The following is a 72,089-nucleotide window of genomic DNA, read 5'->3' as shown; positions in this document are numbered from 1 at the left end:
ACGGCTGGTGAATGTGCGGCCACGGAGAGTGTCTTTCATTGTTGGAAAAAGTCAAAAGTCACTAGGAGCCAGGTCAGGTGAGTAGGGAGCATGAGGAATCACTTCAAAGTTGTTATCACGAAGAAACTGTTGCATAACGTTAGCTCGATGTGCGGGTGCGTTGTCTTGGTGAAACAGCACACGCGCAGCCCTTCCCAGACGTTTTTGTTGCAGTGCAGGAAGGAATTTGTTCTTCAAAACATTTTCGTAGGATGCACCTGTTACCGTAGTGCCCTTTTGAACGCAATGGGTAAGGATTACGCCCTCGCTGTCCCAGAACATGGACACCATCATTTTTTCAGCACTGGCGGTTACCCGAAATTTTTTTGGTGGCGGTGAATCTGTGTGCTTCCATTGAGCTGACTGGCGCTTTGTTTCTGGATTGAAAAATGGCATCCATGTCTCATCCATTGTCACAACCGACGAAAAGAAAGTCCCATTCATGCTGTCGTTGCGCGTCAACATTGCTTGGCAACATGCCACACGGGCAGCCATGTGGTCATCTGTCAGCATTCGTGGCACCCACCTGGATGACACTTTTCGCATTTTCAGGTCGCCATGCAGGATTGTGTGCACAGAACCCACAGAAATGCCAACTGTGGAGGCGATCTGTTTCTACAGTCATTTGGCGATCCCCCAAAACAATTCTCTCCATTTTCTCGATCATGTCGTCAGACCGGCTTGTGCAAGCCCGAGGTTGTTTCGGTTTGTTGTCACACGATGTTCTGCCTTCATTAATCTGTAGCACCCACGAACGCACTTTCGACACATCCATAACTCCATCACCACATGTCTCCTTCAACTGTCGATGAATTTCAATTGATTTCACACCACGTAAATTCAGAAAACGAATGATTGCACGCTATTCAAGTAAGGAAAACGTCGCCATTTTAAGTATTTAAAACAGTTCTCATTCTCGCCGCTGGCGGTAAAATTCCATCTGCCGTATGGTGCTGCCATCTCTGGGACGTATTGACAATGAACGCGGCCTCATTTTAAAACAATGCGCATGTTTCTATCTCTTTCCAGTCCGGAGGAAAAAAATCGGAGGCCTTAGAACTTGAATGCACCTTGTAGTGGGCTATTTCTTCACATCAGCATTCTTCAAAACAGTTGTTGAAAAATCTAAATGGCAAGCTTGGTCTTTGCTGTGGGCGGATACCTGTGAGGGAAAATGCTGACTTAACCGGAGCTCGGTGCTACCAGCAGAAACTCCAACGTGTAACTTCACCAGGCAGTTTTGACACCACTACTGCTAGGTCGCTGCCACTGGCAGAAATGAAAAGACAGGGAAGTCGACATGACGTGCTCTGGACAAATCCGACATGTGACGAAACCGAACGACAGACCCATCAGACACCTTTCATTGTGCCACTCACATGCAGTCACCATTGTTGGCAAAGTGGTTATCAGCAAGCGTCGAACGTGCATCGTTTTCCTTTCAGTTCGTGCTGTAAGGGGGCTAGGCAGGTTGCTAGCTTGTTCATGTACAGAATGTCTAATTATAAATCAGTACTTGAACATACAGCTCTAAAATCGGCAGTATATTTACGAATTGAAGCCGATTTTTTTATAGGTCAGTATGTCGATATCTTTTTCTTTAATATATCGATACCTTATTTCGATATATCAGTGGCTAATAATATTTTTTTTTAAATATCTATACATTATTGTCCCGATTTAAAAAAAAGTAACAACGATCTTAACTTCAGAGGAATGATCATAATTACGTTCGACGTAGCCATAGATACAAACATACAGCACATGTGGTGCAGTGTTTCAGGGAAGACTCCGCCCAAAAATTAAACTGTACTTCTACTTTGCAATAGCAAACAAATTTTAAAATCCTGTCTATTATATAAAGATGTAGCAAAACTCAAGTTTTGAAGTCAATAACTTCATTGGATTCGGAGTTTTAAATTTTTAATATGATTTTAATTGTATTCATGAAAACCAACTTTCAGTATTCACACCACAATTTTCGCTTGCCACATTTTGTAGATACTTTCCAAAGACATAGTTCAACCGTCCTGTGCGTTTATTTTATGAGAAATATTAATAATTCGTTTAAAGTATTTATTTAAAATATCACCCTTAAATTTGGTACATAAATGTGAAGACAAAATAAACAAATTACATTTTCGATAATATTAATGCATAGAAGTATGGAAACACCTCCAGACCACGTCCTGCAAAAATTTCATTCAGAGTGGTTAATATTTATCATTCAAAGTTGGCACTGAGATTATAAAAACAAACTTACCGTAAAATGTATTTTAACATTTTGTCAAAAAATGAATGTTACTACATGACACATGCCCATTATAGTTCACCGGCACCCTAACGTTTACCCTTTCTACTTATGTGAGGCTTGTTCTTGTAATTTCAAGATCAGGGTGGCCTTATTCTTGTATTTCCTGAATAAAAAAGCTCTCACAGTCTTCTTGAGGAGGTGCAGTGGTGGGGACATTTGATTGTAAGCCAATGCCTATCCCCTTGGAGCTTGATAATTGTACTGCATAGGACTTCTGTGTATTCCCTAAATTTATATTTACGCAGTCAACATGTAAAGTAATTGATTTCCTAGGTCTGACTGCCATTTATTTCGCTTCAGTTTTCCTGCAAATTTTGCAACTTGTTTTTCCCAGGTTCAGTTAATGCCGAAAGATGGTTCTGTCTGATGGTAATAGAAATCAAAAATTATCTGTGTCATCTTTAGGTGTGACACAGACCCTTACGCAGTCAGTATTTAAAACATTTCTTAGACGTAGTTAGAATTCGAATACAGCCAAATCCTCATGGGATCTAAGAGTAAACTCTCTAAAAATGTGTAGTAGGCATTAATTTTTTTGAAAAAAATTGAAGTTTTACGGTGGTGTCTCCCCTTCAAATGGAGAGCAACTGTTTATAAAGGGCTGAAAAGTAGCGTGATGGTCGGGCTAGGAACTTCAAAGCGAGCAGACACATCAACATCATCGTATCATTGCAGGATGCCTGGGCTACATGTTTATAGTAAGCGACGGGTGTCTTGATATGCTTAGTGTTCTATTAATGTGCTTGAAAACGTTGAACACTACGAAAAAATTCAGTTTATAACAACATTATAATAGATTCTCTGCGAAAAATTATGGACATTGACAGGTGAACAGAAAGAAGGCGATATGAAAAAAAATAAACAAAAAAATGGCTTCCAAGCAATATGACTGCAGAAAGTATTCGTAATATGGGAGCAGTGAAATAAACGACTCAATAATTTTCCCAACATTTTCGCCATGAAAATATATTTTTATTTTCAGGAGCAACAGTTATCGAATGAATCTGCAGTTAGATCAAGTTACCATACTGCTTTTCAGCTAGCAATGGGTTGCGCAGTTTCATTGATTTTCGGGTCATGTTGACAGTGCGCAATCTCGGCTTCAGTTGGAACTTATACCGTACTGTGTGACGTTTGCGTGATTAGTTTTGTAGCGACATCAGTATTGTAAACTTCCTTTTCCTCAAGGTAAATTTTCACTATTTTACAAGTCTGCAGCCATGATTATACCGATGTTTACACTTACATGTACGTGCTGCTTTCTTACGCAATGAAGAGAACGAAATTCACCCACAGAAGCTTACTGGCAGACTTCAACTTAAGAGCTTGTCTTCGAATTACCATTACTCGGAAAGTGGTACGAGGTACTGGTCCTTTGTTGAAAAGTGAAACAAGTAATATTCATCGACATTATATATTTTTATGTTAATTGTTTAAGTAAAATGTTAACCAAATATAAATATGTCAGTTTAAATTTCGTCCTAAACCGGGAGTCACCATAAGGCTGCAGCAGTAATATGTTTCTTACTTAGCTGCCTCCCACCTGTTCTTCGCATCATCAAAATTAGTGTTGAATTTCATTGTCAGTTCTCATTTTTCATTGTCAGTTCCCATTAATACAACAATCTTAAAAATAAGTTTGCCACGAAACGCGTTGATGAGCCACCCTGATGTGATACATGATCGCTCACTGCTGTGACGTGAGGGCGAGCCAGAAGCCGGTGAGCAGTATGACTGAAGAAAGTATTCGTGATATGGGAGCCCAAGGGTCCGTGCAAGTGTTCTGACCCCCGCCACCCTTTCTATTAGCTCAGATACTTTAAGGCAGCAAAGGAAAGGGCGTGCGTCAACAACTGCAAGAAGCGCAATGCTGTTGTTTCATTTATAATCTCTGAAGTAGGCACTTCCTGATGTTGGTGCCCTGAAAGTCACTTTTTTCACCAGATGCTTCTAACATTTTTTTGTTGCACAGTCACTTATGAAATAAATATTAAAGTCACCAAATACAATTAATTTTTGCTACTTTCCATAAAGTGAACCAAGAACTCCTTGTGGACTGAACAGAAATGTCTTGAAATCGAGAGTTAAGGGGCCTATAGACAACTACCATTAAATGTTTCGTTTTACTAAATTCAACTGCTCCTGCACAGCGTTCAATGACCTAGTGCAGTGCTTTGAAACGCCAATAGATTCAAATGGACTTCCGGTTTTCTCGTACATGCTCACTCCCCCACTGCGCAAAGAGTTCCTTGAAAAATAGCCAACTAATGTGTATCCCAGTATAGGAAGCCTCCGAATTGACACTTTCTTTCAGTGGTGTTCTGATCTACCAGCAGTTCCATAGCTTTATCTCTAGTATGTCTTATATTTTGATGCAATATCCTAATTTCTTAACTACTTGGATACTGAACTTTTTTGAAGGTGGCACTTTTGCTAGAGGTAGTTCCCATGAGAAGGAATACCTATCAGCTGATTTCAGTTGTTGTTCGTGTGTAGAGTTGTTAAGAGAATTTAAATAAAAAGAAATAAATCAGTTTATATTTGGAAATTTATTTTAACATTGATCATTGAAATTTCAGCATATTACACGTGAGTCATAACTAAGCTGGTGCCTTATTTAGGACTTTGAAAATGTGAGTTTGTAATCTTACGGAACACATCAAATATGGAGCCAAGATTGGGAGACTGCATACAACACTGCATTCATAAAATAACACACGAAGAACGTTGAAACATATGCAAGAAGAAATTAACCACAACCAACCGATTCAATTTTCACCTAAAGAAGTTACGTTCGTAGCACAATCCTGTCCGTCATGTAATTACCACACACTGGTATACTAAATTCATACTAACTCTCTGTGAAATCTTCCCGAAAAGAATAGCCGAGGGCTACTTTGATGATTACACCACATGCTTCACGTGGTCAACTTGGTTTACACAAAGAGTGTAACTCCACAATAATTTTGATAATTAAAATAAATTAGATCGAAAAGCAATTTACAAAAGAAAAACCTCGAACTGGTTACTAACGTCTTACTATTAATCTGATGGGTCAAACAATTGTATAAGCACGTGGTACTGGTCTCACAAAGTACACCCCACGTGGGTTGAACATAAAGAAAAGTTGCTATATTGCAAAATATTGTCAAGACGAGACGTTATAATCTCACGCACATTCGCATTTAAGATTGATGATCTTAGTTAGAGTTACTGATCAACACGTGGTTCCACTTTACTCACAAAGTAGTGACAAAGCAACTACCGGAAAATAATCTGAACTTCACACTCGAAATACACTGCGTTGCAATTTAAGATAACATTAGATATTTTAGAGCTAAACCTGAAATAAAGGTGATTAAATTTTCAGTTAGGCTGAACTTAAGAAATCCATTGTCCTACGAACTTAGCAGACACGCGCTTAGCGGAGATCTTACCGCTTCAGACACTTGCCGTGGACAGACTGCACTGGGGTCCTGCCGAGCGTGCTTAACAGATACAAACGGAAGTGACCAGAGAGGCAGCTTCCTATACCAACATGACAAGGGACGGACAGGACCATACTAAGAATAGAAACCTCTGCTTTAAGAAAGCGTAGCTACCTGTTCCGACGTTGGTCCTACTGTTCTCTAGCAGACAGGCTTATCATATACAGTATATAAAAGAAAGCGGATTTAGGTTCTGTATGAGACTGTGTGACATGAATCACATATAAACTGTGTTTTAAAGTGTAGTAGTGTGACAGATCGTTCTTGTTTATGTGTAAAAGTAACACGTTCCACTACTCAGTCTCCTCCCAGATAGTCAGAAACGCCACAGTAAATTTAGAAGAGGAATTTATGCCGCAAACGACAACAGATTTAAGAAATTAACATGAAAGGAATCCAACAGAGACCTTCCAATTACTGTGAAGTACACGGAGGTACCGTATACGCGTGTGAGACACCGTTATCAGCACCTGACATACGCCGAGGTGAAAAAAAATCATGGGATACCTCGTAGTATCGTCGTTAATTTCCTTTTGCCCAGCGTAGTGCAGCAACTCAACATGGCGTGGACTCAACAAGCTGTTCGAAGTCCCCTGCAGAAATACTGAGCCATACTGCCTCTGGTTCAAATGGCTCCGAGCACTATGGGACTCAACTGCTGTGGTCATCAGTCCCCTAGAACTTAGAACTACTTAAACCTAACTAACCTAAGCACATCACACACATCGATGCCCGAGGCAGGATTCGAACCTGCGACCGTAGCAGTCAGGCGGTTCTGGACTGTAGCGCCTAGAACCGCATGGCCACTCCGGCCGGCCCATACTGAGTCTATAGTTGCGCATAATCGCGAGAGAGTTTCTGCTGCCAGATTTTGTGCACGAACTGACATCTCGATTATGCCCCATTAATGTTTTCGATGGGAGTCATGTCGCGCGATCCGAGTGGCCAAGTCACTCACTCGACTGTTGTGTAGGTACATTACGAAAGGCACCGAGGATGCCGTAAAATTAAGATTTATTAAAAAGCAAAAAAATGAAACATCGAGTGACCAGAGAGTTGACAAAGACGTCAGCATACATCTATGAAAGTATATGCTTTCTGAAGTCTCACCCCCAGTTTTCTTCTGTAAACAGTGAGTCCCATAACTATACAACAAGACAGAGTAATGAATTTCACAGAGAAGTGCATAAGAAAGCCCAGTACAACAAGAGTGCAATATACCACCCAAAAATTCTCTATAGTGCTCTTCCCTTAAAAATAAAAACGATTCAGCAGCTGAGCAGTTTTAAAAGTGAACTCGAAAGAATGTTAATCAGTAATAGTTTTTACATTGTTCAGAAAGATAGCGTGCCTTTACCTATCTTATAAGTTACTCATATACAAACTTGTGTCGTGGGGTAGACTCTTTTATGTACACACAAAAATTAATTAATTTGTCAATATAGAATGTTATAATCATTGTTTCTTGTTGCTGTCCATTATACACAGAATATATGTAACTTATTTGTGTCCTATATTATCACAAATTTATATCATGTAAGCTATAATTGTTTTACACATGTATTTAATTCAGATTGTTCACTGATAGTTTTTACATAATATGTTGTTCTTCATATTTTTTCTGTATGTAACATATGACAAATCCCATATCATTGTACATGATAAAACGGGTGCTCAATAAACAATTACAATAACAATAGTTATGAATGTGCGGCAAAGTGCAGACAAATGAAAGAAAAAAATTCAATTTTTGTGCAGTTTCTTTTTTTGTTTTTACTGATACACTCTCTCGTATATGGAAGGACGATGAAGATGTACGATTTTAGATATGAAGTATTGAGAGCTCTATGTATCATATGTGTGCGTGAATAATATTATATTGAACAACAGCATAAAGTATTTTTTTTATTTATTGAAGTAAGTGAAGAAACACGTAAGGAGGATTTTCTTGACTGCAACAGGCCCTCGTGTTCCTGGAGTCTGTCACCTGCAGCTACATTTAAAATGTAAGCGAAGTCTGATGGCCAAAAGACACAAATAAGCACAGAAGATTTTTTAATAACGCAATCGTATTATATCCTACAAAAATGTGTCTTCATACTCGTAGTCAATAATATTTAATAATATATATTTATTAATTCATTCCTTTTCTGTTTTATTGCACTGTCCATAATGTTCTTCAAACCAATCGAGAACAATTGTAACCCGATAACACGGCATATTGCCAAGTCAAATTTTTAGGACATGTTGTGTCAGAACAAGGTATATTACCTGATCCGAAAAAACTTGATGCCGTACGCAATGGTCCAGCTCCAAGGAATAAAAAAGAACTGAAGGCGTTTTTGGGACTAGTTTCGTTTTTTCGTAAGTTCGCTGACGTCAGTAGCAGGGGAGGAGACGTTGACCTGTGCGCATGCGCGACAGACTGGCAGAAGGCGCAACCAGAATAGGAATGCAGTACAAAGTAAACGGAAATACTACGCAAGTACATCTACTGTCTAAGAACTAAGGAACCTATTGATACATGTAAACAGAGATTTAATTAAATACTAAGATATATACAACATATTCACAACGAAAAGGAAGCATTATGAAAAACTATACGAGACGTGTAAGCTGAGGGCTAACGACAAAATACCGTGAGATATGTCAAATAATTTTCTTTGCAGAGTAAATGATCATAATGGGTAACAGAATAAGCCAATGTCTATGAATTTACACAAAGTATGGAAATATCTGCCGACGTATGCAATGGCCAAATGTATCAGTGGCCACCGAGCTACGAAATGCAATTAGTTTTATGTTAGTTTTAAGTTTTTTCTTTCAGCGACCAATGCATCGTCAGGGTGCAGAAGAAGAGAATTACGTCGAGAGTAGCAGGCACCAAATAAAGAAACTCGCAGCGGGTAAACAATTTAGTTATAAGGATATTTATAAAAAGGACATAAGGCGAAAGAAAAACGAAATATGCATCGTCGCAATGTGTCTCCGTGGCAATTATCAGTATCTATTCACTGCGAAGTACACGCAAACATTTAACCATGAGATTTTACAAAAACCAGTTAATTTTTGTCATGTCACATGAAAGCTCGAATAATGACATTTCCAGGTATTTGAGAAAGATAAGTCTATGATGGTTAAAACGTCATGTTTCATACTAAGATACATGTGAATTGAAGTAAATAGCACTAACACATTAAGAAACAACATATGACGTGGATGATTCTTCGGTACACATTATTTGAATGAAGCAGAAGTTCCTTGGCAACCAGTCCATCATTGTACGAGTAACATTTCCTCATAAATTCTTGAACCAGTAGATGAGTATTTCCCTTCTTCCTTCCCAAACGAAGAAGGCGGCGCCAAGCATAGTTAGGCCAGCAATGCGCAGTGTTTTAGTCCTATTTCCAATGTTTTTCTCCCTCTTCCACTCAAGGAAGAAATGAGCTCCAATAAGTGATAAAATCCTATCTATAAAATGAAATATAAGTGTATCATATCCTTGTATGGTGTCATAATAACATGATAAGTAATTAATTTGTACATGTGATGTGAACGAAGAGAAGTTGAAACTAACAAACAGACAGTATGTAGTAACAGAACCCAGTTAATGAAAATTTTATGACCTTATAAGAAATTTATGTTCGTCATATAAGCGATGGATGGAATGTGAGCCATCGGTATAAGTTGTCTTGTTATGTATCTTGTTGTAACTCAATACTAGTATGAATTTTCATTGGAAACCATACTCTGTATGAAGAAATGAACTTTAAAGACAAGCAATTTATACAATGTTTTGGACGGCTGTACGAGGTGCATTCAAGTTCTAAGGCCTCCGATTTTTTTTCTCCGGACTGGAAAGAGATAGAAACATGCGCATTGTTTTAAAATGAGGCCGCGTTCATTGTCAATACGTCCCAGAGATGGCAGCACCGTACAGCAGATGGAATTTTACCGCCAGCGGCGAGAATCAGAACTGTTTTAAATACTTAAAATGGAGACGTTTTCCTTACTTGAACAGCGTGCAATCATTCGTTTTCTGAATTTGCGTGGTGTGAAACCAATTGAACTTCATCGACAGGTGAAGGAGACATGTGGTGATGGAGTTATGGATGTGTCGAAACGGCATTCGTGGGTGCGACAGTTTAATGAAGGCAGAACATCGTGTGACAACAAACCGAAACAACCTCGGGCTCGCACAAGCCGGTCTGACGACATGATCGAGAAAGTGGAGAGAATTGTTTTGGGGGATTGCCGAATGACTGTTGAGCAGATCGCCTCCAGAGTTGGCATTTCTGTGGGTTCTGCGCACACAATCCTGCATGACGACCTGAAAATGCCAAAAGTGTCATCCAGATGGGTGCCACGAATGCTGACGGACGACCACACGGCTGCCCGTGTGGCATGTTGCCGAGCAATGTTGACGCGCAACGACAGCATGAATGGGACTTTCTTTTCGTCGGTTGTGACAATGGATGAGACGTGGATGCCATTTTTCAATCCAGAAACAAAGCGCCAGTCAGCTCAATGGAAGCACACAGATTCACCGCCACCAAAAATATTTCGGGTAACTGCCAGTGCTGAAAAAATGATGGTGTCCATATTCTGGGACAGCGAGGGCGTAATCCTTACCCATTTTGACTTTTTCCAACAATGAAAGACACTCTCCGTGGCCGCACATTCACCAGCCGTGCTGATATTGCCTCAGCGACAGTGGTCAAAACAGACTCCTAAAGAAGCCTTCGCCGCTGCCATGGAATCATGGCGTCAGCGTTGTGAAAAATGTGTACGTTTGCAGGGCGATTACGTCGAGAAGTAACGCCAGTTTCATCGGTTTCGGGTGAGTAGTTAATTAGAAAAAAAATTGGAGGCCTTAGAACTTGAATGCACCTCGTATGTGTCTTTCAACAAGTGGACCGTCAAGTGTTGTGACATGAACATGCGTGTGCAACGAAATAACTTCTGAGTGTCGTAGCTCACAGCGCTTGATACATTGACAAGTTAACTACACTCTTTCGAGCCGGTACTTCCTCATCGACGGACGCTGTTGGTCAGGGTTCTCTCCGCTGAAAACGCGAGTACGACGGGTAACAATGACGCCCGGGCCGTAAAAATGGAGATCTTCTGCCACAGCGTCGGATTTTGAACAATAAGCACACAGACTTTGCACCCAGAATGAAGAGAAACGCCACAGCACTTCTTCGATATGTGGCAGTCAGGTGAAAGTGTGACACTCAGTGTGAAATCAATACTAAGAAAGCGAGTGCACGCACGTGCGACGGTAGCTGATAGGATGTTGACCGTTAGCGTCTAGCTCTTAGCCGCCAAATAGACCAGTGCGCCAGCACGAAACCCGGCAGCGAGAATGAAGCAAACTGAATATTATTGTCAGCGCGCTAAATTCAAATATGAAATGCACTGTCATATTATGTACATGATCTTTTAATTTCTTGTAGAATTCTAACATACATAGGATAATCTGACATGTCCATCCCATTAAACAAAAAAGGAAGCTGACAATAAAGGGCATCGACATCTATCGGCAAATGTAAATACAAACAAACAAAAAAAACAACAAACAAAAAAAAACTATACGTCTCCATACCATGTCAACGTACAGTGTGGGGGCAATTGTGTACATGATGAAAGGCCCCTATGCTGCCATAAATTAAAGATTTATTAAAAAAAGAACAAAAAAGAAACACCGAACGACCAGAGAGTTGGCAAAGACGTTAATTATGAATGCGCGGTAAGGTGCAGACAAATGAAAGAAAAAAACATTCAATTTTTGTACAGTTTTTTTGTTTTTACTGATACACTCTCTCGCATGTGGAAGGGCGATGAAGATGTGCGATTTTAGATATGAAGTTCACCATATGTCCGCAGCTCGTGGTCTTGCGGTAGCGTTCTTGCTTCCCGCGCACGGGGTCCCGGGTTCAATTCCCGGCGGAGCCAGGGATTTTCTCTGCATCGTGATGACTTGGTGTTGTGTGTCTTTTATCATCATTTCATTCCCACCGACTCGCAAGTCGCCGCAGTGGCGTCAACTCGAAAGACTTGCACCAGGTGAACGGCCTACCCGACAGCAGGCCCTAGCCACATGGCATTTCCATTTACCATACATCCCACATTGACCTCTGCGATTACTTCACGCAGTGTTGCTTGTCTGTTAGCACTGACAACTCTACGCAAACGTTGTTGATCTCGGTCGTCAAGAAGAGGCCGTCAGTGGCTGCGCTGTCGGTGGTGAGAGGTAATGCATGAAGTCTGGTATTCTCGGCACACTCTTAACACTGTAGATCACGGAATACTGAACTCCCTAACGATTTCCGAAATGGAATGTCCCAAGCGTCTAGCTCCAAGTCTGTTAATTCTCGTCATTCGGCTATAATCACGTCGAAAATCTTTTCACATCCTGAGTCCAAACGACAGCTTCGCCAACGGACTGCCCTTTTGTACCTTGCGTACGTGGTACTACCGGAATCTGTACATGTGCATATCGCTGCCCCTCTGTGTAATCTGAAAGGGACTTTATGGGTTTGCATGTGGCCAGTTGGTCGAATCGTGCAATATCCAGATTTGTGACTCATTCGGATGTGACAGTGGTCTGATGTTGGACTTCCGGGCGAGCGTGAAGCCAGGGATGACCTTTGCCAAGTTTCCGGTCGATCACGTCTGACCACCAAAAGGGGGCGACACCGTATCGTCAGCCTCCACATCTGCGCCTGCCATGCGTGAACAAGTAATGGACCCCCAGCAACGCTATGTCCTATCCCGCACCATTGGTCAGACACTAGCAGCAGGGAGACAAGGTAATTACCTTCCCATCCGTAGGCCGCCGTTAAAACCACAACACAAACGGCTGCGTTTGGAGTGGTACCGTGCCTCGGGCATGGATGTGTGTGATGTTCCTAGGTTAGTTACGTTTAAGTAGTTCTAAGTCTAGCGGACTGATGACCTCAGATGTTAAGTCCCATAGTGCTCAGAGCCATTTGAACCACATTTTTAGCAAGCGTTAAAAGGTCTCTGTTGGATTCCTTTCATGTTAATTTCTGAAATATGTTGCCATTTACGGCATAAATTCCTCTTCTAAATTTACTGTGGCGTTTCTGACTATCTGGGAGGAGACTGAGTAGTGGAACGTGTTACTTTTACACATAAACAAGAACGATCTGTCACACTACTACACTTTAAAACACAGTTTATATGTAATTCATGTCACACAGTCTCATACGGAACCTACATCCGCTTTCTTTTATATACTGTATATGATAAGATACTGTCATCTCCCTTCCCTTCCGTGTGAGAGGATGAATCAGCAAATGTATTTCTAGTTGCATGCTTGAGGGTAGCAGACAAGCCTGTCTGCTAGAGAACAGTAGGACCAACGTCGGAACAGGTAGCTACGCTTTCTAAAAGCAAAGAGGTTTCTATCCTTAGTATGGTCCTGTCCGTCCCTTGTCATGTTGGTATAGGAAGCTGCCCCTCTGGCCACTTCCGTTTGTATTTGTGAGCCACCCTCAGGAAGGGACCAGGTCAGCCTGTCCGTGGCGAGCGTCTGAAGCGGTAAGATCTCCGGCTAAGCGCGAGTCTGCTGAGTCCGTAGGACAATGGGTTTCTTAAGTTCAGCCTAACTGAAAATTTAATCACCTTTATTTCAGGTTTAGCTCTAAAATATCTAATGTTATCTTAAATTGCAACGCAGTGTAATTCGAGTGTGAAGTTCAGATTATATTCCGGTAGTTGCTTTGTCACTACTTTGTGAGTAAAGTGGAACCACGTGTTGATCAGTAACTCTAACTAAGATCATCAATCTTGAATGTGCGTGAGATTATAACGTCTCGTCTTGACAATATTTTTCAATATAGCAATCTTTATGTTCAACCCACGTGGGGTGTACTTTGTGAGACCAGTACCACGTGCTTATACAATGTTTGACTCATCAGGTTAATAGCAAGACGATAGTAACCACTTGGAGGTTTTTTTTTGTAAATTGTTTTTCGATCCAATTTATTTTAATTATCAAAATTATTGTGGAGTTACAGTCTTTGTGTAAACCAAGTTGACCACGTGAAGCATGTGGTGTAATCATCAAAGTAGCCCTCAGCTATTCTTTCCGCGAAGATTTCACAGAGAGTTAGTATGAATTTAGTATACCAGTGTGTGGTAATTACATGACGGACTGGATTGTGCTACGAACGTAACTTCTTTGGCTGAAAATTGAATCGGTTGGTTGTGGTTAATTTCCTCTTGCATATGTTTCAACGTTCTTCGTGTGTTATTTTATGAATGGAGTGTTGTATGTATTCTCCCAATCTTGGCTCCCTATTTGATGTGTTCCATAAGATTACAAACTCACATTTACACAATCCTAAATGAGGCACCAGCTTAGTCATGACTCAAGTTTAATGTGCTGAAATTTCAATGATCAGTGTTAAAATAAATTTCCAGATATAAACTGATTTATTTCTTTTTATTTAAATTCTCTTATATATATATATATATATATATATATATATATATATATATATATATATATATATATATATATATATATATATATATATATATATATATATATCACCGGTTGTCGTATGACTATTAAAAGGTTATAATTAATGTTAGTCTGGTTGGGAATTTGGTAAGCTAGACTGGATACCTGGTGAAACAGTTGTTCAGTAATGCAAGGTTAACTTCCCCAGCTTTTAAAACGCTTTTATTGTCTATCAGCACCGCTTTCAAAGAAAATTAAAGCAACAACGTTACAGCGTCGCTCTAGTGAAACTCAGCTTGTCCAGGACAACAGTCAGATTCCGTGCTTCTAAATTTCCGAAAATCATTTGATGCGGTGCCCCACCACAGCCTGTTAACGAAGACACGAGTATGTGGAATAGCTTCCAAGACATATGAGTGGCTCGAAGATTACTTGAATAATAGAACATACTATGTTGTCCTCGACGGCGAGTGTTCATCAGAGACAAGGGTATCGTCAGGAGTGCTCCACGGAAGTGTGGTAGGACCGCTGTTGTCCTCTATATAGGCACATCAAAAAAAGTTTTGCATTACCCCGGTTTCCAGAACTCCTGAAGATAGGCGTTCGCTGTGGATATTGTATCACAGAGACAGTCCCTTTGAATGTTCAGAGATGTCACTAAACCCGCCCAAAGATGTAAACAACCATCCATGAGCAGTGTCTATTAGACAGAGGGGGGTCCGACAGCCGATCGGATCCAATCGTTCCGCCAGCAAGGAGGTACACGGCTCGTGTTGTCTGTAGTTCAACCATGCAACGCCACCATGTTGAATAATGCTTTTCGTGCAGCCACAGGATGTCGTGTTACTACTCAAACCGTGCGCTATAAGCTACATGATGCGCAACTTCACTCCCGACGTCCATGGCGAGGTCCATCTTTGCAACCACGACACCGTGCAGCGCGGTACAGATGGGCCCAACATGTCGAGTGGACCGCTCAGGATTGGCATCATGTTCACTTCAGCGATGGGTGTCGCATGTGCCTTCAACCAGACATTCGTAGGAGACGTGTTTGGAGTCACTCCGGGCAGGCTGAACGCCTTGGACACAATGTCCAGCGAGTGCTGCAAGGTGGAGGTTCCCTGCTGTTTTGGGGTGGCATTATGTGGGGCCGACGTACGCCGTACGACGTACTGGTGGTCATGGAAGTCGCCGTTACGGCTGTACGATACGTGAATGCCATTCTCCGAGAGATAGTGCAACAATATCGGCAGCATATTGGCGAGGCATTCGTTTTCATGGACGACAATTCGTGCCCCCCATGGTGCACATCTTGTGAATGACTTCCTTCAGAATAACGACATCGCTCGACTAGTGTTGCCAGCATATCCTCCAGACCTGAACCCTATCGAACATGCCTGGGATAAAGGGCTGTTTATGGACGACGTGACCCACCAACCACTCTGAGTGATCTACGCCGAATCACAGTTGGGGAATGGGACAATCTGGACCAACAGTGCCTTGATGAACATGTGGATAGTATGCCACGACGAATACAGGCACACATCAATGCAAGAGGACGCGTTACTGTGTATTAGAGGAACCGATGTGTACAGCAATCTGGACCACCACCTCTGAAGGTGTCGCTGTATGGTGGTACAACATGGAATGTGAGGTTTTCATGAGCAATAAAAGGGGCAGAAATGATGTTTATGTTGACCTCTATTCCTGTTTTCTTTACAGGTTCCGGAACTCTCGGAACCGAGGTGATGCAAAACTTTTTTTGATATATGTACTTGAATGATTTGCCGGACAGGATGGACAGCAATTTGCGGTTGTTTGTTGATGTTACTGTGGCGTACGACACGGTGTTGAAGTTGAGTGACTGTAGGACGATACAAGATGACTTAGCTAAAATTTGTACTTGGTGAGATAGATGGCGTAATCAACAGGAGTGGAAGAGTTCAGGATCGTTCGCCTCTCGGACATACGGGTGACAGACATCGATAACATGTGCGATCTCCGGTAAACTAGAAGCAGTTTCGGATGAGACCCACTCCGGAACGTCCGAACAGTCTAACGGGTCAAATTGGAGTTAAAAAGGATTAAATGTGAAACTGAAGATATTAGAGCTGAATTATTGAGAGAAGATACACACGATGTAGATGTGTTGATTCAGTGGCTGAAATTAGTTTAAGTGGTCGGAAAGTTACAACATCACTTGTTGTAGGTCGTGGTTGACGTTTCACATGTGGCTGAACACTTCCTGTTTCCTTGAATAACGTAACTAGCCGACGAACGGTCCGGACACTTGGATGATGTCGTCCAGGATACCGAGCAGAATACGTAGCACACGCCCGTTGGGCATTTGTTCACAATAGCCATGCATAAACACGATGTGTGTGTGTGTATATTATATATTATTAACATACGGCAAGTACATTTCCACGTGAGGACACTGTACCCTCGGAAGTTGGCCTTACCCCAGTGCAGGGCCGGCCAAACGCTGCACAGTGTGCAGACGTGCGGAAGTGCTGCACATGTGCGCACGTGTGCGACAGCGACATCTGTTATTAGGCATGTGTCCTAAATGAACGGCGGCCTCTCCACTTCCCTGTATATGTGGTGCAAGCAAGAGCGCAACATACCCAGTCTCGTTTACCCCCTGTGACAGTACCCTTAACAGAGAAATACTGAGAAATGGTAGGTACTGTGAAAAAACAAAGGACGGGAGATCTATGTTCTCAGTCGTTTAAAAATGACTGGGAACTGCAATTCTCTTTTGTAGCCGTTGGAGAAAACTCACAGTGTTTGCTATGCCGTCGAATAATAGGCGGCCTGCGTAAGTTTTCAATTGAAAGAAACTACAATATATAAGTAGGCTGTTTAGATTTTTATATTGGTAATGCCACGTAGCGCTCTGTATGAAAATCACTGGCTGTGCTGTGTGCAGTCTGTGGCTAGTTTGCATTGTTGTCTGCCATTGTAGTGTTGGGCAGCGGCAGCTGGATGTGAACAGCGCGTAGCGTTGCGCAGTTGGAGGTGAGCCGCCAGCAGTGGTGGATGTGGGGAGAGAGATGGCGGAGTTTTGTAATTTGTCATGAACTGCTATATATATTATGACTATTAAGGTAAATACATTGTTTGTTCTCTATTAATATCTTTCATTTGCTAACTATCCCTAACAGTAGTTAGTGCCTGCCGTAGTTTGAATCTTTTATTTAGCTGGCAGTAGTGGCGCTCGCTGTATTGCAGTAGTTCCAGTAATGAAGATTTTTGTGAGGTAAGTGATTTCTGAAAGGTATAGTTTAATGTTAGTCAGGGCCATTCTTTTGCAGGGATCTTTGATAGTCAGACTGCGTTGCGCTAAAAACATTGTGTGTCAGTTTAAGCACAGTGTTGTATAAATTGTTCTAAGGGGACGTTCCAAATACATATCACAAAGACGAGTGTAGTGAACTCAAGAGTGAAGAACGGCAAGCAAAATTAAATGTCCTTAAGAAAATGGATGGGACACAACTCGATTTTACTGTACGTCGAAGTAACTGATACTTCTTGAACTCTTAGTTTCTTGTGTTACATTTATGTCTATTTTACTGTACGCTGTACAATTTACTGTTTTAAATTTTCCAGAATGACAACCACACTAAATCTTCACTGCGAGCAAGTTTTAAAATCGCATTAAGAATTGCACAATCTGGGAAACCCTTTTCCGAAGGGGAGTTTGTGAAAGGGTGTCTGATTGATGCTGCAGAATTTTTGTGTCCCACGAACGTTAGCAGGTTTCAAGAAATCAGTCTAACCAAACAAACAGTAACAAGACGTATCAGTGCTATAGCCGGCGATCTGCACAGGCAGCTAATAAATAAGGCTAAATGCTTCGTTGCGTTCTCTGTTGCGCTCGATGAAGCAACAGATCTTACAGATACAGCCCAGGTTGTGATATACAGGGCTATTACAAATGATTGAAGCGATTTCATAAATTCACTGTAACTCCATTCATTGACATATGGTCACGACATACTACAGATACGTAGAAAAACTCATAAAGTTTTGTTCGGCTGAAGCCGCACTTCAGGTTTCTGCCGTCGGAGCGCTCGAGAGCGCAGTGAGACAAAATGGCGACAGGAGCCGAGAAGGCGTATGTCGTGCTTGAAATGCACTCACATCAGTCAGTCATAACAGTGTAACGACACTTCAGGACGAAGTTCAAAAAAGGTCCACCAACTGTTAATTCCATTCGGCGATGGTATGCGCAGTTTAAGGCTTCTGGATGCCTCTGTAAGGGGAAATCAACGGGTCGGCCTGCAGTGAGCGAAGAAACGGTTGAACGCGTGCGGGCAAGTTTCACGCGTAGCCCGCGGAAAATTGGCTCATGCCACAACTGGAGACCGACAGCGCCGACTTCATCTTTCAACAGGATGGTGCTCCACCGCACTTCCATCATGATGTTCGGCATTTCTTAAACAGGAGATTGGAAAACCGATGGATCGGTCGTGGTGGAGATCATGATCAGCAATTCATGTCATGGCCTCCATGCTCTCCCGACTTAACCCCATGCGATTTCTTTCTGTGGGGTTATGTGAAAGATTCAGTGTTTAAACCTCCTCTACCAAGAAACGTGCCAGAACTGCGAGCTCGCATCAACGATGCTTTCGAACTCATTGATGGGGACATGCTGCGCCGAGTGTGCGAGGAACTTGATTATCGGCTTGATGTCTGCCGAATCACTAAAGGGGCACATATCGAACATTTGTGAATGCCTAAAAAAACTTTTTGAGTTTTTGTATGTGTGTGCAAAGCGTTTTGAAAATATCTCAAATAATAAAGTTATTGTAGAGCTGTGAAATCGCTTCAATCATTTGTAATAACCCTGTACATACGAGGTGTCGATAACGCACTTTGTGTAACAGAGGAGCGACATCTGTGCGTAGAAACATGCACTACATGAACGGTGACGGCTGCGGCGTGCACGCTGTGACCCGGAAGTTGCACATGTGCAGGAGCACCGCACGCGTGCAGAATTTCTGGCCGGCGCTGCCCCAGTGGGTTCCACAGAGAAAGCAGTGCGCCCTTAACTGCAGGCAAACCTCCTCACGCTGCAGTGTTGCGGGCAGCCGCAGTCTTACGGCAGGCGGCAGCACACAATGCGAGGCTTTCAATAGGCGGTCCAAGTGAGACGCGTCGCCAACCACAGCTTGGGCACCTCGTTGGCGGGGCTTTTTTTTCTCACTTACCTGCCGTTCATTGACGTTCTCGCTATTGCAATAACATGACCTTAATGTTTATTAAGTCACCTACACGTTCGTCGTAATTGGGTGTCTTGATCAACTGCGTGGCTAAACTGCTGCTGCTCCTTTATTGGCGTATCCGAGTCAGACGTCCCAGCTTCTGCTGCAAGCAGTATTACAACAGTACTAAAGAAGACACGGTTTGCTAAACACAGTAATTGAAAGAATACTAATGACGGTTGCTGTTACAACTTCCCGATAGTCTTAATGTTACACACGATGGTTTTTATTAACGTTTAAGGAACCCCGTAGTGACGTAGATTACGCTAGACAAATAATTTAATACAAGACGCATGGGGCAAGCAAATACACCAAAAGCGGATGACAAATGTTGAACATGTGACGTCGCATTCAAAATACGGAGCGTATTTCTGAGCGCGTGCGTGAACGAATGACTGAGAGATGCAGTAGTTGCATTTAACCAAACGCTGCAAATTTAGAACGCCTTTTGTAAATGTGGTGTGTTGTAAATGTAGAAGTTCCAAAATTTTTGTCCTAACTGTAACCAAGTAAAAGCTCTTCTTAATTCGTTTTCTTTTGCTTTCCTTTCCCCCGCCCCCCGCCCCACAACTTTACAGTTATTATGTGGTAGAGAAAACGTAGGCCATTTACTGATAATGCAAAAAATGGTTCAAATTGCTCTGAGCACTATGGGACTTAACATCTGAGGTCATCAGTCCCCTAGAACTTAGAACTACACTACTGGCCATTAAAATTGCTACACCACGAAGATGACGGGCTACAGACGTGAAATTTAACCGACAGAAAGAAGATGCTGTGATATGCAAATGATTGGCTTTTCAGAGCATTCACACAAGATTGGCGCCGGTGGCGACACCTACAACGTGCTGACATGAGGAAAGTTTCCAACTGATTCCTCATACACAAACAGCAGTTGACCGGTATTGCCTGGTTGTTGTGATGCCTCGTGTAAGGAGGAGAAATGCGTACCATCACGTTTCCGACGCTGATAAAGGCCGGATTGTAGCCTATCGCGATTGCGCTTTATCGTATCGCGACATTGCTGCTCGCGTTGGTAGAGATCCAATGACTGTTAGCAGAATATGGAATCGGTGGGTTCAGGAGGCTAATACGGAACGCCGTGCTGGATCCCAACGGCCTCATATCACTAGCAGTCGAGATGACAGGCATCTTATCCGCATGGCTGTAACGGATCGTGCAGCCACGTCTCGATCCCTGAGCCAACAGATGGGGACGTTTGCAAGACAAAACTAACTGCAAGAACAGTTCGACGACGTTTGCAGCAGCAAGGACTATCAGCTCGGAGACCATGGCTGCGGTTACCCTTGATGCTGCATCACAGACAGTAGCTCCTGCGATGGTGTACTCAACGACGAACCTGGGCGCACGAATGGCAAAACGTCATTTTTTTCGGATCAGTCCAGGTTCTGTTTACAGCATCATGATGGTCGCATCCGTGTTTGCTGACATGGCAGTGAACGCACATTGGAAGCGTGTATTCGTCATCGCCATACTGGCGTGTCACCCGGCGTGATGGTATCGAGTGCCATTGGTTACACGTCTCGGTCACCTCTTGTTCAGACTGACGGCAATTTGAACAGTGGACGTTACATTTAAGATGTGTTACGACCCGTGGCTCTACTCTTCATTCGATACCTGCGAAACCCTACATTTCAGCAGCATAATGCACGACCGCATGTTGCAGGTCCTGTACGTGCCTTTCTGGATACAGAAAATGTTCGACCGGTGCCCTGGCCAGCACATTCTCCAGATCTCTCACCAATTGAAAACGTCTGGTCAATGGTGGCCGAGCAACTGGCTCGTCACAATACGCCAGTCACTACTCTTGATGAACCGTGGTATCGTGTTGAAGCTGCATGGGCAGCTGTACCTGTACACGCCATCCAAGCTCTGTTAGACTCAATGCCCAGACGTATCAAGGCCCTTATGACAGCCAGAGGTGGTTGTTCTGGGTACTGATTTCTCATGATCTATGCACCCAAATTGCGTGAAAATGTAATCACATGTCAGTTCTAGTATAACATACCTGTCCAATGAATACCCGTTTATAATCTGCATTTCTACTTGGTGTAGCAATTTTAATGGCCAGTAGTGTACTTAAACCTAACTAATCTAAGGACATCACACACATCCATGCCCGAGGCAGGATTCCAACCTGCGACCGTAGCAGTCGCGCGGTTCCAGACTGAAGCGCCTATAACCGCTCGGCCATATCGGCCGGCCTGATAATGTACTTCGGAAGCTTATTCTTATTTACTTGCGCAGCAATACGGAAGGGTTTCGTTGCACTTACTTTGCAATGAACGCGCGGAGACCACGAGGCCGCTAAACAAATTAATAAAAAAAGTATATTTACTAAGAAGGTATCTGTTCTTTCGGACATGTCCGAAAGAACAGATACCATCTTAGTAAATATATAGTTAAGGCTCATGGGCCACTTCAGTATGTTCTTCTTCTGTGCGACTGCACAAACAGTGCCCCAACTCTTACGGGAATCGGCAACGCGCCGCGAGTAATGAGTATAATGGGCGTGGGCACTACGAATGTAGTGCGGGACAATACGTTGAGAATGTGGGTTTCGCGGGAGACATGCCAGAGATAAATCCCTGCAGACGCGCTATTCTTTGTGTCCTCGGTGGCTCAGATGGATAGAGCGTCTGCCATGTAAGCAGGAGATCCCTGGTTCGAGTCCCGGTGGGGGCACACATTTTCATTTGTCTCCGTTGACGTATGTCAACGCCTGTAAGCAGTTAAGGGTGTTCATTTCATTGTAATTTCATAATAAAAAAGGTTTAGACTGTCCGTGAAGTTATGTTCGTAGTATGTACAAGGCATGATCAAAAATTTACCGTTTGAGGGCGTTGCTCCAGCGTATATGCAACGCAGCGCGACTTCGTTGCGGATGTGTAAGCACCGACATGTAGGCAAGGCATTAGGGAACCATAGACGCCATTCAAACATGCGTGCGGTAAATGCGTAAAAGTGAGCTATGGCGTCGTTCGTACCGAATGCGTCCAAACAGAGCCAACGCGCTGTTATTCTGTTCTTGTCTGCCGAAGGACAAACGCTAGTTTGTGTACAGTGAAAGATATCTGTCGTAACCCTCCGTTGTGGAAATCAGGTGCTGCTATTTCATGCTAACGCGCGTCCCCACATCGCAAACGTCGTGACATAGAAGTTACGACAACTCAAAGGGAAGACGCTCGAGCGTCCGCGCAATAGTCCTGACCCCTCCCCACGCGATGTCACGCCTTCGAACCCTTAAAAGAAGTCACGAAGGGTCGACGATTCCGTTCGGACGAAGATGTGCGGCAAGCAGGTACGGACTCCTTCACGAATCAGGGCGCGATGTTTTGCCAAATGGGCGTCTTCAGCCTGAGGCGCCGGTGAGATGATCGCCTCGATGCTCACTGCGATTCTGCCCGGTTGGCGTACCGCTTCTGACCTTCGAACGGAAATTTTTTGATCGCCCCTTATATTTCCCACATGTGTGATCCAAGTCTCACGCGAGACAATATGAACTGTAGAACACAGAATTGCTACTGTCGTCGATTTACGTACATCTCTTCATTGTGTGACCTGGACACTGCGTTCTCGTTTGAAGTTCAGAATACGAGCTCTCTTTATACACGTCCGCATATTTGAATTCGTGGTATGTAAGTGTTGCTAAGTACAGTCTCTAGTTTTTCATACGAAACGCATGTTTCCTTTCTCTGTATGTCTATCCTTTTAGAAACGGTTGCGGGACTCGGCTGTTCGATAATGTCAAATTAAATACCTTCCAGCCCTCAATTTTCAACCTTATTTTATTTGGCAACCAGTTTCAACGTTTTACTGCCTCATGTTTATACAATGGGAGTCATAAAAATTGAAACTTTGAATAACATAGTGGCGTGCGTGTATGATGGACAATGGTGGCTTGCACACACTGAAGAATAAGTTTGGAAAACGATGATGTTTTTGTGCATTTTTACCACTCTGATGCCCCAAGAACATAATTGAAGAAATCTACTTGTGACAAAGTTTGGATACAAATGAGGAACGTATTAAAGACGCTTTCAGTGCTTCACAGCAACTGGGAGGTCTTATTCTATACCAATAAAGGTACATGAAAAAATAAGAGTTCTTAAACCACTACTAGATTTAGGAAGCACCATATCTCGAAAGTATGTTAATTGAAAATATTTATTTTAAAATTTTCAGGATAACATAAATGTTTAGTTCAGTAATTTTTCGAGTTTTGCGTATAATTCAGTACCTTAACTTATATAGCAACTCATTATATTTAGCCAATATCACACATGAATTAGGCAATAGCCATAAGATCAATTGTAGTGTAATGCGAATTATTTCCTCGTTTTCAAAAATTCATATCTTTGATCACAGTCAAATACCAATTCTGAAATTTTTACAGTAATTTGCTGTCACGCAGGTGTACAAAATGTGCAAAAATAAACCTTTTATATTCAGTTCCAACAGAGATACTAGACCCAAACTTTACAAAAAAAAAATATTTTCAAATTTCAAAAATTTATAAAAAATTAAGGAAACTTTTTGTTAGCGTTCTTGCTCTATATAAGGTTAGTAGTTTATATATAACTAGAGAAAAAATACACTGATAGATCATATGGTTGTCATTTCTGGGTCTAAATAGTGGATTTTCTAAATTTTCAAAACCAAACTTTGGAGGTCATTTCGCCTGGTAATTTTTGAATGTGTGGTATTTTGGGCAATAAGCAAAGTTTTAGAGGAGACTTTTCTAAAAACAGTCATGTCAACTGCAATCTTGTAAATTAATGTAGTGCAGAGGTATTCAAATTAACGCCAATGTCTCCAAATTGTAAAATCTTCGTCCACTTACAAATAAAAATGACCGCCATTCAGTAGCGGTGCAATGCAAAAATTTTGTAGAAGCTGTTTGTAGGTTAACCACATATTAAAAAAATATATGTTGTTGTTGTTGTAGTCTTCAGTCCTGAAACTGGTTTGATGCAGCTCTCCATGCTACTCTATCCTCTGCAAGCTCCTTCATCTCCCAGTACCTAATGCAACCTACATCCTTCTGAATCTGCTTAGTGTATTCATCTCTTGGCCTCCGTCTACAATTTTTACCCTCCACGCTGCCCTCCAATACTAAATTGGTGATCCCTTGATGCCTCAGAACAAGTCCTACCAACCGATCCCTTCTTCTATTCAAGTTGTGCCGCAAACTCCTCTTCTCCCCAATTCTATTCAGTACCTCCTCATTAGTTATGTGATCTACCCATCTAATCTTCAGCATTCTTCTGTAGCACTACATTTAGAAAGGTTCTATTCTCTTCTTGTCCAAACTATTTATCGTCCATGTTTCACATCCATACATGGCTACAATCCATACAAATACTTTCAGAAACGACTTCCTGACACTTAAATCTATACTCGATGTTAACAAATTTCTCTTCTTCAGAAACGCTTTCCCTGCCATTGCCAGTCTACATTTTATATCCTCTCTACTTCGACCATCATCACTTATTTTGCTCCCCAAATAACAAAACTCCTTTACTACTTTAAGTGTTTCATTTCCTAATCTAATTCCCTCAGCATCACACAACTTAATTAGACTACATTCCAATATCCTCATTTTGCTTTTGTTGATGTTCATCTTATATCCTCCCTACAAGACACTGTCCATTCCGTTCAAATGCTCTTCCAAGTCCTTTGCTGTCTCTGACAGAATTACAATGTCATCGGTGAACCTCAAAGTTTTTATTTCTTCTCCATGGATTTTAATACCTACTCCGAATTTTTCTTTTGTTTCCTTTACTGCTTGCTCAATATACAGATTGAATAACATCGGGGAAAGGCTACAACCCTGTCTCACTCCCTTCCCAACCACTGCTTCCGTTTCATGTCCATCGACTCTTATAACTGCCATCTGGTTTCTGTACAAATTGTAAATAGCCTTTCGCTCCCCGTATTTTACCCCTGCCACCTTCAGAATTTGAAAGAGAGTATATATATATATACTCCTGGAAATTGAAATAAGAACACCGTGAATTCATTGTCCCAGGAAGGGGAAACTTTATTGACACATTCCTGGGGTCAGATACATCACATGATCACACTGACAGAACCACAGGCACATAGACACAGGCAACAGATCATGCACAATGTCGGCACTAGTACAGTGTATATCCACCTTTCGCAGCAATGCAGGCTGCTATTCTCCCATGGAGACGATCGTAGAGATGCTGGATGTAGTCCTGTGGAACGGCTTGCCATGCCATTTCCACCTGGCGCCTCAGTTGGACCAGCGTTCGTGCTGGACGTGCAGACCGCGTGAGACGACGCTTCATCCAGTCCCAAACATGCTCAATGGGGGACAGATCCGGAGATCTTGCTGGCCAGGGTAGTTGACTTACACCTTCTAGAGCACGTTGGGTGGCACGGGATACATGCGGACGTGCATTGTCCTGTTGGAACAGCAAGTTCCCTTGCCGGTCTAGGAATGGTAGAACGATGGGTTCGATGACGGTTTGGATGTACTGTGCACTATTCAGTGTCCCCTCGACGATCACCAGTGGTGTACGGCCAGTGTAGGAGATCGCTCCCCACACCATGATGCCAGGTGTTGGCCCTGTGTGCCTCGGTCGTATGCAGTCCTGATTGTGGCGCTCACCTGCACGGCGCCAAACACGCATACGACCATCATTGGCACCAAGGCAGAAGCGACTCTCATCGCTGAAGACGACACGTCTCCATTCGTCCCTCCATTCACGCCTGTCGCGACACCACTGGAGGCGGGCTGCACGATGTTGGGGCGTGAGCGGAAGACGGCCTAACGGTGTGCGGGACCGTAGCCCAGCTTCATGGAGACGGTTGCGAATGGTCCTCGCCGATACCCCAGGAGCAACAGTGTCCCTAATTTGCTGGGAAGTGGCGGTGCGGTCCCCTACGGCACTGCGTAGGATCCTACGGTCTTGGCGTGCATCCGTGCGTCGCTGCGGTCCGGTCCCAGGTCGACGGGCACGTGCACCTTCCGCCGACCACTGGCGACAACATCGATGTACTGTGGAGACCTCACGCCCCACGTGTTGAGCAATTCGGCGGTACGTCCACCCGGCCTCCCGCATGCCCACTATACGCCCTCGCTCAAAGTCCGTCAACTGCACATACGGTTCACGTCCACGCTGTCGCGGCATGCTACCAGTGTTAAAGACTGCGATGGAGCTCCGTATGCCACGGCAAACTGGCTGACACTGACGGCGGCGGTGCACAAATGCTGCGCAGTTAGCGCCATTCGACGGCCAACACCGCGGTTCCTGGTGTGTCCGCTGTGCCGTGCGTGTGATCATTGCTTGTACAGCCCTCTCGCAGTGTCCGGAGCAAGTATGGTGGGTCTGACACACCGGTGTCAATGTGTTCTTTTTTCCATTTCCAGGAGTGTATATATATATATATAATGGTCAAGCAACCGAATTAATTTTTGTAAGATGGCAAGAACGATGCCCCTTACATGAAGTCATTAAAGATCACCTAACTCACGTTGAGCAAACAGTAGGGATGAACAAAAATGACTGACAAGGCACAATGCATCTTGTAGAGGGTATAGTATGGACGTATTGGAATAATTAATGTCGGGTGATGATTTTAAAGTAAGTCACACGACATGAAAACTTTGTGGAAACGAGTCGATTTACTGGACGCTAGTTTACCCCAGGGAAGTATTTAGAGGTGACCGTGTCTGGCCTGGGGAGCGGCTAAGGGAAGTGACAATAGGCTGCTTAGGGCGGCTCAAGCTCTGAGAAAGCGGTAACGGTGGGTGGCCTCCAGCCGCCTTAAGATGAGTGACAGTGAGTGGGTGTTTGACCCTGACCCCATGCTGTTGTACCGGGAAACAGACGGAGAACTTGTACACCTGTCGATCAATGTCCGTCGTCCCATTTTCTGTGAAACATTCGAGAAATCCACGCAAAGCTACGGTGGAGCGGTCAACAGAGGTCAAAATATGCGTGTTAGTGACGATAGCAACTTCACACTGAATTCATGGTCTGCAGAGTCTGAAGCAAATCAGGTGAAGAGCGACAGAAGGAAATACGCCGGCCTCCAATGGGAACGTAGGACCAAGGAATTTGAGGTACTATCCTGGGGGTCAGAATTCCGGAAAACTTGGTGTTTGTGCAGATGCTAACCTTGATGGTTGGCCCGGGAGCAGCTAAATAGCACAAGTTGAGAGGAAGGGAAATTTTGTGGGAATTTGTTCACTTCCCAGAGCAGGAATTGGTCGGCGCTGGGAACCAACGCATAATTAATGCGACTTGCGCTGCAATTGGCGTAAGTGATTTTGCTGGAGGGGAAACCGAGGCGAAGAGCGGACTGGCAGAAGTCTCCGTAGAGGTCTTCCGTTCCCAGCTTGCCTAGAGTGCGGAAGTCGTGTTCTTTACTCAGCTTGCCTGAGAAAGAGTGAGCATCTCTGCAGTTTAGGATTTAGCAAATGGAACGATTGAGCTTGGAGATAGAAAGTTTTGGTTCAGCTATGTACTGAGCAACATAGCTAGGAGTGAATAGACGAGCACAGCCTTGCAGCACCATGAGGTCGGCCGACGTTCACGTGACGACGACGCTCTGCCACAATGTATTCGGTGATATTGCACCCGCTCCGGCCACTGATTAATTTGTTGGATCACATCGGCAAAGTTTCCACGAGGGTTTCATGGGTCGTGTTTTGTAGAATTCTCCTCGCACTTCGCATTATGCCTGGGTCAGTCGATAGGAATTATTTTTGAGTATCCTGCTTTACTCCACGCAAACGCAATTTATTACCATTGCCTGATAGGAGAGTCTTGTAATGTCATGATTGAAGGTCTTGAGTTAAAATAAATTTGTGCTAATCGACTGGATCTGTTTTCAATCAAGTAGTTGAAATCCCAAGTCATTTTCTCAATTAATATTATGTTCAACATTTGCATCTGGTGTTCAATAGCTGAATATAACATCAATGTGCACCCCTTTTTAATTAAAAGTGATCAATTCTGAATAAATTAATGTCAACACTGCCACCACAGTTCAATCAGGAGTCACAGGGCCATATTACTTTTTTGCGTTATCCGATATTGTGGCAGTTTTGCCCTCTCTGTTGATCTGTTAGTCCATTAGTTGGGGTGAACACATGCCAAAACCAGCTAAGTGATGGGTGGGGTGTTACATTTTTGTTGGATCACTTCACTTGGGTTGACCCTTAGGTTTGTTATGCTTGTGTGATGTTAAGAAATTTTCAGTACAAACCAAAACTGGTGTAAAATTCAGAAAACAGGTGTCAAAATAAAAACTAAAGTACATGGGGTAATTAATGTTACTGTAAAATACTTATGTTCCATAAGTCCATGATATTATATGCGTGGAAGGAGTGAGGGTGGGTTGTGTATTGGAATGAATCTGGACCTCTGTGATGTCTGTTCAGTAATATGAACTGTTGAACACCATTCATGTTCTAACGCTGTTTGTTTATAATCACAAAACTTATTTTCATTATGGGAGTTTTTCGGACTGTTATGATGTTTGGTGATTATTATTTAAAATTTCATGTATCACACTATATTTTTATCATTATTTATTGAAAAGCTAGTTCTTTAGATTTTCACTTTGCCTTTAAAAATGTTAACTGTCCAACAGAATCAGTTTTGTTTCATTTGCCAGTTATCAGCAAACAAACTTAAGTATAACAATATACAAAATATTAAAAATCTGTTACAGAAATTCCATTTAAGTATATTCTTTCATTCATTCTTTACAAAATATGTTTGTATTCTGAATAATATTTTCTATATAAAGGAGGATGTCATCTCGTGGACTCTTTACACTCTGAAAATGTAACAGCTTTGTTAATCTTATAATTTTTGGGTTAGTTCTTAAAAAGTCTGTGTGAAGTGATGGAGGAAATTGGATGTGTGGAACCAAGTCAAGGACTTGTCTCTATTGTAACTATGTAAAATGTACTTCAAGAATTTTTTCATGGTGAAATACATGAAAAGTGGATCTTAAACAATGGTTTCCTAAGAGTCTTCACGTTTATCCAGTCACACTTGTATGCAACTGAACTAAGTCTCATATTGACAGAATTGATTTTATGAATGCATTTTTACAAACCACTTCAAGGCCTAGGCCTGTGTGGAGAACATAGCCCGAATGTTTTATGGAAATACAAGCCAAGCCATCATCAACAACAATGAGAATTCAAGGTGAGAATATTTTTTTACTTCAGTTTGTTAGAACCAACAGTGTAGGCACTATGTATCTACAACACTGGTTCCCAAAATGTAATATCATTCTTTTCTATGTCCGTTATTTCCAACAGAAATATCAAAAAGCTAGTTGTGTGCTCATTTAATTATCATCATACTTAATGGATTGTGGGAACAGGGTTGTTTAGATCCTGCTTTTCTACTAATTGGAACTGCCTAGGGGTTAATGACCTTACTATTCATCTTTTGTAGTCTTCTCTTACATATGCATAATCCAGTGGAGGACAAGCAATTACTATGGAACATCTGGTATTGTGGATTAGTGATGTTCTACTTTGTAAAGGTTGCCTTGTATTGCATTTGTGCTTATGGTTCAGTATATACAAAATTGAGTTCCTGATCCTCTGTTACCTGTTTGTGGCCTTCCCCTCTCTCCAATGCTGGATCACGTTCAGTCTGAAACATCTGTTATAGGTTTCACTTTTACATGCTGTCATGGTGCCATGGTCAAGGAGACAGAAAGATTTTTCAGGTAAGTTACTATTTATCTGGAGACAGTTGGAGGAACGTACAGTTATGGCAGTAGATGCAGTAGTAGCTATCAGTAATATTCCATAATTTCATTTGCTGTCTCTTTGATGTGCTTCTACTGAAACTAATGTACATACCCTTCATTTAATAATCACCTATTGCATTCCCAACTCAGTGGCAAAGCACTTGTAATTTGCCTAAGATTATATATAAAAAGCTAACAAGCCAGCCATAGCCACAGACATTGATATAAAGGTATGGATGTGCAAACTTGGACAACACATGACTCACAAAGAACATATATCCAAGGGAGCTGTACATTTCAGAACCTACATTATTGGGGGAGGGGGGGCTCATATTAACACCACTTAAAATAAACAATAAGTAGATCTAACATTACACATCGCAGTTGAAATCACTACTTGCCACAATGGTCCACAGCACTGAGAGAACACTGTGGCCATGTTGAATGCATGTTTGCGTGGAGGGGAGTGGGGGGGGGGGGGGGGACAGTGAAGAACTTTTCCTCATAGTTACTTTTAGATGTTCAGCACCTCTATATGGTGAGTAGGTACCTATCCCAGTATTCCTATTATTATGAATATCGCTCAGGCCTAACAATTATCATATACAGAAAATTTTGGTGGATGTTCTTGTATCATTCATTACATATATACAGCAATTTTTGTGAAAGAATGGCCTTCCAAACATGCACTTATGTCTTGCCACTGGGCAACTGCTTACCTTGCTCATTGTTGAACTTGAAATGGAATAACATGAACCCCACATGTTGATTTGATGTCTCTTGTAGCAAGCCAAACAAAGACTCACCTTTTTATAAACTGGTAAAATCTTGAAATTTAGTTAATAGCACTCACAATAACATTTGTTTTTTTTAAGTCCAACTTGTAGAATTTAAGACCACACTTGCTCCGACTTCATGTTACTGATTTTCGTTCAGTTTGGTCTTAGGTTTGTTTGGTGCACTACTGATAACACTGTTTGATTTTGTTTAACACTTCTAACTCTACCAGTCCACATTTGGAAACTCAGGTTTGCAATTTTTTATCTCCAAACAAGAAGTGGCAAAAGTATTCAGATTTCTAAGGTCTGTTTTTCAGTCTGCTTAGCTAGACTCCACATAGCAACATACAGGGCTGGCCTGGTATCATGCACTGAAGATACTGCTCTAGTTCCCTTAGTCTGTTGTTTGTGATATTCTTTCACCTATGTCAGAACATTAACACTCAAAGAATTTACCTGGTGCAGTAGGCCTTCCTTCAACCCAGTGCATGGCCTACTAGCCTGAAAAGTTTGACAAGATTGGACCTAATTGAGGAGCAGATCTCCATTGTCATGGAATGTGTCAGAACATGAATTACAACAGGAAAGTAGTAACAGATGAAATAAAATTTTTGTGAGCCCTAAAAAGAAAACAAACTATAAGTTTATACAAATACAAAGGTTTAGCTTAATTTTTCAAGAAACTCAACAGCATAGAAGGAGTGACCCATGAGCAAACTTTTCAATTTGGATTTGGAAACGAGTGGATTGCTGCTAAGATTTTTGAATTCTTGTGCTAGCTTACTGAAATTGAATGCAGCAGAATACTGCATGCCTTTCTGCACAAGAGTCAAGGAGGTGTGATCCAATTGCAGATTGGATTTCAGCCTAGTATTAACTCAGTGAAAGCTGCTAATTCCTGGAAATAAGCTGATATTGTTAACAAGAAAAAATGTCAGAATATCCAGGCTGACGAACAATCAAAAATATCCTTTGAGAATGGGAAGAGTTACTCCAAAATATAATACCATACGTCATAAGTGAAAGAAAATAACCAAATTAGACTATTTTTCGTGCCAGACTATCATGTACTTCAGAAACTGTTCTAATAGTAAAAATGACAGCATTAAGTCTTTGAACAAGATCTGGAACATGGAGTTTCTACAACAGTTTGCTACAAGTGTCTATCTGAACAACTAGAAATCTAAACTGTTCAGTCTCACTAATCATATGCCCATTCTGTCTACTTAAAATGTCAGGTTTTGTTGAATTGTGTGTTAGAAACTGTAAAAACTGGGTGTTACTGTGCTTTAAGATTAGTTTATTTTCTACAGCCTTGAACTTATATCTTGAAATACGCTATTTGCCAGTGCTGCACAGAGCATGCTTTACTACCAAGCTAGTGTCATCAGCAAACAGCAATATTTTAGAATCACTTTAATACTAGAAGATATGATATATGTAAATAAGGAACATGAGTGGCCCTAACACTGATCCCTGGGGCACCCTCCATTTGACTGTGCCCCCTCAGACCACACATCACACCCGTTCTCAACACTGTAATAATGACCTTTTTCTGTCTGTTGTTAAAGTAAGAGGTGAACCAATTGTGAGCTTGTAACGGAACTGAAATGAGGGTGGGCTGACAGTAATTTGAAGCCCGCGCGTCGGAAACGGGCGCGCTTGTGTGAGACTGCCAGGGAGTGCACCCTGATGACATCTATTGGCGAAACTGGGAATTAGCGCTGCCTGTCAGACAATGCACTAAGCTCTCAGAGTAAAATGTATTCTTTTTCTTGGTAATTATAAGTTATTACTGTATAATTTAATGTTGTAAAGCGCTAGTAGTAAATTATTATGACTGGTATGAACTCCAGGGTAGTAAATATAAATATTCTTAAATACTAAATGATTTCGGTAAAAAAGTGGTAGGGGAACGCCCCCACTCTTGGTGATACGAGCGTAGCTAGGGATAGCTGGAGACACAGGGACTGAACAATGGAATGGCCTGGGGAGTGTTGACGTGATCGGACGTGCGTAACTGTGCTCACGCAAAAGTGATTGTGCAACAGCGAAGAGGCGAATATCGTCGCCGTTTTTGGAGTAAAACGCGACGAATGGTTGTTGAAGCCGCCTTTATGCCACTGGGGCTGATTGTAAGAGTTCCTGTGCCCAGATTTTATGGCGGACGTGCAGTAGCTTATACGAGTGCTACAGCTCATAGTTCCAGCCGCCATTAAGGGCATGAGGCGTGAAGAGCTGCGTTAGCCACATGCATCTCACCACCAGCACCGACACGTCTACCCAAGGCAAGACTGCTTGCAATTGTTAAGTCGAACTTTGTATACATGTAAAAGGAGAATACCAGTTTTCTTTTATGCAAGTGCAGAGGACAGAATATAGTAATGAGTAAAAATTACGACGCATGTTGTTCATTGTAAAGTGTAGTAACCTCAAACACAGTATAGTGAAATCAGACTGAGGCCACCATCGCCTCTTTCATCTACAATTCTTTTGGTTGTAGAATACTTTAGCGTATAAGAATGTTGAAAAGAGCAATGGTCACACCAGAATGAGTCGCCTATTTACAGTTACTTAAATTTTTCTGAGCAACCTTTCAAGTAAGGTCACTTAACTAATTCTGTATCAATGGTCCAAAGAGTAATATCCAAAATCATTAAATAAGTTGAAGGATAGAATTTTGTTAACCGAAGTTGCATAACCTGTCTTGGTAGTAATTACCAAGCCAACTCACAGAAATTGAGAGAGTATTTGCTTTGTAGAATCATCTAGAATGATCAGAAATAGTAATATTCAGAATTAAGTTTAAATTCAACTCAAGCCATTTCACTTTGAAACGAGCCCAAAAATTGATTTATTCTTTTGCTCCTTCAGAGCTGGCGACCGTAGTTATAAGTATTTTCAGGAGGATTCGACGGTAAGTCTGCTGCTCTCGTCGTGCTGATAGGATTATCCACTGCTGCTAGCAGTGGTGATTGGATACATAAGCTCACTACCAAGTTAAGTGGGTCAGGTAGGCAGTGTTACCGTGTGAACTGTAGGGCACTGTAGGCCGTGGATCGAACCCGTTCAATCATCACAGCTCTTAGGGAAATAGTCCGATTAGGAGTGTACTAATCATTAGGTAAATACTGGCGAGTAACGGTCAAAAATGTATACGCAAGTGAATTTAGCAAGGTCCACGTAGCACCTAGTTAATGTGGTGCAATGGCGAGGGTAGGAATGGAGTAAAAGTGAGCTGAGCTTGTGGCAGCTGTGCTGGATTCAAATATTAACTACGTGAATTCACTACTGCCTCTTACCATTGGAACTGAGCTATTTACAGTTAAAATACGTAGCAGTAAGCGCAAAGGCGTGACAGCTACAAGTCCGTATTGGTTTTATACATACGGAATTGGGAAGTGGGTCATTCCGTCAGTGGAGGGGGTTAAAACAACCGAGTCAGGGGAGAACATACCCCATTTACTGATGGAAAGATTCAGCGGTTCGGTCGCAAGCTACTCCTCGTGTTCCATAATGGTCCAACTTTTGGAGCAATATTTTGTGATCAACACGATCAAATGCCTTAGTTAAATCAAAAAAAGATGCCTAGCGTTTGAAACCTTTTGTTTAATCCATCCAGCACCTCATAGAGACAAGAGAATAGAGCATTTTCAATTGTTAAACCACTTCCAAAGCCGAACTGTACATTTGATAGCAAATTATGTGATACAAAATGGTCAATTATTCTTACACAAAGAGCCTTTCCAAAAACTTTAGCAAACACTGTTGGCATACAAATAGGTCTAAAATTGTCTACCATATCCCTTTCGCCCTTGTTATAAAGCGGCTGCGCTACTGTGTACTTCAACAATTCAGGAAACTGACCATTCTTAAAGGAAAAATTACAAATATGGCTAAGTACAGGGCTATCATGTGCAGCACAGTACTTTAATATTTTGCTAGGCACTCCATCATACCATGGGAGTCCTTAGTCTTCAATGAATTAATTATTGACTCCATCTCCCTCTTGTCAGTACACTGAGGAGTATTTCAGATAACAGTCTTGGAACGCCATTTTCCAAGAGAGTTACATGGTTCCCAGTGGAGACCATAAGTTTTTATTAAATTCACCAGCTATGCTCAGAAACTGATTGTTAAATACTGTAAATACACTGAAGAGAAAAAAAAAACAGGTACTCTTGACTAATATCATGGAGGGCGCCTACGAGCATTCAAAAGTGCCGCTATACAACATGGCAGGGACTCGACTAATGTCTGAGGTTGTGCTGGAGGGAATTAACACCATGAATCCCGCAGGGCAGTCCGTAAATCCATATGAGTCGATAGGGTGGAGAAATCTTCTGAACAGCATTTTGGAAGGCATCCCAGATATGAACAGGTTAATTACTAATTAAGTTTAGTTTAGAGGACCCTAAAGGATTTATTGGTGGCCAACCCCTTCTACTCCATTGATGAATTTCTCAATAGAATCAACTAATGTGTGTATCTTACCAACTATATTAAATAACGTGAATATTATGTACAATCTGACTTCTGTGCAAGCTTGGTGGCAAGCGGAATTATTTAAACTCAGAAGAGTGTTCCTGGAGCCACTCTATAGCAATTCTGGACATGTCGGGTGTCACGTTGTCCTGATGGAATTGCCCAAGTCCGTTGGAATACACAATGGACGTGAATAGGTACAGGTGACCACACAGGATGCTTAAGTACGTGTGACCTGTCAGAGTCGTATCTAGACGTATCAGGGGTCCCATATCACTCCAACTGCACACGCCCCCCTCCACCATCTTTAACAGTCCCCTGCTGACATGCAGAGTCCATGGATTCATGAGGTTGTCTCCATACCCTACACATCCATCCGCTTGATATAATTTGAAATGAGACTCGTCATAATTTGAAATGAGACTCGTCCGACCAGGAAACATGTTTCCAGACATCAACAGTCCAATGTCGGCGTTGATGGGCCCAGGCAAGGCATAAAGCTTTGTGTCGTGCAGTCATCAAGAGTACATGAGTGGGCCGTCGGCTCCGAAAACACATATCGATGATGTTTACTTCAATGGTTTGCATGCTAACACATATTGATGGCCCACCATTGAAATCTGCAACAATTTGCAGAAGGATTTCACTTCTGTCATATTGGATGATTCTCTTCAGTCATCATTGGTCCAGTTCTTACAGGATCTTTTTCTGGCCGCAGCGATGTCGAAGATTTGATGTTTTATCAGATTCCTGATATTCACAGTACACTTGTGAAATGGTCGTATGGGAAAATCACCAATTCATCGGTACCTTGGAGATGCTGTGTGCCATCGCTCTTGCGCCGACTATAATACCACGTTCACACTCACTTAAATCTTGGTAACCTGCAATTGTAGCGGCAGTAACCAATCTCAAAACTGCACCAGACATTTGTTGTCTTATATAGACGTTTCCGACCACAGGGCCATATTGTGTGTTTACACATATCTCTATTTGAATTCGCATGTCTATACGATTTTCTTTGGCGCTTCAGTGTGTCTTTGACTTATCAGTTGCAAAAACATTTTTTACATGTACTGACTTAATATCCCGAGCTTATGCTGCTGAGCATACACTTTCTGACCATTTGGTTTTAATTTTATCCTGTGAACCTGTGAATTAGCTTTTCTATTTGTGTAGCACATACTCTTCGCCTTCCTAATAACACTTTTAAGCACCTTACAGTACAGTTTGTAATGGCCTACTGTAGCTCGATTCTGGTTACTGCTAACATTTTGATATAATTCCCACTTTGTCCTACATGACATCCGTATTCCAAAAAATGTTCAAATGTGTGTGAAATATTACGGGACTTAACTGCTAAGGTCATCAGTCCCTTATCCTAAGGACAAACACACACACCCATGCCCAAGGGAGGACTCGAACCACGGCCGGGACCACATCCGTATTCCACTGGTCAGCCACCCCGGCTGCCTTTTGCCGCTAGTGCCCTGTTTTGAATGTTCAAAGAGCATGAGAAATGTGTTAAGGAAAATATTACACTTGTCATCGATGTCATCAGCACTGCAGTTATCCTGCGACCCTTGTTCCTTAAGGAGGTCTCATCTCACATCCCATGTGCTCCTAAATTATAGATTGTAGCGACCAATCACTATTTCTGTTATCAGTTTATTGCACGGTTTGCAAGTCGTAATCAGAGTCACTTTCTCATGACCTCTTACAAAATTACTGACTGAACAGTAATGAGGTGATAGTACGAATCCACCAGTACTAAAACTGCACCTAAACGCAGATATCTATAAGAAAAATTAATTCCAGAATTCCTTGCTACTTCATATCTAACTCCATAAGCCGTAACGAAATATTCAGAAAATTTTGCACATTTGAAGTTAATTATTTGGTGACCACTAATAATGAATTCAGTCTGATCACTATACGAATTCAAATACCATACACCGCTAATTTTGCTAATTTTGACATAGTGAATCTGTACCACAACACATCTGTAAACAAAAGAACTACATTAATCAAGAACCACCCATGGAAGTACCGTAAGCTGCCCCTTCCTGAAATCTTTGAATTAACAGAATCATTATCATTATCACTAGTGCTGTCCTACAACTACTTGAGTATATACAGGGTGGTCCACAGATCGTGACCGGGCCAAATATCTCGTACAAAGAACGAAACTGGTCTAGCTTGAAGGGGGAAACCAGATGGCGCTATGGTTGGTCCGCTAGATGGCGCTACCATAGGTCAAACGGATATCAACTGCGTTTTTTAAAAATAGGAATCCCCATTTTTTATTACATATTCGTGTAGTACGTAAAGAAATATGAATGTTTTAGTTGGACCACTTTTTTCGCTTTGTGATAGATGGCGCTGTAATAGTCACAAACATATGGCTCACAATTTTAGACGAACAGTTGGTAACAAGTAGGTTTTTTAAATTAAAATACAGAACATAGGTTCGTTTGAACATTTTATTTCGGTTGTTCCGATGAGATACATGTACCTTTGTGAACTTATCATTTCTGAGAACGCACGCTGTTACAGCGTGATTACCTGTAAATATCACATTAATACAATAAATGCTCAAAATGATGTACATCAACCTCAATACGTGTAACGACATTCCTCTCCACAACGAGTAGTTCGCCTTCCGTAATGTTCGCACATGCATTGACAATGCGCTGACGCATGTTGTCAGGCGTTGTCGGTGGATCACGGTAGCAAATATCCTTCAACTTTCCCCACAGAAAGAAATCCGGGGACCTCAGATCCGATGAACGTGCGGGCCATGGTATGGTGCTTCGACGACCAATCCACCTGTCATGAAATATGCTATTCAATACCGCTTCAACCGCACGCGAGCTATGTGCCGGCTGTCCATAATGTTGGAAGTACATCACCATTCTGTCATGCAGTGAAACATCTTGTAGCAACATCGGTAGAACATTACGCAGGAAATCAGAATACATTGCACCCTTTAGATTGCCATCGATAAAATGGGGGACAATTACACTTCCTCTCATAAAGCCGCACCATACATTAACACGCCAAGGTCGCTGATGTTCCACATGTCGCAGCCATCGTGGATTTTCCGTTGCCCAATAGTGCATATTAAGCCGATTTACGTTACTGATGTTGGTGAATGACGCTTCCTCGCTAAATAGAACGCGTGCAAAAAATCTGTCATCGTCCCGTAATTTCTCTTGTGCCCAGTGGCAGAACTGTAGACGACGTTCAAAGTCGTCGCCATGCAATTCCTGGTGTATAGAAATATGGTACGGGTGCTATCGATGTTGATGTAGCATTCTCAACACCGACGTTTTTGAGATTCCCGATTCTCGCGCAATTTGTCTGCTACTGATGTGCGGATTAGCCGCGGCAGCAGCTAACACACGTACTTGGGCATCATCATTTGTTGCAGGTCGTGGTTGACGTTTCACATGTGGCTGAACACTTCCTGTTTCCTTAAACAACGTAACTATCCGGCGAACGGTCCGGACACTTGGATGATGTCGTCCAGGATACCGAGCAGCATACATAGCACACGCCCGTTGGGCATTTTGATCACCATAGCGTTACATCAACACGATATCGACCTTTTCCACAATTGGTAAACGGTCCATTTTAACACGGGTAATGTATCACGAAGCAAATACGGTCAGCACTGGCGGAATGTTACGTGATACTACGTACTTATACGTTTGTGACTGTTACAGCGTCATCTATCACAAAGTGAAAAAGTGGTCCGACTAAAACGTTCATATTTATTTATGTACCACACGAATATGTAATAAAAAAATGGAGGTTCCTATTTGAAAAAAAAAAAACGCAGTTGATATCCGACAGACCTACGGCAGCACCATCTAGCGGGCCAACCGTAGCACCATCTGGTTTCCCCCTTCAAGCTGGACGAGTTTCGTTCTTTGTAGTTTTTTCGTTTGATGGTTATTTCGTGAGATATAATAAATAATTATGACATACTTGTCCTAATGTGGGCATCAACCTTTTAAAAGAACTAGGAAAGTGACGAGGAGTAACCGTAAATAGCTGCACTTCATACATCGGACTGATACAATAAAAAAATTCAAATAATTCATTTTTTATAACTAAAGGCAACAAAAGACTAAAGTTAAAACAGGGAAAAAGTGTCAGACTAGCATGTGCGAAAAGATGTTTTTTTTTCAGGAAGTAAAATACATTATTTGCCGAATCTGTTCTCTCTAAACAAGTTACGGTAGTGAAATGATATCTGTACAGAAAGGAAGTGTTTTACAAAGTCCCATATCGTGTGTCGCTCTACAGAGAAATGCTGCGAACCTAATGTCATCGTGAGGTGGGGAACACTCATTGAAGGTGTAGGTCTTCATAATGAACATTTTGAAACCCTGAAATATGTGATTGATTCAATTCTGAGAGAATTTTCAGTTTCAGCTCGAGAGGCACAAACTGCTTTCACCTAGGTAGGCTATCTTAGAAATTTTAGTGAAGCTAGACATTTTAGTAAGCCAATGAGACATAAAATAATTTTCTTTCACACAGAGTAAAAAGTTTCAAAATAAAAGTACGCAATGTTGTACCTTCTGACCGTACATTTCGTATTTCAGGTAGGTATGAGTGCATATTAAGATAACAGAGTAGACTATGGTGTAATTCCGACGTTGATTTCAGCTGAACGTATTGTTTTCGGGTTAAATTTTATGAGGCATTTCCGTGGTATTACATGCTTTATTACTCATTGTTTCTATTTTCTTTACATAAAAATGTATGTACTATAGCGCCCGTTGGTGCAGGTTGGAGTGGCTGCTGTGAGCCAGGATGGTGTGAATGGGTGAGGGAGGCGACTTGGAAGCCCAGGTGACTGCAGAGAAGTGCAGCTGCAAATGAAACAATCTTTCCTGACCTATCTGCGCTGCTTGGTACACTGGTTCAGGTGGTGTCGATGGGAAGTGATCCACTGCCACCTGGGCAGGAGTTCGCGATGATGCTGGAGATGACCCGTAGCACTAAGTCTGAAGACGGACTTAAAGCAGTGCTGTTGCCCTGCTGTGTCGTCGAAATGGCTACCTCTGCTTGGCGATCTCTGTCACATCTTCGTCGGGAACAGCTGTGTCATCCTTGCTGGGCTCTAGACCTAGAGTTACTGTATTACAAGAATGACCAGTACATACTTTTGGTAGTGGAACACTTGTGCCTGTGTACCATTACCAGTCACGTATGTTAAAACACTAGTGCTACTGTCACTGTGGGTATCTCCCTTGCGCCTTGCTGCCGTATTCGGTGCAGTACGACTGAGTTCGCTGTTTCAGCATGGTAACTTGCCTCGCAACATTGCACCGGTCTTGCTCAGTTATTGAAGGCACAACAGCCCACCGAGCGAGGTGGCGCAGTGGTTAGACACATTCGGGAGGACGACGTTTCAATCCCGCGTCTGGCCATTCTGATTTAGGTTTTCCGTGATTTCCCTAAATCGCTTCAGGCAAATGCCGGGATGGTTCCTTTGAAAGGGCACGGCTGACTTCCTTCCCCATCCTTCCCTAATCCGATGAGACCGATGACCTCGCAGTTTGGTCTGTTACCCCAAATCAACCCAACAACAGCCCACTCTCACCCATCGTAAACGCTGCAATACAGTGCTCAAGCTCACACTTATGTGAGCTTCAGCGTGTTGATATAAGGTAAAAATCCTGGCCCTGCTCATATGCTTCCCCAAAAAATAACGTATATGACAGGATTCCCCTTGTCACACACAGTAAAGCAAATAATCCCATCTCCACATAGATACACTTCTTTTTTTTATTTCTCCTTGAGCCACGACACTTTCTTTTCCATTTCCTATTAACTGTGTATAATAAGAGCCGTCTCTCTCCCCCTCTTCCACAATTTAGCTCACGTCCTTCGCTGGTAATGATTATTGTTAAAACCTGCCTCAGCATAATTTACATTTATTGTTGTAATCACCATGAACAAATGCAAACAGTCACTTCTAACAGTTTAATTCTACATTAGATATGGCGTATAATATTCATACTGTAATACACAGGGTAGCCGAAATCCTCATCCGCAAAGGCAACTGAGCTTCGCATTCATAGGAGGCAAGGCCTCTCTACGCAACAACAAGCTCCATTTTCCCCACTGGCAATCAGTCGTGATCACTGAATATGAAGCAACATTGCGAGACGTTCCACCTAAGGTACGTCAGAGCACAAAGTCACATTAGCTGCTACACAGGCGGCCTAGCGGCAGGCGCCGGCGCCTACAACTTCGACGCCGTTGGATGACGTTCCCGAACACGGAGTCCTATCCTCCATTTGTTCTTCCAGACATCCTGTAGAAACCCTTAAAGCAAATCACAACAATTCTTCGACACCGTGTATACAGGGTGGTCCAAATATCTCACGAAATAAGCATCAAACGAAAAAACTACAAAGAACGAAACTTGTCTAGCTTGAAGGGGGGAACCAGATGACGCTATGGTAGGCCCGCTAGATGGCGCTGCCGTAGGTCAACGGATATCAACTGCGTTTTTTAAAAATAGGATCCACCATTTCTTATTGCATATTCGTGTAGTACGTAAATAAATATGAATGTTTTAGTTGGACCACTTTTTTCGCTTTGTGATAGATGGCGCTGTAATAATCACAAACGTATAAGTACGTGGTATCACGTAACATTCCGCCAGGGCGGACGGTATTTGCTTCCTGATACATTACCCGTGTTAAAATGGACCGTTTACCAATTGTGGAAAAGGTCGATATCGTGTTGATGTATGGCTATTGTGATGAAAATGCCCAACGGACATGTGCTATGTATGCTGCTCGGTATCCTGGACGACATCATCCAAGAGTCCGGACCGTTCGCCGGATACTTACGTTATTTAAGGAAACAGGATGTGTTTACCCACATATGAAACGTCAACCACTACCTGCAACAAATGATGATGCCCAAGTACGTGTTTTAGCTGCTGTCGCGGCTAATCCGCACATCAGTAGCAGACAAATTGCGCGAGAATCAGGAATCTCAGAAAGATCGGTATTGAGAATACTACATCAACATCGGTAGAACCCGTACCATATTTCTATACACCAGGAATTGCATGGCGACGACTTTAAATGTCGCGTACAGTTCTACCACTGGGCACAAGAGAAATTACGGGACGATGACAGATTTTTTGCACACGTTCTATTTAGCGTCGAAGCGTCATTCACCAACAGCAGTAACGTAAATCGGCATAATATGCACTATTGGGCAACGGAAAATCCACGATGGCTACGACATGTGGAACATCAGCGACCTTGGTGGGTTAATGTATGGTGCGGCATTATGGGAGAAAGGATAATTGGACTCCATTTTATCGATGTGCAATCTAAATGTTGCAATGTATGCTAATTTCCTACGTAAAGTTCTACCCATGTTGCTACAAGATATTTCAATGCATGACAGAATGGCGATGTACTTCCAACATGATGGATGTCCGGCACATAGCTCGAGTGCGGTTGAAGCGGTATTGAATAGCATATTTCATGAGAGGTAGATTGGTCGTTGAAGCACCATACCATGGCCCGCACGTTCACCGGACCTGACGTCCCCGGATTTCTTTCTGTGGGGAAAGCTGAAGGATATTTGCTACCGTGATCCACCGACAACGCCTGACAACATGCGTCAGCGCATTGTCAATGCATGTGCGAACATTACGGAAGGCGAACTACTCGCTGTTGAGAGGAATGTAGTTACACGTATTGAGGTTGATGTACATAATTTTGAGCATTTATTGTATTAATGTGATATTTACAGGTAATCACGCTGTAACAGCGTGCGTTCTCAGAAATAGATAAGTTCACAAAGGTATATGTATCTCATCGGAACAACCGAAATAAAATGTTCAAACGAACCTATGTTCTGTATTTTAATTTAAAAAACCTACCTGTTACCAACCGTTCATCTAAAATTGTGAGCCATGTGTTCGTGACTATTACAGCGCCATCTATCACAAAGCGAAAAAAGTGGTCCAACTAAAACATTCATATTTCTTTGCGTACTACACGAATATGCAATAATAAATGGGGGTTCCTATTTTAATAAAACGCAGTTGATATCCGTTTGACCTATGGTAGCGCCATCTAGCGGGCCAAACATAGCGCCATCTGGTTTCCCCCTGCAAGCTAGTCCAGTTTAGTTCTTTGTACTTTCTTCGTTTGACGCTTATTTCGTGAGATATTTGGCCCGGTCACGATCAATGTACCACCCTGTATATGAGGGGGTAGGTGACGCTTTAATCATCACCACAAAAGATAATGTTACAAAAATAGTATTTTTGTTTGTTTTTGGGTACATGTTAGCAGTTCTGATAGACAGTGCAATACCTGCCCCACAGTACAGCAGCACGCCTTCACAGCAGTGGCCCATAGCCCTCATGCGCATGCAGCCTGTTTCAAGTGGGTGTGCAGCCCGTGGTTCTGAGTCATATTTTATAATAATAATAGTAATAATGCTCCAGCCCACGTAGGGTTTTTAGTACCCCCATTGGGGGCACCTTCCCCGATGGCAGATAGGAGAAAGCCTCCTAGATATAGGTGGTATTGGGAAAATGAAATATCCAGGGCAGGCCAAAAGCTAACAAACATCACAAACGCACTGGCATCTGTTTTTGAGATCCGATGGCCACTGGTTAGCATCCGCTCCTCTAGTTGAGGCGGCTGCACTGAAGTCTTCTCGAACTCAAAAATCGAGACGTACACATGTTATCTCAGTCGAGATCTCTACAAAAAATGAAATTCAACTTGAAAGCATGATGGGAAAGATGATCATTGAATCACTACTCCAGGCACCAGTTGATAGACTGGACACATCTGATTATTGGGGTCTGGGGGATCAGGGACACCATGCGGGAAAGAACAGAAGCTCCTTACGGACTCTTAACATTCTCAAGACTAAACATAAGAATTTTATAGGCACAATTAAAGTGAACACTCTTACCAAAAAAGGCAAATTAAAAGATTTCATCAATATCCTGGAAAAATTTGATACAAAAATAACTGCACTCCAAGAGACCAGGTTTACTGACGAAGGACACTTCAATACAGAGAAATTCGGAATCTACAAGGGAAAACCTGCCGTAAAAGTCAAACTACCACTCCTGGGAACCGGATTCGCCAAACACAACTCTGCTCTCGACTCAGTGATCGGCTTCACCTCTCCCAATGAAAGAACCTCATTACTGTCAGTAAAATCAGCTAATAAAGCTTACACATTAATCGATGTACATGTCCTTACAAATCAACACAACAAAGCCGATCTGGAAGCCATGGATAATTTCTGGGTAACTCTGGAAGAAGAAACTGAGAAAATACCATGTCAGAATTCTATTGGATGATTTTAATGCACAGCTAGGAAAAGAGAGAAAATTCAGGGATATAACAGGTCTTTATAGCAAACACTTACGTACCAACAACAACAGTGAGGAACTAATTAACTTCTGCAGGGACTTTGGATTAAAGTTATGAGCACCAAATTTCAAAAACCTACACACAAGCTAACCACATGGATATCACCCAATCTGACGCAGGGCGAATACCTCATTGATCATGTTCGATTTCCAAGGGAAATACTAAAGAAATTCTATATTTCAGACCTTGCAAACGCGCTTTTGAATCAGACCATCATCTCCTACAAATGAAGACAAATTTTCAACCCAATGGAAGGAAAAAATATCCACCCAAAAACATGAAGCCAGATCCGGAATACCCGAAACTCAACAAAGTACAAATCATCAAACAAATTAAACAGGAAAAATTGACAGACTAGAAGAAAATAACAAGGAAAATTTAGGAAGCCACGAAACTAGGACAATCCACTCACAAAAGAAAATACCGCTAGTGGAACATAGTCTGCGGTCAGGCAACAGACAACCGAATAACAGTCTGGATAAAATTCAACAGCCGAGGAAAACCGGGATAACTTTCTTAGAACTCGAAAACAGACTGCAAAGGTGATTTGAAAAGAAAAATGGAGATATGACAACAACAGGCTTCGCGAAATCCAACAGGATTTCAACAAAAATAATACAAGAAATTTCTATGAGACATTTAGAGAAAACCTACAGTGATACCAAGCACCCAGTCTGTGCTTCAAAAGACATAACAGCTCGTTGGAAACCAACACAAGAAAAACAACTACAAAATATTAGCGCAGTATTTCTGCTCCATGCTTAACTGTGAATCACCACAGGAACATCCTGACTTCACACCCCTGGTATTCACACACCCGCACTCAAAAGCCCCAGATCTCACAGAAATCACAGTGATAATCAAGCACCTTAGGAACAACAAAGCACCACGAGAAGATGGGATTATCACAGATCTCTGGAAACTGAATGGTCCTACACTGACACAGCAACTTCATCACCTAATCTCAGGCATATGGGAGATACCAGAAGACTGGAAACGCAATCTGATCCACCCGTTACATAAAACTGATTACAAGATCGACATCAACAACTACAGAGGAATGTACCTGTTCCCAGTGGTGTACAAAATCCTCACCAAAGCACTTCTAACCAGAACAGAACCCCAGGCAAATCCACCACTTGGTGAATAACAGGCCGGATTCGCAAAAGGGCGATCACGTGCGGAACAGAACTTGGAGCCTAAAGACAATACTACAAATGAGAAAATGCAGGAATACCGTAATTACATTCATCGATTACAGGAAAGCTTATAACTCAACAACTGTTTAAAACCGCGGAAGAATGCAGAGCCGACCAAAAGACCCAGAAAATCATAGAACAGACACTTACAAGAACAGCTTACAAAGTAAAATTCATGGGTGAGCTATGTGAACCCTTTGAAATTAGTACGGGAGTATGGCAGGGGGACGGACTACCCCTGATTCTTTTCAATATTGTTCTAGAAAAGATCAGAGAATGAGAACTTCATGTAAGAGGTGTCCAAACTGGTATCAGAAAAGAAAACTATACTAAGGTAAAATGCCTTGCTTTGCAGATGATATTCCGATTATCATAAACGACAGGACAGAAGTGATTCACGCAGTTGAAAAACTACATGAAATTGCACAGAAAACTGGACTGCAAATTTTGAAAGGAAAAACCCAGTATATGAAAAGACAGCCAGAGAATAGGTCCCCACGAATCACGAAACACAGTAACATCACACAAGTCAGCCACTTTAAATATCTTGGCGAAACTATACAGTCATCAGGACTAAACAGAATCGACAATGAACAAAGGATCAGCAAGCTGCAAAAAGCGTATAAATGAACATGAACCTACTACAACAAGAAATGCATTTTGACAGACGCAAAGTTGAGACATTACAAAACTCTTCCAGAAGCAACATACGCAGCTGAAACAATGGTAACTTGCGGTCACTCCAAAATTAGGGAAACAGAAAAACAGGAACAAAAAATTCTTTGGAAGATTTATGGGGCAATCTACAAAAATGGCATTTGGATAAAGAGACCTCAGAACAAACTCTATCAAAAGACCAACACTATAACCGAAGAAATCAGGAAACGCTGAGCAAAGTTCTACACACACATCTACAGAATGGAGAATACCAGAACAGCAAAGAAACTTGTCGACATTGTAACAGAGAGTAAATGCAGCCTGGAGTGGCTAAAGAAGGTCTAGAGGAACAAGCAACAGATGAACACAGAGAATCTCGACGACCGCAACAAGTGCCGGAGTGAAGCCGTGAATGTGAAGTTCGAGCAAAGACAATCTGGTAAAAAATAGACAGATGAATGGAAGAAAGAACATTCTGAGAGGATGAAGAGTTTCTGGAAGAGGAAGAGGGAAAACACAAAAATAAAATCGTGAATTCAAGTTCAGTCGCTCTCCTAAAGGGGAATAATCGATTAAATAAATAAAATAAATAATGCTCCAGGAACTCACAATCCCTCGTTCTACACAACTAGCAAAGATAGACAATTGATGACAATCAATAATGACTCGTACAAGTAATGACAAAATTAGCCTGAGTGGACAATCCACCTACTCAAAAGTGGCAACAAAGCATTCGGGTTTGGGAAGCTTGGACTTATACGAGAGTGCTCTGGTAAACTTCCAGTTTCAATATTCAGACACTTAATTCAAGCAGGAAAATTACACAATCTCACAACAGAACTCACGAAGCAGAAAATTCAAATTCTCGCCTTGTAAGAAATGGTAGAGTACGATAATTACAGAATCTTCAAAAGTGGAACAAACAAGAAAATTGACAAAGGAGCAGCTCTTGGAATGGCCTTTATTGTAGACAAGAAAGTGCTGGACTCAGTAACAGATGTGACTCCCATCAACAAACGACTAATGACCCCAAGAATCAAATACACAAACAAAACCTACACCTTTATTAATGTAAAAGCACCAACAAATTGTGATAATAAAAAAGAGCTTGAAAAAAACAGAAAGATTCTGGGAAGAACTTGAAACAGAGATGGCCAAAATTCCAAAAGATGATGAGAAAATTCCACTTGGTGACTGCAGTGCACAAATTGGTAGAGAACACAGATACAAGAAGATGGTAGGAAAATTATGCCAACAAAACAAGCTAAAAATTATGTCAACCTCACTTCGGAAACATCCCAAAAAACAAAAAAACATGGCAATCACCCATCCATCATTTGGGAGAATTTCAGATTGATCATGTTCCAAAACCATATGACTAACAAAAAGAAATTCACAATGTGCAGGTTTGCATAGGTGCAAATATCGAACGGTTCAATATTTAAGCAGAATAAAAAGTAAATTCACACCCAAGAGGAAATTGAAAAGAAAAACGCCGTTGATCGCAAAATTTGATCTACACAAATCAAGGACTCCAAAATCGCTGAAAAATGGGATGAAAAAAATACAGAAGATTGGGAGAGACTTCAAACTAAAGTCATCAAGACAGCAAAAAATTTGATCCCTCTTTACAAAAAACCAAAACACCCTTGGTGGAATCAAGAATGCGAGAATGCACTAGAAGAAAAAAGAAAGGCATTTCAAAATTACAATTACAACTCAGAAGAAACACAGAAGAAATTTTTCAAAACGCGCAGACTTCCAAGATTTTAAGATTAAGACAAAAATAGTCAATGAGCAACTGCATTCAATCAAAGAAAACCTCAAAAGCTGCAATACACATGATTTCTATAAGAGCTTTACAAGCCATATCAATGGGTACTCACCACAAAACCTTTACTTTCGAAAACAAGATGGTAAATTGGCCCTGAGAAATAAAGAAACTTGCCAAGCACCAACCACATATTTTTCACAGCTTTTAAATTATTCAGAACCCAAAGAGAGATTCCTGAAAGTGCAGCCAGAAATCTTACCACAGAAGTCACCACCAACACAAGAAGAAATTTATGTGCACATCAAGACACTTAAAATCAAATAAAGCATAAAGGAGGACAGAACTGTAGCAGAGTTCTTGAAGAATGTAGGCCCAAAGTCACTCAAAGAAATTGCTCAAATAATCCAAAACATCTGACAAATAAAAAAAAATCCCAGATGACTGGAAGACTTCTCTGATTCATCCACTACATAAAAAAGTCAGTAAATCAGATGTAAAAAATTATAAGGGGATCTCTCTATACCAGCCACCTGCAAAATTCTATCAGCTTGCCTGTTGAATAGAACGCAACAGCAATTAGAACCCAAAGTAGCAGAATATCAAGCAGGATTCAGATGGAACAGATCATGTCCAGAGCAAATTTTCAACCTCAAAACCATACTCCCAATGCGAGCTCTCTGACAAAAACCTGTAATATGGACATTTGTAGATTTCAAAAAAGCATACGATTCAATAGACTAGCCCTCACTATTCCAAATTTTAGAAAAGAGGGGATTAGATCCCAAAACATGAGAAATCATAAAACAAACACTAATTGGCACGAAATCTAAAGTAAAATTTATGGTGGAGATCTCCGAACCGTTGGACATTCAAACAGGTGTGAGACAAGGTGATGGAGACTCTGTTATTCTGTTCAACGTAGTTCTAGACAAAGTTATGGTAGAATGGGAGAAAAAACTCAGGAACTGTGGGGTTTGGAAGCCAATTTGACTGGACGTTGCCAAAAAGCAACCTCTACATACCATATCTTGCATTTGCGGACGACCTGGCGATACTAACAGAGGATGAGCAGACTGTAGTCAAACAGCTGGAAATACTCTAAGAATGTGCAGAAAAAGTAGGTAAACAAATTTCATTTGAGAAAACTGCATTCTTTTTTCAAAAACAGAAATTGCAAGCTTCAAAACAAAATATGGTAAAGTTAACAGGACCCCTTTCTTTAAATACCTTGGAGAATTCATCAAACTGTCAGGTACTGGAAAAAATCTCGCAGCAAAATCGTCTCCAAAAAATTAAAAAAAGGATCAGGGTCCACGCAAAACCTCTACAACAAAAAATCAATGTCAAGAGGGGCAAAAAATTCGATACTACAATAGTCATAAAACCAGCAATCCTCTATGCAAGTGAAACACCCTTAACAGAAAACAACTTGAAGAGATCAAAAAAGAAGAGAGAAAGATCACCAGGAAAATTCTGGGAGGAAGACATGCCCAAGACGGTTATAGGCTACAATCATTTAAACAACTGAAAAGTTTTCGAACATTGTAATTGATATTAGGAAAAGGCGAATGAAATTCTTTGCTCATCGCAGCCGACTACCAAAAAATCGATTGACGAAGAGAATGATAGATTATATGACCTCACTTAAGAATTCCACACCTTAGCTAGACGAAATTCGAAAGGATCTAACTAATGCAAACATAACACTAGCCGACATTCTAGAAAGACACCTTCAGACACAAAGTAGATAAATGGGAAGTTACATCAGAGCAACCATACCGTAAGACTTAAAAACAGTATTTATAAAAAAGAGACATTTAAAAATTGTAATAATTTCTCTGTGTAAGTTTCGAGGACAAAGAAATATACAGATCTTTCGAAACAAAATGATCTAAAGAGACGACAAGATACGCTCTTTCGTTAATTTTTTAGTCGTCTTCACTTCTTCTCTTATTTTGGTTGCGTGTAGACGGACATCTTGCGAGTGCTGGCAAATGTAAGCATATTTGTACTAATTAAGCAGATAAAATATTGATTTAATATTATTGTTCACTTTTAATTTCTAAGAGGTGATCACGATTTCATGTCCGCCTTTCTTGAATTAACCTGCATTCGAATAAATTACAGTGCAACAATCGCAGCGGCCGATACAGCCAACGACGTCATTACGTGGAGATATTAATCTATAAAAATTAGCGGAAGCGAAAAACTCGCCTGCTATTAATAATATAAGATATATTTTTCTCCACAACCATCCGACGTTGCAGAAAATACGTAGCTTTAATATTCTTATTTTCAGTACAACAGCCGAGAGCCAGAGCCAGGTCTCCGACAGCAATCCAATGGTAAACGGAGGTAAGAAAAAATACTCTTGCGCGTGTGTGGGCCGCAATTGTAATTAATAACTAAAGATTTTTTGCTTTAAAGTGAACTGACTAGCCGAGGAAATTAATATGAAAAGTTTATTCCATTGTTCAACTTACACGCTCATGTTTTAAGATGCATTAACGTAACACATAATTTCCACTGAAGATTAATATTGTTAAAAAAGAGACAACTTCACAAAAGCATTTAATTGTAAATCAAAAATGAATGAAATATCATTTTTGATTAAGGCCCACCACGTAAGTCGGCAACAATCACCATTACCAATCAATTTCTGCAGTAAATAATAAATAAAATTACGACGGCCGACGGACGCGAGATTGGCGCCGTAGCTTTGGGGCCCGGTCAAAGTAAATTCGAGATTTATTAATACTGAATTACTATTGTAATGAATGTAATTATGCATGTGCCTAATTGTTGTAAAATATTAATGTGTATATGAATTGTTTTACAAGTAGAACAACAAAATCGGAACCTGTGGAGATCTGGAGAAGAAAAAGTGTAGAAAAGAAAAAGGTTTACGTGAAAGAGAAATAACAAAGGTAAGGCCTATTGTGCAAGCATCCTGTGTAGCTCTGTGCGGAATATCGAACACATATGCACATGAGATACCTTCGGTGAAAAGATAGTAAATAGAGTGCAAATTAAATTGTGTGTATTTGTTTATTTATGTGTTTATTTTTGGAGGGGTAATTATTCGTGTGCGTATCAGTGTTAAGGATTTGTCACTGGCTTAAAGTGAATCTATTATGGGTGAGATAGGACAACCTAAAGCATCCGTACCAGACGAACAAAATTCTGTTAACATTGAAAGTGAGGATCATTTGCAAAACGTAAACGAATTCGAAGCCACCGCCTCGGATAACATAATTTCCGGATCGGGGGGGGGGGGGGGGGGGGGAGGGGGGGCGAGTATCTGCGAACGGTGAATGACGCTCCACAGCAGAATGGGAATAGAATAACAACAACTCCACTGCCTGGGAAGGGGGGTCAATCGAGTGTTAGATTAAACGGAGCACCAGTATACTCATCGATTGCAGACCCTTTTGCTGAATTTCTGCAAGATGCAGGCCAGGCTAGAAAACAATGTCCAGACTTTAACCAAGCGCGTGGATAATGTGGAGATAGATGCACGGAAAAGTATTGATATATATTTGGAAGTGCAAGCTCAAAAAGTCGAAAAAGAGTTTAATGAATGGCTAGACGTAAAGGATCGCGAGATATCTGCAAAGATTGAAAGCGACGTAAAAACAGCTGTAGAACAAGCGACTGCGGACGCTAGTGTAAATATTGACGCTAGCGCTGCCGCACTTCACGCTGAATTAACACAGATCAAATCCCGTGTGACAGCGGAGTTGCCGAATTGGCAACAGGAGATGGCGCAGAGACTGTGTTGGAAAGCAATGTAAACAGTGGCGGATAGATAATGAATCGGGCTCCGCGTACTGATTACTATAATAACGCAGACGGTATGCAGGGCGCGAGTGCGCAACCGCAACCTAATGTGAATTACGGGCACGAACAATATGCGATACCGTGCAGCGCACATCACGAAGCAATGAATGCCACAGAAAGTAGCAATTAGATGTGCAAAAAGGAGGACAATGTGATAAAACACAGAACATTCCAATCCTTCAATAGCAAAAAACGAAATGTCCACCCTTTGGTATTAATTATGAGCTTCAGGAATGTGTTTCCCAGGACATGGACGGAAAGACAAAGAATACAGTTCGTGGTCTCCTTTATTCAAGGTGACGCGACACAAAGGGCCACCGACGCGTCCGAAAAATGGCTAACGATACAACAGTTTGAAGCTGCATTCTTGCAAAAATTCTGGTCCGATAGCGTCCAAGAAAGATTATGCAAGGAGTTGTACAGTCTAGAAATATACAATCCTAAGTTGGGAAAGTTACGCAAATATTTTGAAAAGTATATAAACAAAACCAGGTACTGGGACGAGCCCATGTCCGATCGCGACATAATCAGATTAATAAAAATGAAGCTGCCTAGTGAAATTAAAAAATATTTCATCAATGTGCCGGAATATGATATAGAACAGTTCATGGAAACAGAGGATTCTGTTGACTTATTGATCGAAGACATGAAAACCGAAAACAAGTGGAACCATGCAGGCTGTAATCAACAAAAAGCCGATTACAATGGCAGCAACAGTAACAGTAGTAACTCAGTACCAAATGGTAACGGGAATAGACAAGAGCACCGGCAACAGAATCGAGGCACAAGCAATGGCAAAGGTTATAACGGGAACGGTTATAATCGTCAAAAGCGGAAGAGACGTCATGATGGACGCGTGACTAGTGGATATAATGGTAGCGGCAATCCGCAATGGAGGAACAGCCGAAACCAGTGGTGCGGTTATAATGAACCGACACCACAGTGGCAACAAAACGCAGCGCCACAATGGAACGCCAACCCAGGGCCATCACAAAATATGTCAGGAAGCTACAACCGACCACAGCAAAATCAGAGCCACGCACAGTATCAAAATACACCATCGGGGAGGCAGGGTGGCCAACCCAACAGTAGCAACAACAACAACAACAACAACAACAACAACAACAACCAGAACCACAATGTGAGATTAGTGGAAGTGACAGACAACTGTCAACCCACTAATGCTCATCCGTTAAACTACAAACAGCCTCAATACGCTCTCCGTTGTTGGCTGCAGGATGGTGTAGTGAGGGGACATTCACGGATGACAGCCATGAACTTTGTATGCTGCGATTGGATGAGGGAATAAAAATAGAAAAGGAACTTGTAGACATACCGCAGAAATGTAACCGAACCGACAAAAGTGTTGTGCGGGCTATATTGCAAGCAGATATGTACGGAGCACCAATACAGATAATAGTCGATACCGGTGCGTCAACCAATGTCACGAGTGCAAATCTTTACAAGTACTTGGGTCAGAATAATAGAATACCAGTATTGCCACTGAAGAATTGTCGTGTAACAGTTGCAATAGGTGCACAATTTCATATCATAAAGCAGCAGGTGCAAGTCGAGTTTACGGTAGGAAATGGAGCAATGAAAGCTCGTTCCTAGTAGTTAAGGGATTAGGTGTTGCTTGCATCCTGGGGATGGAATTTTTACGCCAGAGGGACGGAAAGTCGACCTCTCGTGCGAGGAAGTAAGCCTTATGAATGAGGCTAGCGTGTAATTTTCCCATTGTTGAGTCACGGTAAATATCGCCGGAACTTTCAGTCTAGATTCGAAGGCATACAGGTAGCGAATTTATATTCTGACTTAAGTACAAGACAAGCATATTATAAAGAGTTTATTAGTGAAGACAGAGAGGAAAAAAGGAAACTGATAGCCATGGAGTCAGAATATTTGACTGAAGCACAACAAAACGAAATGACTCAGCTACTTACAGATTATGAGAATGTGTTTTCGGAAAAACCCGGTGTTATCGAAGTGGTACCTCACGATACTTTACACTGGATTCGCATTCGGGAGGACGACGGTTCAATCCCGCGTCCGGCCATACTGATTTAGGTTTTCCGTGATTTCCCTAAATCACTCCAGGCAAATGCCGGGATGGTTCCTCTGAAAGGGCACGGCCGACTTCCTTCTCCATCCTTCCCTAATCCGATGAGACCGATGACCTCGCTGTCTGGTCTCCTTCCCCAAAAACAACAACAACTCACGATACTTTCTATTTTGCAAACTACACCATCCCGCGGTCAAAGAAGGAGGCAGTTACGAAGGAAATAAGAAAAATGCTTGATTGGGGGATAATTGAACCATCTCTATCTCCGTACAGCAGTCTGCTTGTGGCAGTAGCGAAAGCGTATGAAGAAATCTGCCCAACAGAGCAATATTTCCTAGTGTAAATAATAGGTTAAGTTTATAGTGTAATTTTTTTCTGTGTGTAAATGTTCAAATTTTAGTGTAAAGACAATGAGGCACACAGGATTAGTGCGATTCAATTTGGTAAATGTTAGGGAATAACAGTAATTTGAAAGCAACTGCATTTTGAAAGAAAAATGAACGTTGGTTTAAGAATATTTTACAAATTTCATTTTTAAAAAATGCTTCAAAATATTATTTAAAAAATCAACAGGACGTAATGATGAAAGAATTTTTCATTAGTGTGTCATGAATATTTTTGAACTGTAGTAGTAATGAAATTTATGGAAGTCAGTACTATAGTATATATATATATTATTCCATGTATTTATGTATATACCTATACTGAAATATGATCAGTCATAATTTACTATAAAACATGAGTGCAAGGTGTACATCACCCAAGGTACCTTTTGTGTTGTGGACAAGGCACAAAGAAACTCGGTAAACGCGATTAACGCGAAGCATTGTTAAAATATAATACCATCTGCTAGGGCAGAGATTTGCACGAATTTATCGTGGAAACAAAAGACGCAAATCTAACACTGATCTAGGAACTTCCACGCTAGGCCTAGATTACAAAAAGTGTAAAATAATGCGAGAGGCAAAGTTTTGGAAAGTCGAGCTTGGCTCTGGATGTCAAGTACGCAATGAGTGGGCAGACATGACATGGGGACTTACCTCAGATGAGACGGAAATATAACTGTATAGTCAAAAGTCTGAAGGTAAGTACTACTCTGTAAGTGGAAAATGGAAAGAGGTAATTAGTGCGAGAGACTGGTAAAATACAGCACGAGCCAAAATCCATATCAGACTGAATTAAATACATCAGTGTTTGTGAACTAATCGAAACAGTTACTTTAAGCAGTGTGAAAAACTGTGAAGGTGAAACTGTGAATACGCACAGTGAAGTGCTAATATTGAACGTTCAACAGCGGTGAAGTCACCAAACGCCAATATTACGCACGAAAAACTGTGAATTTGCTTATAAATGTAAACTGTTAACGTGAAGTGAACCCACAGTCAATATTTTTGGGACAGGCTGTAATTTCGGTGAGTACAGTAATGCGAGATTTGAATGCGAAGCGTGGACTGCTGCAAAACAGCGACCGCAGAAATGGCGTATGTTGTGTGTTGGGTGTGCCTCCGTGTGCGGCGAAAACATAAATAATTTGATCAAAACAGAAACTGACGTGTAATGAAAACAGTGTTGCATCAAAACTGCATTCACGGGAGAAGATCCATGTCATGTATTCTGCAAGACAATGCTGGCTTGACACTCGGAGACTGGCGAAAACTTGACAAAAACTGCCGCACTAATAAATGCTCCTTTCCCACTAGCGTAACCATCTGCAGCGGGAGGGAAATATTACGTTGTTTGCGTGTATGTTTCACGTACTGCGTCGGAGATACGTAGCTGAGCTGACTCCTCCCAAGAAGCGCGGCGGGGGGGGGGGGGGGGGGGGGGGGGGCGGATATCATCCCACTCCGCCACGCCCGGCCGAGGCAGAAGCGCATCGCCCACTGTGCAGCGGATCAGCTGATTCTGACGTTCCACGACGGCGAGAGACACGCTGGCGTCGAGCGGGCGTTGACCTCTCCGCAGCCGCCGCGAACGCCGAGCACCGAACACACCACCCGGCGCCGTCGCGAGCTAAACGTCGCGGCGTAAATCATCAACGACACCGCAATCAATAACTACTATATATTAATTGTTATAATAACCTCATGTCTTTGCATAGTGCAACGAAAAATTGCTCGTAACGTATGCACCTCCTGTACTCCAATGACATCCCAAAAAGAATTAAGTGAAAGTAACGAAAGCGGTTAGTCTGTCGCTCTGCCGAGGTTTTCCCCCAGGGTTTCCCTACGGCAGCGCCAAATGGAGAGCGAACAGTTAACATCCTTGGGACTGCAAGAATTACGGACTAACTCGTTGTTATGTACCTTCTAACACTACATAAGCTGCAACCACAAAAAGAAGCAGCCACAATGAATGTACAAATGTAAAATGTCATAACATAATTGTCAAACTAATTGTATTCTATGTCCTTTTCTTTTGTACATGACTATATTCGTAACCAATTGTACGTTACATTGTTATGTAAATAACTTCATCTGTATTATTTTGTGTGCAACAAACACCACCAAGTACAATGAATAAATCATACGATGTGACATATGTAGTGTGTGAAAGAAAAAACTACTTGTGTGTAAATACTGTGGACATGAAATAGGAAATATTTAAGTCAAAAAAGGAATTAACACGAACATTTTTTATGACATAAACATTTCGGGTGGCAATATACCGTCCACGGTGAAATACTAAGAAAAGACTTAACATTATTTATAAAGGAGAGACATTTAAAAATTGTATAATTTCTCTGTGTAGGTTTCGAGGGCAAAGAAATATACAGAGCACTCGAAACAAAATGATCTACAGAGACGACAAGATACGCTCTTTCGTTAATTTTTTAGTCGTCTTCACTTCTTCTCTTATTTTGGTTGCGTGTAGACGGACATCTTGCGAGTGCTGGCAAATGTAAGCATATTTGTACTAATTAAGCAAATAAAATATTGATTTAATATTATTGTTCACTTTCAATTTGTAAGAGGTGATATCGATTTCATGTCCGCCTTCCTTGAATTAACCTGCATTCAAGTAATTTACAGTGCAACAATCGTAGCGGCCGATGCAGCCGACGACGCCGTTACTTGGCGATATTAACTTATAAAAATTGGCGGAAGCGAAAAACTCTCCCGCTATTAATATAAGATACTTTTTCTCCACAACCGCCCGACGTTGCAGAAAATACGTAGCTTTAAGAATCTTATTTTCAGTACAACAGCTGAGAGCCAGAGCCATGACTCCGACTACAATGCAATGGTTAACGGAGGCAAGAAAAAACACTCTCGCGCGTGTGTCGGCCGCAATTGTAATTAACAACTAAAGACTTTTTGTTTTAAAGTCAACTGATTACCCCGACGAAATTAATATGAAAAATTTATTCCATTGTTCAACTTACATGCTCATGTTTTAAGATGCAGTGAGTCTTACGTCATTAACGTAACAAATAATTTCCACTGAAGATTAATAATGTTAAAGAAAGAGACAACTGCACAAAAGCATTTAATTGTAAATCAAAACTGAATGAAATATCATTTTGATTAAGGCCCACCACGTAAGTCGGCATCAATCACAATTACCAATCAATTTTTATAGTAAATACACTACTGGCCATTAAAATAGCTACACCAAGAAGAAATGCAGATGATAAACGGGTATTCATTGGAAAAATATATGAATACTAGAACTGACATGATTACATTTTCACGCAGTTTGGGAGTATAGATCCTGAGAAATCAGTACCCACAACAACCACCTCTGGCCGTAATAACGGCCTTGATACGCCTGGGCACTGAATCAAACAGAGCTTGGATGGCGTGTACGGGTACAGCTGCCCATGCAGCTTCAACACGATACCACAGTTCATCAAGAGTAGTGACTGGCGTATTGTGACGAGCCAGTTACTCTGCCACCATTGACCAGACGGTTTCAATTGGTGAGAGATCTGGAGAATGTGCTAGCCAGGACAGCAGTTGAACATTTTCTGTATCCAGAAAGGCCCGTACAGGACCTGCAACATGCGGCCGTGCATTATCCTGCTGAAATGTAGGGTTTCGCAGGGATCGAATGAAGGGTAGAGCAACGGGTCGTAACACATCTGAAATGTAACGTCTACTGTTCAAAGTACCGTCAATGCAAACAAGAGATGACCGAGCGTGATCCAATGGCACCCCATACCATCAAGCCGGGTGATACGCAAGTATGGCGATGACGAATACACGCTTCCAATGTGCGTTCACTGCGATGTCGCCAAACACGGATGCGACCATCATGATGCTGTAAACAGAACCTGGATTCATCCGAAAACATGCTGTGTTGCCATTCGTGCACCCAGGTTCGTCGTCGAGTACACCATCGCAGGCGCTCCTGTCTGTGATGCAGCGTCAAGGGTAACCGCAGCCACGGTCTCCGAGCTGATAATCCATGCTGCTGCAAACGTCGTCGAACTGTTGGTGCAGATGGTTGTTGTCTTGCAAACGTCACAGCACGGCGTTCCCTATTACCCTCCTGAACCCACCGATTCCATATTCTGCTAACAGTCATTGGATCTCGACCAACGCGAGCAGCAACGTCGCGATACGATAAACCACAATCGCGATAGGCTACATTCCGACCTTTATCAGAGTCGGAAAAGTGGTGGTACGCATTTCTCCTCCTTACACGAGGCATCACAACAACGTTTCATCAGGCAACGCCGGTCAACTGCTGTTTGTGTATGAGAAATCGGTTGTAAACTTTCCTCATGTCAGCACGTTGTAGGCGTCGCCACCGGCGCCAACCTTGTGTGAATGCTCTGAAAAGCCAATGATTTGCATATCACAGGATGTTCTTCCTGTCGTTTAAATTTCTCGTCTGTAGCACGTCTGCTTCGTGGTGTAGCAATTTTAATGGCCAGTAGTGTACTAAATAAAATTACGACGGACGCGAAATCGGATAAGCATAAACAACCCTTTTTGGAAAGAATGAAAGCCTATTGGCAAAACAAGAAGAACTAAGAGAAAGATTAATCAAGTTATTTGCTTAATGTCTTCCATTTCTGGGGAGAATAATAATAATCTGAATCTAGCAAGTTGCGGCTGAATCCAAAAGCACCAACTAATGTTAAGAGTATATTAAGAGTGCAGTTTCCTCACACAGTAAGAAACAAAAACACAGAGACAGCAGTATTTTAATATGACTAAATTTTATTTGACATTGGTCTATTAGGCTGTGAGTTAAATAACACTGGTTGCATCTGGGACAGATCGTAAGTAACATAGCTACTGCAGGGTAAGAGGGAATGTTTTTTGTCTGTCTTCCAGTACTTGCACATCAAGAAGATGTTCGACTTGTACTGATCAGCGACATGGTACAAATTTCAAAAGGAAGAAACATGTATTTATGAGTGTACATCATAGAGATGGTTTTCGAACTTAAAAATATGGTACATTTTTCTATCAAGGAATATAAAATCAAATTAAGACAGTTGAGGTATATTGCAATAGGTAGAAGAAATGCGGCATCCAAAACATTTAGTACACATCTGTGATAGTGTCTCGTATTGCAAAATTCATTTACATATGAATACAATGATATATTATTCACTCACACAAACAACACTACAACATTTTTTCAGGCAATTACAGTATTACAACCTAGGAGACCCCGAAAACCGCAGCAATCTGAAACGTACTGAATTTTAACGATGAGTTCTGGCGATCCAGTAGACAACTTATCATACCCTTAGTACAGCTAGTCTATTGGGGGAGGGGGCTTGCATTATACTAATTTATGTAGGTTATCAATTGATAATAAGATCAGTACGTTTGCAGCCCACGATGCCCCCCCCCCCCCTTTCACTTCAATGTCAACGTTGGCTCTCAAGCAAAAAAATTTGGTGACCACAGTACTAGAGGAACCAAAACAAAACTTCACAGTCTATCGATAAAGACCAGTGTCACGCAGTGACTGGTTTTCTGCATTTGAAGGGGAACTGCACTGCAACAAACCAGGCTGAATTGCTGATAGTGTATGGCAACAATGCATTATGTGACACAGTTGTTATGTGGTGCAGACACTCCCATTACAGTTAAATTAGTCTCCGTGACTAAGAACAAAATAATAAGTCATTTCTTGTTGACGATTTGGGGATGTCAAGAGAAATGGAGGCCTTGATAATTGATAGCCAGAACATTACAATCAGGCTACAGTGGAAAAAGTGACAGTATGCCATAGATCATGTTTCAATATTTTGCATGAGTTTTTGAGTCTCTCTCTCTCTCTCTCTCTCTCTCTCTCTCTCTCTCTCTCTCTCTCTCCCCCCCCCCCTCTCTCACTTTCTCTCAGCTGTCTGATCACCATGTATGAGTTCTGGTTACCACTGTGGCACGAAGACCAAAAAGATCACAGTGAGCAGCAATGTGTGAATACTTGTGGACTCACCACTGCCGAAAAAGGCAGATGCTACAGAGCGTCTTTTGATACTGCTGGTGCTGTGCTAAATGTTTCCAAGTCAGCCATCATTTGGAAACATGTTTCACAGTGAAGGATGAATATATAGAGAAGGACTGACATCCCCGTTTCTTGGTGTGTGTGTGTGTGTGCGTGTGTGTGTGTGTGTGTGTGTGTGTGTAAGTGTAAGTGTGCATTTTTCGACTCACCTGCAACTGACAGTATCATCAAACAAAAGCACAGTGCTGTACCATCAAACACAAAAACAGTGTTTTCCTTTTATAACACACAATTTTGCTGTTTTTACAGGATATGAAATTCTTTGAAAATCACCTACAAAGGGCAAAATTGTACACTGTAGAAGGTATGTTAATGACACTGTGATTCTGTTTGGATTTCTTTTGCTGTATCATTGTTCAGTTGCAGACGAATTAAATAAAATGTGCTTTCAGATTTGCTGTACAATGATTCAGCTGGAGATGGCATAAGGCACCAACAGATTAGCTTCACAATGGAGTGCTAAAAACAAGGATGCAATAACTTAGTTTGTTATCAAAATAAGTCTAGATAGTAACATATATAAGTTCCAAATCCTTAGAAAACCTATCACAACAGATGTAACAACACAAGTTGGAATATCGCTCAGCCAACATAAAGTGGTCTACTTCAGGGGAATGCTTTCACATCTACACTCTGGACACAATGGAAAAACTCAGTTCGCTTATAAGAAAGTTACCCAATTGCACTGTAATCATCAGTGGAAACTTAAACAATCCAGCAATCAATTGGGAAAATTATAGTTTTGTTAGTGGGGGGTGTGATAAGACGTCCTGTGATATATTACTAAATGCCTTCTCTGAAAATTACCTAGAACAGATGATTCAGAACCCTGCTCATGATGAAAATGTAGTGGATCTAATGGCAAGAAGCAGACCAGACCTCCTCAAGGATGTCCACACTGAAATTGGTATCATTCACCTTGATGCAGTTGTGGCAACGATGATTACCAAAGAACAAAAGACAACTAAAACAAGTAGAAAGATATATGTGTTCAGTAAACTAGATAAAAAATCAATAGTGTCATAACTCAGTAAGTAACTTGAAACTTCCAGCACAGGGAGGCAGCATATAGAGCAACTATGGCACACGTTAAAAAGAATATCTAACCAATGCACTGGATTGATATGTAACCAGTAAAACAGTTCATAATGGGAGAGACTATCGTACACAGTCAGTGTAGAGAAACACAGATTACTGCATACTAGGTGTAAAACAAAGCAGAGACCTATACTCAGAGAATATATCTGCTGTGTATAACTCACATAGGGATTGTGAGGATAAGATTAGAATAATTACAGCATGTACAGAGGCATTCAGACAATCATTCTTCCCATGCTCCGTGCACCCTAATAACTGGTACAGTGGGACATACCCTCTGACATGAACCTCATAGTGGTTTACAGAAAATAGGCATAGAATCTTGTTCCTTCCATTCCATTATATATGTCAATGGGGGAACTTTAAGTACCAAATACAAAGAACATGTTGAGGGAATGTGATTAGATAATCTAAACAGATCAACCTTACGTTTCCATATAATTGAAATGCTATGTATTGCCAACAAAGACCAATAGAGGGATCTGCTATAGGAAATTGAAATCTACACATACACTCCTGGAAATGGAAAAAAGAACACATTGACACCGGTGTGTCAGACCCACCATACTTGCTCCGGACACTGCGAGAGGGCTGTACAAGCAATGATCACACGCACGGCACAGCGGACACACCAGGAACCGCGGTGTTGGCCGTCGAATGGCGCTAGCTGCGCAGCATTTGTGCACTGCCGCCGTCAGTGTCAGCCAGTTTGCCGTGGCATACGGAGCTCCATCGCAGTCTTTAACACTGGTAGCATGCCGCGACAGCATGGACGTGAACCGAATGTGCAGTTGACGGACTTTGAGTGAGGGCGTATAGTGGGCATGCGGGAGGCCGGGTGGACGTACCGCCGAATTGCTCAACACGTGGGGCGTGAGGTCTCCACAGTACATCGATGTTGTCGCCAGTGGTCGGCGGAAGGTGCACGTGCCCGTCGACCTGGGACCGGACCGCAGCGACGCACGGATGCACGCCGAGACCGTAGGATCCTACGCAGTGCCGTAGGGGACCGCACCGCCACTTCCCAGCAAATTAGGGACACTGTTGCTCCTGGGGTATCGGCGAGGACCATTCGCAACCGTCTCCATGAAGCTGGGCTACGGTCCCGCACACCGTTAGGCCGTCTTCCGCTCACGCCCCAACATCGTGCAGCCCGCCTCTAGTGGTGTCGCGACAGGCGTGAATGGAGGGACGAATGGAGACGTGTCGTCTTCAGCGATGAGAGTCGCTTCTGCCTTGGTGCCAATGATGGTCGTATGCGTGTTTGGCGCTGTGCAGGTGAGCGCCACAATCAGGACTGCATACGACCGAGGCACACAGGGCCAACACCCGGCATCATGGTGTGGGGAGCGATCTCCTACACTGGCCGTACACCACTGGTGATCGTCGAGGGGACACTGAATAGTGCACGGTACATCCAAACCGTCATCGAACACATCGTTCTACCATTCCTAGACCGGCAAGGGAACTTGCTGTTCCAACAGGACAATGCACGTCCGCATGTATCCCGTGCCACCCAACGTGCTCTAGAAGGTGTAAGTCAACTACCCTGGCCAGCAAGATCTCCGGATCTGTCCCCCATTGAGCATGTTTGGGACTGGATGAAGCGTCGTCTCACGCGGTCTGCACGTCCAGCACGAACGCTGGTCCAACTGAGGCACCAGGTGGAAATGGCATGGCAAGCCGTTCCACAGGACTACATCCAGCATCTCTACGATCGTCTCCATGGGAGAATAGCAGCTGGCATTGCTGCGAAAGGTGGATATACACTGTACTAGTGCCGACATTGTGCATGCTCTGTTGCCTGTGTCTATGTGCCTGTGGTTCTGTCAGTGTGATCATGTGATGTATCTGACCCCAGGAATGCGTCAATAAAGTTTCCCCTTCCTGGGACAATGAATTCACGGTGTTCTTATTTCAATTTCCAGGAGTGTATGACCATTTGTCCAGCAGTCCTTTACTGAATGAAACTGAATGAAAAAAAAAACACTGAGTTAGTACGTGAAAACTTTGTTCTGATCTATTGAGATATTTTACTACCTATCAAAAAAATAAAATACAGATAAATGAATCCAATCCCCATGTCACAAAAATCTTTCAGTAATCATATTTTTTAAATTGTTGGAATGGTGCACATGCACTGTCGCCGCACCCCCCCCCCCCCCCCACACACACACACTAACAAATCTGTAAATGACAAAATTACTTCATAATAGCTGTTAATCACCTACACTACACATGCGAGGTTGTCTATTATTATTATTATTATAGTAACAGAGAGAAGGGGTGAGGTTGCTCCTAAGAATGCATCTATGAAATATTATCATAACCACTGTGAAATATTATAGGTTAATATAGCCTACTTAAATAAAGTATGTAATATATATGGAGATTCCAATGTAAGATAAATCTGTAACATTATCCAGTATCATAGGCATAATACTACACAAAAATGAGTACAGTCTATTGACAAAATTTCTATAAGTTGAAGATCTAAAACAAAATCAACTGTAGATTTTGATTCCTGGACGCGTATTGTTGTGCTATAACCTCATGTGAAAAAATCATGCCGACTGTGTTTATGACATATTATGCTCATATTTTGGTATCACACTTACAAAAAGGAAGGAAAAAATTCAAGAGTTAAGACAAGTGTTAGACCTACCACCTGTTTTAAATAATAACCAAAGTGTACACCAAGGTACACCTTCCATAGTTGAGTGTACATACACCCAATACTGGTGAAGGGACACTAAAATTTTGATAACATAAGTGGTGATTGATCACTACAATGCCTTCCACAGTAGTCATGTTGTTCCTTCATCCATTACTGTAAAAAAAAAAGCTTCAAAGTCTCTAAATAAACCATTTCATTGTGTAACCATTATGTTGATGTTTCCACTTAGCAGACAAGCTACCTTTGTTTCTCTTACTCATAACAAATTTTAATTTAACGCAAAGCATGACCTGATGCATTACCATGCTGTCTGCAGTGTGGGTTGGTGAGCAGACCATCTATATTTGTTTACCAGAAGGTGATCCATTCAGATGGTTGAACAACTGCCCTTCCCCAGTTCTTGTAGAACTTCCCCACACTTTGGTAACCTTCCAGATACTCTAATCAGGTTTCACCTATCTTCCTCTAATCCCTTCCCAGGTGGTTAAAACTTGCAGTTATAATGATGTATGTATTTGGAATTGTTCATCGTTACATATTCTCTCACCCTTCTTTTCACATTTACCTGCACTGCTTTCCTCACTTTCATTGGCAATATGAGAGTACCAACAGCGGCCAGAAGATTCTCATTTATTTATTTCTCACAACAGTCTGTAAGTTCCATTATGTTCTGTTCCATGAGTATGTTCACAGTGTAAATATTAATGTATTTGGTATTTACCTTTATGTTTACAAATACTCGTAACATTTACAATCTCTTAATTCCACCTCCTCCTGTTCAGAAAACTTGTCTTTGCCCGAGCCAAAATGTCATCATAGAGACTTTTCCTGAAATCTTGCATGTTCCTTAACATTTATTCAAAATGGGTAAACATAAAAGTCACTGTGTGGCTACCACCTACCACTAAACAAAGCTTTCCTGGTTTTAGCGTCTGTAGTCCCTACCACCTTGATCCAAAATAATTATACCATCCAAATTCAGACATTTATAGCACACCTCTGCTCCATGTACCAAATCCTTTTACTCTGTAGCAATGATTTCCTGCTCCTCATACCTTATATCAAGGCATTTGCTATCTAACAGCTGGAATAACACTCTAAACATCATCTAGGAAAGATAATTTAGTTATTTCTATAATACATCTACCTGGAAGCACGACAATGCTCTGAAGATGCTTGAAGGTTTCTCGGGCATGCAGCCGGGTTGACTGGTCATTGTAGAACAAATTTTCGACAGTGTAACATGCCATCATCATCAGGTTACTCCTGATGGGCACTCCTCTGAGACTGATAGTGAGCACTATAGGAGCGCCAACATACCAGCTTGCCAAACACTTGACTGCAGTATTGAGTTCATTGGTTGTCAAATGTGAGCAGTTTGTGGAACGTATGGGGAAACTCAAGTTGGCCAGCTCAGATCTTATGGCCAGTTTCGATGCCGTATCACTTATCACGAGAGTTCCACTCAAGGATTTGCTGGATCTTATTGAGAAGAAATTTGGGCCCACATTCACGAAAGTATTTAACTTTGTGCTCACGTCAACATATTTTCTTTTTGACAAACATATTACGAACAGACAGACAGCATACCTATGGGTAGCCCTCTGTCACCTGTGGTGGCCAACATGTACATGGAAGAATTTGAGGAGAAAGCATTAGAATCAGCACCACTAAAATCAACAGTCTTCTACAGATATGTTGACGACACATTCGTCATTTGGTCTCATGGGGAAGAGAAGCTCCAACTGTTCTTACAACATCTGAACTCTATCCACCCCCAAATTTAGTTCACCATGGAGGTGGAAAAAAATGGGCAGCTACCATTCTTGGATGTTCTGGTATGGAAAAAGCCTGATGGAACACTGGGACACAGCGTCTACCGGAAGACAACCCACACGGATCTGTACCTTCACGCCTCCAGCTGTCATCACCCGTCACAAAGGGAAGGAGTACTAAATACATTGGTTCACGGAGCCCGTGTGATCTCCGACGAAGAAAGCTTAAAACTGGAACTAGACCACCTCATGGATGTGTTCCAGAAGAACGGCTATAGTGACCACCAAATTCGACGCGCCTTCAAGCAGAAGACCACACCACAGCCGACACCTGATAATGACCCACTGAAAGTGACAGCCTACATACCATACACGGGCAACGTATCTGGAAAAATAGGCAGGATTCTAGGATGTCATAACATCAAATGCATCTACCGCCCACCGCCTAAGATCAATTCCCTTTTAGGGACAGTGAAGGACAATTTAGGACTCAGGAAATCTGGAGTTTATTTCATACCGTGCGAGTGTGGGAAAGCATAAGTGGGGCAAACCATTCGCACGATCGAGGAAATGTGTACTGAACACAAATGGCACACCGATCTCCAACAGCCTACAAAATCTGCAATCGCAGAACATTGCCTCGAGACAAATCATCATATGAAATACGAGAACACAGAAGTCCTGCACAACACATCCCGCTTTTGGGACTGTGTATACAAGGAAGCAATTGAAATCCGGCTGCACGAGAACCTTATTAACAAGGACAACGGATTTCAACTCAGACAAGCGTGGAATCCAGCAATAAAAGTTCTGCAGGAGCAGCGGAAACGGGGCACCACACCCGCCGAAGGCGGCATACATACTGATGCCCATCAGTCATCTCGTCAACACAAGCTACCCCCACCACCGCGGCCTGCACGTCCCTCGGTCCATACGTGGAGTCAGTGGAGGGGAGAGGTGACAGGTATATATACCACACCACTCGCCGGCCTAGGACGTCAGTCAACAGGAGTAACCTGATGATGATGGCACGTTACGCCATTGAAAATTCGTTCTACAGTTACCAGTCAACCCGGCTGCATGCCCGAGAGACCTTCGAGCATCTCATTCGCCGAGAAAATCTATGAACACACAATGCTCCAAAGAACCCAACACTACCACAAAAAACCAATAAACCACACACAACTTGCAACCATGCTGTGTTTAATTATGCTGCCTCCCAAATATCCAGATACTAATTCATGTATAAAGCACACTAAGCCCAAACACCTCCTTACTTGAAACACTGCCATCAACCTATCTTCTTCTGAAAACCTGATCCCTTGTGAAATCTTAATTTACTAGAAATTACTTACATTCAGCTCCAAATAATCTGTCCCTATTGTCCCCCTTCCTGCACCATGTGTCTTAGTGGAAATCATCACTTCCCAAAGTTCATTCTCAGTGAGTCCAACTTCACAGCAACAGAAAGAAATGGTATTTATGACTCAAAGTCCAATCCTATTCTAATCATTCTTCCTGCTCCCAAGAGTTCCACGCTGTCTGCCACAGTGACTGTGACTGAAGTTCCAACCAGACTTACAGACCTTACTATCATAGTCCCAAACCATGAGATCAACATGAATCAACTTCCATTAGCTACTCAGGACATTAGGTCCATCCCAAATGCTGAGACCAGGTTCCATCTGCCCAAAACAGCAGTTTCTGAAAGATCCATCTACACTCCTGGAAATTGAAATAAGAATACCGTGAATTCATTGTCCCAGGAAGGGGAAACTTTATTGACACATTCCTGGGGTCAGATACATCACATGATCACACTGACAGAACCACAGGCACATAGACACAGGCAACAGAGCATGCACAATGTCGGCACTAGTACAGTGTATATCCACCTTTCGCAGCAATGCCAGCTGCTATTCTCCCATGGAGACGATCGTAGAGATGCTGGATGTAGTCCTGTGGAACGGCTTGCCATGCCATTTCCACCTGGCGCCTCAGTTGGACCAGCGTTCGTGCTGGACGTGCAGACCGCGTGAGACGACGCTTCATCCAGCCCCAAACATGCTCAATGGAGGACAGATCCGGAGATCTTGCTGGCCAGGGTAGTTGACTTACACCTTCTAGAGCACGTTGGGTGGCACGGGATACATGCAGACGTGCATTGCCCTGTTGGAACAGCAAGTTCCCTTGCCGGTCTAGGAATGGTAGAACGATGTGTTCGATGACGGTTTGGATGTACCGTGCACTATTCAGTGTCCCCTCGACGATCACCAGTGGTGTACGGCCAGTGTAGGAGATCGCTCCCCACACCATGATGCCGGGTGTTGGCCCTGTGTGCCTCGGTCGTATGCAGCCCTGATTGTGGCGCTCACCTGCACGGCGCCAAACACGCATACGACCATCATTGGCACCAAGGCAGAAGCGACTCTCATCGCTGAAGACGACACGTCTCCATTCGTCGCTCCATTCACGCCTGTCGCGACACCACTGGAGGCGGGCTGCACGATGTTGGGGCGTGAGCGGAAGACGGCCTAACGGTGTGCGGGACCGTAGCCCAGCTTCATGGAGACGGTTGCGAATGGTCCTCGCCGATACCCCAGGAGCAACAGTGTCCCTAATTTGCTGGGAAGTGGCGGTGCGGTCCCCTACGGCACTGCGTAGGATCCTACGATCTTGGCGTGCATCCGTGCGTCGCTGTGGTCCGGTCCCAGGTCGACGGGCACGTGCACCTTCCGCCGACCACTGGCGACAACATCGATGTACTGTGGAGACCTCACGCCCCACGTGTTGAGCAATTCGGCGGTACGTCCACCCGGCCTCCCGCATGCCCACTATACGCCCTCGCTCAAAGTCCGTCAACTGCACATACGGTTCACGTCCATGCTGTCGCGGCATGCTACCAGTGTTAAAGACTGCGATGGAGCTCCGTATGCCACGGCAAACTGGCTGACACTGACGGCGGCGGTGCACAAATGCTGCGCAGCTAGCGCCATTCGACGGCAAACACCGCGGTTCCTGGTGTGTCCGCTGTGCCGTGCGTGTGATCATTGCTTGTACAGCCCTCTCACAGTGTCCGGAGCAAGTATGGTGGGTCTGACACACCGGTGTCAATGTGTTCTTTTTTCCATTTCCAGGAATGTATTTATCCAAGTTCCCCAAACTGGTTCTCCCAAAATTACTACTGATAATAATCTCACATAACAATCCTTGGCTTTTGTTCACCAGTACTCTTATCAACTGTCCTACCTTTCCACAGTTCCTGCTCCATAGTACCCGTCTCCTTCTTTTAATATAACTATAGTAATTTGTTTTACATCAGCACTTTGCACATCACTACAGCATAATGTCCAAGAAATTATTCAGAGGAATATAGCATTTGAAAAGCATTTACACAACTTCCTACGTATGGTAATCCTCCCAGACTACCACATAGGCATTGGGCACCTATCAATTTCTCTGATAGCAGCCATGATGAGGACACACCACCCAAGTGAATGATGACTTGGCAGGCACATTCAGCACAACCTCTCAAGCACTTCTATGTAGGCCATCACTCCCCAGTGCTCTCTCTCATTCAGTTCTGACTCTTTGTGAAGTTGACTTCTTTAATGAACTATTTGTAACTGTTTTTCCATGTGGCACACCAAACATTGTACTCGTTGTGTAGCACTGTAGGGTGATCAGAAAATATACTTGTTTTAGAAGTGACAGTCTGTTTGTATGTTGTGAGATACAACATAATTGGTGACAATCGTGGGCATTTTTTGTGTTTGTTTTGTAACCATGGATCTTGTACCCCATGTAACCGGATGTGTCAATGGAAGTTGTGCTCCAAAAATTTCTGCAACAGAAGATAAAGAGATAAAAATGGCTGGGAGCATTGCAGTTAGAGGGACAGAAATGTCAGGAGTCCATGTCTGCAATACTCTCCCAGTAGCTGGCAGTGATCTGCCGCCATTACCATCGTACGACAAGTTGGCGGAGGAGTGGGAAGCATACAAGAAATGCTACCAGCAGCATTTCACTGCATTTCAAGTAATGGACCCAGCCATGGTCAAATCCATTTTTCTGTTCTGTTTCTCTCGTAGTACATATCAGCTTTTGTGCAAACTGGCCCTTCTCATGGAACCAGCATACATGACATTTGATGAAATGTATGCTTTGTTATCTCCCTAGTGTCACCACCACTGCTATGTCACTTATTCCCGTGTGGAGTTTTCCCAGTGCCATAAACAACCTAACCAATCATACCACTCATGGGCTGCTGAACTGCAGGGACATAAAGAATTGTATGCCAAAGCAATGACTCAGGATGCAATTATTCCGGGGGATCTGGATGAGGAAACGCAGGAGAAAGCTCTACAATTTGAAGACCCTTCTTTGCAGAACACTTTAAAATTAGCCCAATCCTTTGAAGTTTCCTGGACCATGGGCCATCGGTTAGATATTGGGAGCAAAGTGGTGGCGATTGCTTTAGATCTGGAAGAGAAACCTGACCTGGTCGAGAACCAACACTGCTTCCCTCTGGTTCAGTCCCATAAACGAGGAAGGCAATCTTGCCCTCCCCCCCCCCCCCCCTCCAGTCCCCAACAGGTGCCTGTTTCCGTCGTGGCTGGAATTTTTTCATAAACATGTCAGATGCGATTGCCCCCTATAGGCAGGCGAAATGTGAGGCATGTTTGGTACAGGCACCTCTGCATCCCTCTTAAATTATCAAACATATATCCATGTGGGAATTCTTCCCCTGAAATCCACAGCTTACTGCTTGGTGGCACGTAATAAACAAATCAGTCCACAAAGAACAAATCACAGTCATCGTACAAACAGGTCGTCCACTGCCTCAGCTTCGTTTTGGTTCACAGCATGGATACAGAGAATCTTTTCAGCCTTTATGCTTTTTCAACTGTGTGATTTCTCCTCGAAGCCTCCACCCACTTGGCCTCAGAGCACATGCCATTTTGGGAATTAGATGACTTCCATAATCAGTATTCCGAGACCTTTGCTGAAGCTCTTGGCAAAGTGAGGAACATTGTGGCCGTCAGCACGTCCCTGCATCATCTGTGAGTGACCCATAACCCCTCATATTGTGGGACACCATCAAACATGGACTACACAGGTTGACAGCCTTGGAGGTCACTGAACCTTTGTCTGCAAATGAGTGGGCGGTACAGTTAGTTATAATAAAAAAGACATCAGGAAAACTGCACCTGTGTGGATGCATTAAGGTTACAGTCAATTCTCAATCAGAGATCAAATGTATCCCATTCTGAGATCTGATGAACTTCTCTCTGCATTCGCAGGAGGGCAGCATTTTCCTAAAATTGATCTCTGTGAAGCTTGTTTGCAACTACCTCTTCACGATGAATCACAGGAAGTGCTCCTAGTCAACAAGTCATATGGGTTATATAGGTTCAAAAGTTTAGT

This window comes from Schistocerca cancellata, chromosome 5 (assembly GCF_023864275.1).
Source record: "Schistocerca cancellata isolate TAMUIC-IGC-003103 chromosome 5, iqSchCanc2.1, whole genome shotgun sequence".
NCBI lineage: Eukaryota > Metazoa > Arthropoda > Insecta > Orthoptera > Acrididae > Schistocerca > Schistocerca cancellata.
Note: the sequence above shows the minus strand (reverse complement) of the source record.